This window comes from Jaculus jaculus, chromosome 5 (genome assembly GCF_020740685.1).
Source record: "Jaculus jaculus isolate mJacJac1 chromosome 5, mJacJac1.mat.Y.cur, whole genome shotgun sequence".
NCBI lineage: Eukaryota > Metazoa > Chordata > Mammalia > Rodentia > Dipodidae > Jaculus > Jaculus jaculus.
Genome location: NC_059106.1, coordinates 74,091,017 through 74,150,786, shown reverse-complemented (window position 1 = coordinate 74,150,786; position 59,770 = coordinate 74,091,017). Strand labels below are relative to the sequence as shown.

The 59,770-nt window shown below is 47.1% G+C and overlaps 1 protein-coding gene and 1 non-coding gene across 2 annotated transcripts; both read left to right on the top strand.

Moving 5' to 3' along the window:
- The first annotated feature begins 38,606 nt into the window (after positions 1–38,606).
- On the top strand, positions 38,607–38,711 carry LOC123461383. The gene has a single exon (XR_006637663.1). It is a non-coding gene; the product is annotated as a small nucleolar RNA U13 (small nucleolar RNA).
- A 3,883-nt stretch (positions 38,712–42,594) lies between these two features.
- Mycl (MYCL proto-oncogene, bHLH transcription factor) lies at positions 42,595–48,998 on the top strand. The gene is made up of 2 exons (XM_004665289.2): positions 42,595–43,474; positions 46,376–48,998. The coding sequence occupies exons 1-2, from the start codon at positions 42,973–42,975 to the stop codon at positions 46,984–46,986; spliced, it is 1,113 nt and encodes a 370-aa protein (XP_004665346.1). The 5' UTR covers positions 42,595–42,972; the 3' UTR covers positions 46,987–48,998.
- The last annotated feature ends 10,772 nt before the right edge of the window (positions 48,999–59,770 follow it).

Sequence of the window (59,770 nt, the reverse complement as noted above, 5' to 3'; positions counted from 1 at the left end):
CTTCTTTGTAAGTAGGAATAAAACTCAGTAGCAGAGGCCAGTAAGCTAGAAAGGGAATATGATGGAGAATGGAATTTCAAAGGGGAAAGGGGGGAAGGAAGGGTGTTACCATGGGATATTTTTTTTAATTTTTATTTATTTATTTATTTATTTATTTATTTATTTATTTATTTGAGAGCAACAGACAGACAGATAGAGGGAAAGAGAGAGAATGGGCGCGCCAGGGCCTCCAGCCTCTGCAAACGAACTCCAGACGCGTGGGCCCCCTTGTGCATCTGGCTAACGTGGGACCTGGGGAACCGAGCCTCGAACCGGGGTCCTTAGGCTTCACAGGCAAGCGCTTAACCGCTAAGCCATCTCTCCAGCCCACCCTGGGATATTTTTTATAATCATGGATGATGTTAATAAAAATTGAGAAAAAAATGAATAGAAAGGGGGGATTTATTAGGATGTATTATATATATGTAAGTAGGAGAACAGATTAATGAGGGTAAAAAGGCCTGAGGTCTGGGGAAGAGATGTAATAAAGGAAATGTAGAGGGAGGGCTAATCAAAATATAAGAGGATTTAAATGAGTCATATGGAAACCTAATTTTTTGGACAATGGAACATTCAGAAGCCATAGATTGTTACTGGAAATTTTTCAGTGCCAGGGATGGGATGCCTTCCAGTGAGTTGTTGACCAGGGAGGTCCCTGATACCCCCAAAACATTACAGGCAATTGCCGAGGCCCTTGGTTTCCTACCAGGAATAGATGGTAAGACCATATTGCTGATGACTCCACATACTTGGGCTGCAAGGTCACTGAGAAATCCGGCTGGAACTGAGCTGAAAACCTCCTTCATGTAGACCAGCTGACAAAAGCTAGAAAAAGCATGCTGTGTGTAGTTCAATGGGAGAGAGGGTAGATACCCAACAGTAGACACTGCAAGCCTTAAGTTTGGCCAGCCAGGCCAAATGAGCCAATGGGTGCAATAGTGACATGTCTGTTATGGGCAAAACCAACTGTTCTCTGATTTGACTGGAGGACCACTCCATGGGAGGGAATACATCCCTGATATTAAAAACCTGTAACAGGGGTAGTCATGAGCCCTAGGGATGTAATGTCTGCTGGTGTCAGGCTAAATGTATATACTATGCTCACCAAACTGCCTAGTAAGTACTTCTCTTAATGTTCATACCCTTATATTAATGCTATTCTCACTTTTGGTTAGAGAACTTCTCTTCAGATGGTAGTGACCTTGGGATGACTCAGAAGGCACCATGGTGCTGAGAAGTGACAGAGGAGTGCTCAGCACTGCAATATCTCTATCACATCTTCCAAGGCTCAGGGTCCATTGTGGAAGAGGTGGCAGAAAGAATGTAAGAGCCAAAGGAAGGCTACGACTCCTTAAGATGTGCTCCTCCAGACACACAATGGCCTGGATATCCATGACCTCACAGTGTCTGACACTACCTACACAAGACAATCACTATAGGAGGAAAAGATGATGACATCAAAATAAAAGACTGATTGAGAAGGCAAGGGGATATGATGGAGAGTGGAGTTTCAAAGGGGAAAGTGGGGAGAGAAAAGGAATACCATGGGATATTGGCTACAATTATGGAAGTTGTCAATAAAAATAAATAAATAAATAAAATTTTTCTAAAGTAAAGACTGTAAGAGCCAAAGAAAGGGAAGGAGTGCTTTGTAATGGTGTCTTGCAGACACAAAGTGGTCATTGCATTCATGATCCCACAGTGGCCACAGTAACCTGCACAAGACCTGCATAACATTGAGCCCATGACATGTTGTCATGGATGATGGAGGATGGGGAATAAAAAAAGACATTAAAATAGAAGAAGGGATAGTTGGAAAGAAGAAGCGGTTTAATGAAGGGGAAGGAGGAACAAAGGAGGGTGGTAGAAAATGATTATATAAATTTTAAATAAAGTTTTTAATAATTAAAAAAATAGCAAACAAAAAAAGGTTTTAAAAGGGGTATGTTTGGGGTCTGAAATTCCCTGTTTTGGGCTTGCAGCCCTGGCCTCTCCTTTTGAGGTTGCTACTAGGAAGAGTAAGAAGGAGCTGGGTGCATGGGTCTAGGTTGCCTTGACTACTGGGGCAGGACTTTCAGTTCTGGAGTTAAGATGGGGTCTGGATTGGGACCTTGGCTTTAGGGTAGATCTTGATGTAAATAAACTCCAGGCTGCTCTGGACTCTTACCTCTGAGCTAAGTTTTGGACGGTCTGAACTCTAAGCTTTGAGTCTCTGAGTAGGTGAAGGTCCTGGACTTGGATATAAATTCTGAGCCTTGGTCTTTGGATCCAAGCTGGACTTTGGGTCTGGACCAGGACATACTCTTGAGTTCTGCAACCTGGGTTCTGGGCTTGGGACTTTGGACTAGGGTTGGGCTGGCGTGGGCTTCAGGTTCTAGGCACTAAGATGGCTTTGAGCTATGGGCCCTGAATATCGGCTCTGTGCTTGACTTGGAGGCTAGGCTGGGTTCTAGAAATAGTCAACTGTGAACTCCAGGCTCTGGGCTTATGTTGGATGAGGTAGGGTATCCCAGAAGGGACAGTCACAGATGCTGGAAGTGCCCTGTACCACATTTCTCTTTCTGGAGACTCAGAATTGCTCATTCTTGGAAAGCAGACCCAAGGGAAGTTACTAGCAAGTTTCTTTTGTTGCCGGGTGACTTCTTTGGTGGACATAAAAAAAAAAAAAGCAGGAGGTGAAGGGTAGGGTAAGTGGCACATGGGGTGTCTCGGGTGACCAGAGGCCATCCTGCTTGTTATCAGGCCCTGATAGAGAGCAGAGAGCAGAAAAGAAACACTGGTGGAGCCCACAGCTTGGTTTCCTGGGAGTCAGCGTGGGAGGCAGGCAACGTTTGGGGCCTGGGTCTGAGTGTGAAGAGCACCCCCTCTCTACGTCCTTCCTTGAGATTGTCCCCTGCCATACCCTCCAGCCAGGAGTGGGGTTTAAAGTTCTCAAGTCCTCAGAAGAGACCCTTCCCAGCTCTCTCTGAGCCCTGCTGCTAAAACCCTGCTTGCCTCCTTCCTTGTAATAGACCACTCTGCATATTGTTCCCTTCAAGGTCTTCCAAGTTCCTCCCTCCCACAGGTCTCCAGGATTCCTCCTGCGGGTCATGTGGACTGCTCCCTCCACATGAAATAATCCTCTGTGACTTCCAAAGAAGACTGCAGGGTTGGGGTGGAGAGCTCTCCTCCTTCTCTTGCCCTGAGCCCTCCTACGTCCCCTACGGCACCAGGAACCTGAAGCAGCAAGCACCACTGAAGGAACACAAATTCCTGCAGGGAACGGAGACTCTAGGAAGTCTCCAACTGTACATGTCACAGTCCTTCCCAAGGGACAAACCACCACATCGTCACCCAGCAAACTTTTCCACAGGCTGTCCCCACAGGGGTACACTCAGTTCCTAATTTGATCCTCCTGTCTCAGATCCTCCTTATACTCGCAGAAAGAGACGTATCTACTCAATTCTCCACCAGCCAAACCTCCATCAGGCTCTAGATAGGAAACACCCCCCACACACACACTCTTGCCCAAGTCACATGGGGCAGGATCAACAGGATAAAGGTAACAGGATAAGAAAGACAGAACACTTCCCAAACTCTGTTTTTCAGCTTAGACTAGTATCACAGCAGGAGGATGAAGGAGCACAGGAAATAGGCTATAGAAGACATGCTAAAGTACATGTGGCAACTTTGATGTTCAGGGTCCTGTCTCTTTAAAGTCTTTCTGCCAGTGACAAGCTATACCTCCTACTCCTTGTTCAGACTTGGCCTTGTGAAGTGAGTGGGATGGTTACATGCAGATTAAATATACACAGTCCTGCAAAAGTGGTTATTCTTGCTGGGCGTGGTGGTGCACACCTTTAATCCCAGCACTCGGGAGGCAGAGGTAGGAGGATCACCGTGAGTTCAAGACCAGCCTGGAAATACAGTGTGAGTTCCAGGTCAGCCTTGGCTAGAGTGAAACCCTACCTCAAAAATACCAAAAAAAAGGCCTGGAGAGATGGGTTAGTGGTTAAGCGCTTGCCTGTGAAGCCTAACGACTCACATTAGCCAGATGCACAAGGGGGCACACATGGCTGGAGTTCCTTTGCAGTGGCTGGAGGTCCCGGTGCGCCCATTCTCCCTCCCTCCCCCCTGTCACTTTCAAATAAATAAATAAATAATAAACAAAAAAATTTAAAAATACCACCCAAAAAAGTGGTTATCCTCTGCAATAGTACAGTTCTAATCCATCCTGAGGAAGAGAGATAACTTTTCTAAAGTTCTACAATTTGGTACCTGCCTACAGTGATGCTAAGGCTCAATTTATTTTTCGGGGCTAGACTGATGACTCAATGGTTAAAGGCAATTGTTTGCAAAGTCTTCTGGCCCTGGCTTTAATTCCCCAGTACCCATGTAAATTCAGATGCACAAAGTGGCATGCATCTGGAGTTCATTTGCAGTGGCAAGAGGCCCTGGTGCACTCATTCTTTCTCTTTCAGGCTCTCTCTCCTCAAACAAAGAAATAAACAAAAATTAATAAATAAAATTTTAACTTATGTTTTGGATCAATGTCAAAGCCTCTGGATGCATCAAGGCTGTGCTCCTGCCTACCATGCAGCAATAATAGGCCTGGCAAAGAGCATCACTGAAGTGGAGAGATGGCTTAGCAGTAAGGTGTTTGCCTACAAAGTGAAAGGACCCAGGTTCAACTCTCCAGGACCCATGATGTAAGCCAGATGCACAAGGGGACACATGCACCTGGAGTTCTTTTGCAGTAGCTGGGGGCCCTGACATGCCCGTTCTCTATCTGTCTCTTTCTCTCTCCTCTCTCTATCATATAAACAAATAAAAATATTTTTTAAAATTTCAAAAAAGAAAAAGCATCATCGCATGTTGGTTCCCTTAGATGTCTGGTATCCCTATAAGAGCTTTGATTTTCTTTTTCTTAAATATTTATTTATTTATTATTTTCAAACACAGGGAATAGAAAGAAGAGAGACATACAGAGAGAATGGGCATGCCAGGGCTTCCAGCTTCTGTAAACTAACTCCAGATGCCTGTGCCACTTTGTGCATCTGGCTTTTACACGGGTACTGGGGAATCAAACCCCAGGCCTTTGGCTTTTCAGGCAAATGCCTTGACTGCTAAGCCATCTCTCCAGGCCTGATTTTCTTTTTTACTTGCCCTACTCCATCATCCAAGGTGGATGTTGATGGCCTAATATTAGGGAGGCCTTGTGCAAGTACCAACAGCTGCTATGAGGTCATGAATGTAACAGCTACTTCATGTCAGAAAGACAGCATTCCAAGCCCTTTGCCCCATCTTCTGGTTCTTACATTCTTTCCATCCTCTCTTCTGCAATGTTTCCTGAGCTCTGTGGGAGACATGATAGAGATGTCTCATTTAGTGCTGAGCACTCAACAGTCACTTATTCTCAGCACTTTGAGTCTCCCCCTATAAGATCTTTGAAATGATGCCATTTTAGCCAGGTATGGTAGCACATGCCTTTAATCTCAGAACTCTGGAGGCTGAGGCAGGAGGATCTCATGATTTCAAGGCCAGCCTAGGTTATAGAGTGAGTTCCAGATGAGCCTGGGATAGAGTGAGAACATGCCTTAAAAAACAAAACAGAGCTGGGGAAAGTGCTCAGTGGTTAAGGTGCTTGACTGAATAGCCTAACAACCTGGGTTCTGTTCCCCAGTTCCCACATAAAGCCAGATGCACAAAGTGGCACATACATCTAGAATTTATTTGCAGCTGCTAGAGACCTTGGTGCACCCATATTCTCTCTCCTTCTCTGTTTTTCTCTCTCTCCCTCCCCTTGCAAATAAATAAAATATTTTTTTTAAAAAAACATATGAAATGATGAAGTCTTTAGACCAGGTGAAAGTCATGGACTGGGACTGGAATTCTTTCCTCCATTAAGCATAGCAATCCAGAAGTGTGGGCCTTTGATTTTTCAAGCACATTCTCATTCTTTCTGTCTCTGCTCTAATCCCCCACAGATTATTGCACAGTCCTCAGAATAAGCTTAGTTTCTCTGTCTTTGAAATGCCTCAGGGCTGTGAATCTCTTCTCTCGCTTAGAGTTTGCTTTTTGTTTTTTTAATTCTTTTTTTTATTTATTATTTGAGAGAGACAAAGAAGCATGGAGAAAGAGAAAGAGAATGTGTATGCCAGGGCCCCTAGCCACTGCAAATGAACTCCAGACCCATGTGCCACCTTGTGCATCTGGCTTACATGGGAGCTGGAGAATCAAATCTGGATCCTTAGGCTTTGCAGGCAAGCACCTTAACTGCTAAGCCATCTCTCCAGCCCTGTTTTTTATTTTTTTATTTATTTATTTATTTGAGAGCGACAGACACAGAGAGAAAGACAGATAGAGGGAGAGAGAGAATGGGCGCGTCAGGGCTTCCAGCCTCTGCAAACGAACTCCAGATGCGTGCGCCCCCTTGTGCATCTGGCTAACGTGGGACCTGGGGAACTGAGCCTCGAACTGGGGTCCTTAGACTTCACAGGCAAGCACTTAACCGCTAAGCCATCTCTCCAGCCCTGTTTTATTTTTTATTTTAATTTTTTCTTTTAGTAATGGGATTGAACCTAGGCAAGCACACAGCCACTACAGTATTATTATTATTATTTTATGGTTTTTTGATGCAGGATCTCCCTCTAGCCCAGGCTGACCTGGAATTCACTCTGTAGTCTCAGGGTGGCCTTGAACTCAGCAGTTTTCCTGCCTCAGCCTCCCTACAGTATATATTTTTTGAAACAGTGTCTTGGTAAATTAACAAGGCTTGTCTTGAATTTGCTCTGTATGTATCTTAGGCAGGCCTTAAACTTTCAGTCTTCCTGGCTAAGTCTCTGGACTAGCTGGGATTACAGGCTTGTGCCACCAGGCCCAGCTTTTGTGCTTAGCTTTTAACATGTCTGGTGTTGGTTCATGCTGTCTCCTAGCTAACCCAAGAGCTTCACCATGCAGTATCTAGACTAGGATCCTTTTCTTCAGTCAGCATTCACTGAGCCCTGACTATGTGTCAGTCAGAGTCCTCAAGGAGGTCAGAGTCTGAGACAAAGTGGGCAGGTAAATAAATGATTATAGTAAGAGTATAATAAAACCTATGATGAAGGCCCAGGCATGGTAGCACATGCCTTTAATCCCAGCACTCAGAAGGCTGAGAAAGTAAGATCACTATGGGTTTGAGGCCAGCCTAGAACTACAGAGTGAGTTCCAGGTCAGCTGGGCTAGAGTGAGACTCTACCTTGGAGGGAAAAAAAGGGCTGGAGAGATTGCTCAATGGTTAAGGCACTTGCCTGCAAAGCCTAATGACCCAGTACCCACATAAAGCCAGATGTATAAAGTGGCGCATGAATCTTGAATTTACTTGCAGAGGCCCTGGCATGTCTATTCTCTCTCTCTCTCTCCTTGCAAATAAAGAAATATATATGGCTTGTTTGTTTTGTTTTGCGAGGTAGAGTCTCACTGTAGCTCAGGCTGACCTGGAATTCACTATGAGTCTCAGGGTGGCCTTAAACTCATGGCAATCCTCTTACCTCTGTCTCTCAAAATCTGGGATTAAAGGCATGCACCACCATGCCTGGCCCTAAAATATTTTTTAAAAACTGTGATGGAGGGGGCTGGAGAGATGGCTTAGCCGTTAAGGCGGTTTGCCTACAAAGCCAGGACCCATGTAAGCCAGATGCACAAGGCGGTGCATGCACCTGGAGTTCCTTTGCAGCGGCTGGATGCCCTGGCGCACCCATTCTCTTTCTATCTCTCTCTAATAAATAAATAAAAAATATTTTTAAAAAATTATGATGGAGCCAGGCATGGTGGCACATACCTTTAATCCTAGCACTCAGGAGGCAGAGGTAGGAGGATCACTGTGAGTTCAAGGCCACCCTGAGACTACATAGTGAATTCTGGGTCTGCCTGGACTAGAGTAAAACCCTACCTCAAAAAAAAACAAAAACAAAAACATACATATATATATGATGTAGGGAAACAGGAGTGATATGGCAAAGTTGTCACTCTGTACATTGCTGGGGTCCATATGACTGGTCCCTCCCAGTGAGTTGTGCAGTAACAAAGCCCAAGCGGGCATCTGACCCTGCCCATGAGTCCCAACAAGTGCCTTGAGGAGGCTGAGCATTAGCTGAAACTTGAAATTCAACTTCACTGTGGAGTGAAGGTCCATGCAGGCAGACCAAACCTCATGTGCAAAGCTGCGCAGGCTGAGGGACCGTGTACCGTGTTGGGAAATGTCAGGAAATACATTTCGGCTGACACACTAGGCATATGTGAGGGAAGGCCTAGAGCTTACTTGCAGAGGAGTTAAAGAATGCAAGGACTGTAACAACCAAAGTCACAATCACCAACGTTTGTCAGCCACTCACTGTATGGCCAGCACTCTACTAAGGGGATTATATGTATTTTCTGGTTTTCATTTCATAGAAATCCTATGAGCTTGTTCTTTTATTGTTCTCATCTCTCCGCAGATAAGGAAACAAGCTCAGAGAAGTTGAGCAACTTGTTCAAGGTCACAAAACTAGTGACCCATAGCCCCAAGATGCAAACCCAGATGTTCTGACTCTAGAATCCTGAGTCCTTGACCCTGGCCTCCCTTAACACCAGTGCCCTTGACTGTGGGTGGTGGTGACTTCCATGCAGACCCAGAGGCATACCAGCTGTCACACTGGATCCCTTTTGAGCTTTCCCAGTAGCATTGGCCCCCTCCCTCAGAGTGTATTGGCAGTGGCTTAAATCCACCGGGAGTTTAAGCACAGCAGGAAACCAGGGAGGCAGGGTGGGAAGCCCCTAGCATCCACAAGAAACCCCCAGAATTCTTGAAGCTGTCCAAGAAGACTTTGCAAGAAGCTGGGGTGCTGCAGAGCCAGGAGAAAATATTTTGGTGAACTTATCTTTATCCCCAACATGTATGACCTAGTTACACCTTAATAAAACTGTCCAATTCACTTTTGTTCACTCTTGTCTGCATTCCTTCCCCTGTCACCTGCTTTTCTAGCAGTCCAGGACCTCCTAGACCTCCCACCTTCCTTTCCCAGCCTAGCAGCCGGCTTACTTTGACTTGATCCTCCTTCCTATGGGACTGGCATATTTCCTGCCAACACCCCCTTCTGCCATCCTGGGCCAGTTTCAAATGGTTCCTCTCAGCGGGGCGTGGTGATATACGCCTTTAATCCCAGCACTCAGGAGGGAGGGGTAGGAGGATCACTGTAAGTTTGAGGCCACCCTGAGACTGCATAGTGAATTCCAGGTCAGCCTGTGCTAGAACAAAACCCCACCTCAAAAAAGAACACAAAAATAAATAAATAAATAAAATGATTCCTTTCTCAGCTTTTGTCCCAGGCCACTGTGAGCTTCTAGGGGAAACAGTGGGATCACATGTTGGTCTCTGAGCTCACCTACTCTGCAGTCTTTTGTCTGGTCCTTGCCAACTCACTGGCGTGCGTTTGTTTGTTCTGGTTTTGGTTTTACAAGGTAGGGTCTCCCTCTAGCTAAGGCTGAGCTGGAATTCACTCTGTAGTCTCAGGGTGTCGTCAAACTCACACCAATCCCAGTACCTCAACGTCCCCAGTGCTGTGATTAAAGACGTGTACCACCACACTCCAGTTTGTCTTTTATTATTTTTTTTTTAATTCAACATGATAAAGCTGAGGAGACCGCCCTCTTTCATTCTCTTCTCTTCATTTCTTCCACATCCACTGCTTCAAAGACCATTGTAGAGCTGAGGAGATGGCTCAGCACTCAAAGGTGCTTGCTTGAAAAGCCTGCAGACCCAGGTTCAATTCCCCAGCAACCACATACGAGGTAGGATCTCACTCCAGCACAGGATGACCTAGAATTCACTAAGTAGTCTCGGGGTGGTCTCAAACTCACAGTAATCCTCCCACCTCTGCCTCCCAAGTGCTGGGATTAAAGGTGTGCGCCACTACACCTGGCTCATACTCTGTCTTTTTCCCCTCTGTCTCTCAAATAAATAAATGAAAATATTTTAAAAAGTATGGAGAGTGACATGGATCCTGCCTTGTGAACTCACAGTCTAAGAAGCAGATATACCAAATAATTAGAATAGAGTGTGCCTCAGAAAAAGCTGGGGCTGGATAAGAAAAAAAGACAGTTAATCCAACGAAATTATATCAGGCTTAGATTTGGCTGACAGAAAGGAAATGTCAAAATCCCAGGCATTGCAACCACTTGGAAGTTTGGAAATCACTACTCCAGAGCTAGTGTTTCATGAGCATAAAGTCCTTATACTTTTCATTATGTATCTTTTTAATTTTTAAAAATTTTATTATTTATTTATTTATTTATGAAAGAGAGTGAGAGAGGCAGCTAGAGAATGGGGTCGCCAGGGTCTTCAGCCACTGCAAACAAATTCCAGATGCATGTGCCACCTTGTGCATCTGGCTTACATGGGTTCTGGAGAATCAAACCCGGGTCCTTTGGCTTTGCAGGAAAGTACCTTAACCACTAAACCATCTCTCCAGCCCTTAATATTTTATTTTATTTATGAGAAAGAGAGAGATAATAGTCATGTCAGAGCCTCTAGCTATTGCAAACAAACTCCAGATGCATGTGCTACCATGTGCACCTAGCTTATGTGGGATCTGGGGGATCAAACCTAGGTCCTTAGGCTTCAAAGCAAGCGCCTTAGCCACTAAGCCATCTCTCCAGCCCTCATTATGTGTGTGTGTGTGTGTGTGTCTTTTTTTTTTTTTTTTTTTTTTTGCCTTTTTGAGATATGGTTTCACTGTAGCTCAGGCTGACCTGGAACTTAATATGCAGTCTCAGGGTGGCCTCAAACTCATAGCAATCCTACTACCTCTGCCTCCCAGTGCTGGCATTAAAAGCATACAATAAGCCTGGCTTATTGACTGTTTTTATTCATGTATACAGTGTGTGCTTTTCATTATATTATTCTTTCTGTTTGTTTGTTTTTGTTTTTTGAGGTAATTCACTATGTAGTCTCAGGGTGGCCTTGAACTCGTAGCAATCTACCTACTTCTGCCTCTCCAGTGCTGGGATTAAAGGTTTGCCCCACCAGGCTTGGTTTATTACATTAGCCCATCATCACCCTCTGCCATCCTTAACACAATGCTTCTACCTCATTGTCTAATCTAGTTGTTCAAGTTCTACCCATCATGCCACATCTCAGTTAAGCCACAGGAAAAAGGGATGAAAAACTGCATGTTCTCCCTTTAACATCATTTCCTGAAAGTGGCACAAAGTACAACTTGTTAGCTAGAACTTAGTCACATAGCCACACCTAACTGTAAGGAATTCTGGAAAGGAAGTTTTAACTTGAAGGCAATCATGGGTGCAGCTAAAAAATCAGGCCTCTATGACTAAAGACAAGCAAGATAATGGATATCATGGGCAGCTGGTGGTTGCAGCCTCAGAATGATGCCTACTGAGGGGACAGCCTGAATTTTGAGATATGAGCTCAAGTTAGTTAGGCAACAAAAGAAGTGTCAGGCTACAGAGAGCATTTTGGGATTTTTTTTTTTCTTTTCAAGGTAGGGTCTCACTCTAGCCCAGGCTCACCTGGAATTCACTATGTAATCTCAAGGTGGCCTTGAACTCAGGTGGTCCACCTTCCTCTGCCTCCCAAATGCTGGGATTAAAGGCATGCACCACCATGCCTGGCTGACTTTTTTTTTGAAACAGTGTCATGTATCCTAGGCTGGCTTTGAACTCATTGTGTAACCAAGAATGCCCTGAGCTTTTTCTGTTTGTTTGTTTGCTTTTTGTTTTTCGAGGTATGGCCTTGCTCTAGCCCAGGCTGACCTGGAATTCACTCTATAGTCTCAGGGTGGCCTTGAACTAACAGTGATCCTCCTACCTCTGCCTCCTGAGTGCTGGGATTAAAGGTCTGTGCCACCATGTCTTTCTTTCTTTCTTTTAAATGTTTTATTTATTTATTTATTTATGAGAGAAAAAGAGGCAGGGAGTGGAGAGAGAGAATGGGTGTGCCAGAGCCTCAAGCCCCTGCAAACAAACTCCAGATGTTTGTGTCACTTGTATATCTGGCCTTATGTGGGTATTGGGGAATTGAACCTGGGTCTTTTGGCTTTGCTGGCAATCACCTTGACTGTTGAGCCAACTCTCTAGCCCTCTTTCTTTATATATATGTGATTTATTTATTTGTTTGAGACAGAGAGAATGGGCATACCAGAGTCTCTTACTGCAAAAAACTCCAGACACATGGATCATTTTGTGTGTCTGGCTTTATGTGGGTACTGGGGAATTGAACCTGGGTCAGGAGAGTTTGTAGGCAAGTGCCTTTAACCACTGAACAATCTCCCTATCCCAACCTTGAACTTCTGATCCTTCTGCCTCCACCTCTGGAGTGGTGGGATTCCAAGCATGCACTACCACACCCAGTGTAGAGAATGCTGGAGATGGAACCCAGGGCTTCATTCATGCTAGGCAAGCACTGGACCAACTGAGCTAGATCTCCACCTCCAGAGAGCATTTTGGGAAATGCTGGTGATTCAGAATTTCTCTGGCACAGTGTGTGGATCAAGGTGTGTCAGCAGACATTTATATCATTTTCAGTGGAGAAGAACCACCCCTTCCGAGGAAAGAGGCACACCTAGGAGTCAAGTGGGAAGCACTACCTAGGTTAAAATTAGGTTCCTACAGAGAGCAGCCTGGGTGCATGTTGGCCCTAAAAGTCCCTAGAGTCTTCCCCAGCACAGCCTGGAGTTCCAAGAGATGTCAATCTGCAATTGGGCCAAGTGCCCTCAGCAAAGAGGCAATGGAAAGTCTACAGCTGGCCAAAAATCCTGAGGGAAAACCATCACAGGTAGTGTGGCCATTGGCCCCAGGACCTCAGATGCTGGGCAATGGACGGGCAATTTGTGGGGTGCTGAGCCCACATGAGCTGCCAGATGGGGCCACCTCCCCAGACACATTGCAGATCTTCCAAAGGTTGTGTTTATTTCTCTGATGTGGCTGCAGACGTAAAGGTAGGGCAGCCAGCTGGCCATGGGGCCTCTGGCTCTGCAGAAATGAACTCGGTCCCCTCAGCTCTGTCCCCATTGACCCTCTCTGTTCCTGCGGCAGGTGGACAATGACCGTGCCCAGGCCACTGTAAAGAGTTCAGCAGGGAATCCTCAATGCTCCAACACTGGCTCACTGCTGAAAAGAGCTCTCTAACTCAATGTCTCCCTGATCCCCTCCCTCAAGACACATACATGCTTAACACACACATGACTTATACCACTTACCCAGGCCATCATCTGTCTCCACATACAGTTATTCTTACACATGTCACATCTGCCCATGCATACTACCTGTAGGCAGAGCCCTTCCTCTATATACATCCTGGCATATTCCCTGCATAGACATATGTACACAATATGCATGATTTTATTTTATGTTTTCTTTTTCAGGGTTGGGTCTCACCCTAGCCCAGGCTGACCTGGAATTCACTATGTAGTCTCAGGGTGGCCTTAAACCCATTGTGATTCTCCTACCTCAGCCTCTTGAGTGCTGGGATTACAGGCGTACATCAAACCCATCACATAGCCCACAGAAACAAATAAAGGGGAGGTTGGCCTTTTCCCCACTACCCTATGAACCACTGTTTGCCCCTGACGTCAGGGACATAGAGTTCTGGCAAGGGATCCAGTACAATGCTGCAGCTCTGCCCCTCTGCCCAAGATGCCCTGGAGACTACAGTCCTAGCCAGAAGCCTGGAAGCAAGGCTATGCCAGATCCACCAATGCCATGGCAGCGGGAGAAGCCTTTGTGCAACAGGCACTGTGGAATGTGTGAGACCCTTCCAGGAGTTGACCCAGGGGACCTGGGGATAGGGCAAAGAGGAAAGGGCCTCAAGGGCATTGACTTCTTCCATGTGCCAGGCATAGCACCTGTTCCTCCACAGCTTAATTTCCTGTTCTTTCTTATGACACTGGGATGGAATCTAGGGCCACTGAACTACATTCCCTGCTTGATGTTGTCACTATTTTATAACCAAGACAACTGGGGCTCAGAGAGGTGCTCAAAGCCAGTAAATGGAAGGATCTTGCATTGAACTGGGGACCGTTTGTTCCCATGGCCCTGACCAGTGTCCTAAAGTTGGCTGGGGTGCTGCAGCCAAGTGGTTCCAGTCAGAGTGATAATTGCAGGTCACTGGGGTCTCCCCCCTGAGCTTCTCTCTCCATCCCATCAGGAGCACTGAGGTAAGATCATTTTCCCAAGGAAAGTAAAGCTGGGCATCAGGGGAGTGTGAAAGCATTTGGATGGGTGGCGAGCTGGCTCCCAGTGCCATAGTTGAAACCTATGTTAGTCTGGGATATTGAGTCAAAGCTGGCAGTAAGCCAGCAGCCACAGCTAAAGTTTGAGGCAGGCCACAGCTAGAATCATAGCTGGAGCTGAGCCAGAAACAAGACCTGGAGCTGTTGCTGCCAGCTGGAGCAGAGGCAGGCCAGGACAAGAGGCTGAAGCCAGATCCAGGAGGGAAGAGATGCAGGCGGAGGCAAAAGCAGTCCTACCACACCCTTACAGTATGTGAGGTGTAGTGCTGGGCAATAGAGGGAGGGACATGGGTGCTCACATGCTCAGCAGAGAAGACAGAGAGGCTTACCAGGCTCTGGCAATGGGCTGTCCATGGAGCTAGGCTTAAAGGACTACCAAAACTTTAGTTGGCAGAGATCGTGGTGGACAGATTATGGTGAGAGCAAAGGCCCAGAGGCAAGGCAGCTCAGGATAGGACTTGTTCAGAGGAGGTGGACAGGTTTTCTGACTGGCTAATGCGGGTTGCTGGCAGTAGGTATGAGCAACTAAGGTTGATAATGAGAACTTACAGAAACTGGTGACCTGCTCACGAGTGTGAACTTTGTCAGGAGGACAACAGGATATCATTGATAGGAGTTAAGGATAGTGACGTGGCCAGGCTTGTGTTGTAGAGGAAACCTCTGGCTGCTGATGTGGACAAGGGACCGGGGTGGAGTAGGAGACTGGAAGGTGGGGAGACGAGAGAAGAGGCCAATGGCATAGCCAGGTCAGAAGGACCAGAGAGTGACCCAGGATTGAAGGGGAGGGAGCAGAAGCAAGGTCTATAGAAGGAAAGGGTGGAGGCCAGCAGAACACCAAGTATCAGAGTGGCTTGCAGGCCATTGCAGAAGTTGGGCCCTTTAAACAGGAGAAACCAAGACAGGTTTCCAACTCTGCCTCTCACTGGCTATATTTCCTTGGCATGTGCCTTCTGTACTTCCGGGCTGTTTCCTGTTTTGCAAAATGGGGAAAGTTGTAAGTCTACCAGAGTAAACATGTGAGGGTTAGACAAAGCATGTACAAGAGTGTGTGGTAGGGACACACAGAGAATTGAACCGGATTTCCATCTTCCACATGAGATGCTGGCCTCCCAATGCCCAATGCCACCTGGCCACAGTTAGTGAGGCTCCCTATCTGGCCTCACATGAGTGCAGTCTGAGAACCATCGTGGCAGTTCCAGCACCTCTGGTAGCCAACTTCCCAGCAGCTGAGAAGAATGTTCTGATGTCCTGCTTGCTAATCATCCAGCCAGTTAGGCCCTTCCCCTCCTTCCCAACAGTGTCCCAGAGGTCCACCAGCTGACCCTAGAGGGCAGGAAGCTGCCATTCAAGGGCACTCAGAAGTTCTGAACTTAGCCCAGCATGGTGGCGCATGCCTTTAATCTAAGCACTCAAAAGGCAGAGGTAAGTGGATCACCATGAGTTCAAAGCCACCCTGAGACTACATAGTGAGTTACAGGTCAACCTGTCCTAGAGTGAGACCCTACCTTGAGAAAAAAGAAAAAGAAAGAGGAGGAGAAGGAAGAGGAAGAAGAGGAGGAGAAGGAGGAGGAAAAGGAGGAGGAGTTCTGAACTTTCCTGGGAACTTACTCACCTCACCTTTTAAAAAACAATAATTAATTAATTAATTAAATTGCAAGCAGAGAGAAGAGAGACAGAGCCTTCGTGCCAGGCTACCGCACAGGAGCTCCAGGTCCATGCACCACTTTGTATCCGGCTTTACATGGGTACTGGGGAATCAAACCCAGGTTGCTAAGCCCTACAGGCAAGGGTCTTAAGTGTTGAGCCATCTCTATAATCCTCACCTCACCTGCTATCTGACTACAGCAGGCTCCCCTCACCGTCCCTCTATCCACCCTTGCTCAGTCTGCCTCTCTGGTGAGGTAGTGAGCAGACCCAGTCCTATAGGATGGGGCTAAGACCACCTCAACTGGCAGCTGAATCCAGCTGCCAGAGTCTTTCAGTTTCCTCTCCTCCTTTAACATCCTTCCAACTCCCTTAGACATAATCTCTTAACTATAAATGGATCCTCAGCCTGCCCTGTCTGACTCTGCACATACCACTGGGGTTAATTTTACCCCTCCCCAGATTCCTTGTCTCACCAATAATGAATCCTGAGCTCAGTCCTCTCCTGGGCACCAGAGTTCCAATATTCCATTACTCTTCTCATGCCTAACCCAGACTCTCCGGCCCCGTATAGCTTAAAAGCAGCCCCTCGACCGAACCTTCATGTTAGTGAATGGGTGGGTCTACCTCACCCATTCATCCGGGCCAGAAACCCAGACGTCAACCTTGTCTCTTCTCTGCCCCACATCCTGTCAATCCTACTTTCTAAACACCTGTCACGTGCCTGTACCACATGAGATTGCCACTTCTTCCAGTCACTGACTCCTGGCCACTGGCCAATTTTGCTGACTTGGATCTTTTTCTTGATTCAGGGGACTCCAATGGTACACATAAAACCCAGTACATTCTGACATGTTTTCAAAAGTCTTTTATTAGAAGAAGATGTCCCAGGGGCCATTTTAAAAATCATCCAGCCAATCAAGAATCCCAGCCAAATTAAAAAAAAAAAATCTGCCTTTCAAAATAAATTTGCCTTTGGATCCTTGCAACATTGGAATTGCCCAAGAGGTGTTTTTTTTTTACCCCTTATATAACAATTAACACTGCTTTGCAAATGACACACACAAATACAGTATAAAGAAAAGAGATTGCCTCTAGAATAATGCAACAGCAGCTTATAAAACACAGGAAACTCTCACATCTTTAGTCTTTTCAAAGGATACTAAACTATGTTTTCTTGTTTTGTTTTGTTTTGTTTTTCTAGGTAGGGTCTCCCTGTAGCTCAGGCTGACCTGGAATTCACTATGTAGTCTCAGGGTGACCTCAAACTCACAGAGATATTTCTACCTCTCTCTGCCTTCTAAGTGCTGATATTAAAGACATGCACCACCACATCCAGCTAAACTATGCGTAAGATGAAATTTTACAACTTTTAAATACAGCAAATCAATTTGAAAAAAAAAAATCTTTAGAGCTAGAGGGATGGCTTAGTGGTTAAGCTGCTTGCCTGTGAAGCCTAAAAACCCTGATTTGATTCCCCAGTGCCCGCTTAAGCCAGATGCATAACGTGGCACATGCGACAAGTTCGTTTGCAGTGTCTGCAGGCCCTAGTTTGCCCATTGTCTCTCTTTATTTGCCTCTTTTTCTCTCTCTCAAATATATATATTATAGATCTTTTTAATATTTTATTATTTATTTATTTGACAGAGAGAGAGAGCGGGGGAGGGAGGGAGGGAGGAGAAATGGGTGCACGGGGCCTCCAGCCACTGCAAACGAACTCCAGATGCGTGTGCCACCTTGTGCCACTTCTTGTGCATCTGGCTAATGAGGGTCCTGGGGAATCAAACCTGGGTCCTTTGGCTGTTCAGGCAAACGCCTTAACCCCTAAGCCATCCTCCAGCCCTATATACATCTTTAAAACCACTGCTCAGGCTTCTAGTTTGCAGTGTTGAGTACCCCAGTCCATCATTCACTTCTGAAGTGGTACTTTGTAATCATAAAATTAAAAAAAAAATTTTTTTGTTAAGGCTGGAGAGATGGCTTAGCAGTTAAGGTGCTTACCTGTGAAGCTTAAGAATCCAGGTTTAATAGATGGTAAGACCCTATTGCTGAAGACTCCACATATTTGGATTGCAAGGCCACTGAGAAATCCTGCTGGAACTGAGCTGATAACCTCCTCCATGTAGACCAGCTGACAGAAAGCTGGAAGAAGCCATTCTGCATGCAGTTCAATGGGAGAGAGAAATCACCAGTGAAGATACTCAACAGTGGACACTGCAAGCCTTATATTTGGCCAGCCAGGCCAAATGAGCCAACATGTGCAATAGTGGCAGGTCTGTCATGGTGGAAACCAACTGCCCTCCAATTGGACTGGAGGCCCACTCCATGGGGGGTGGGGAACACATCCCTGATACTGAAAACTTAAAACTGGGGTAGTCAAGAGCCCTAGGGGTGTAACATCTGCTGATGTCTGAAAAAATGTATATACTATGCTTATCAAACTGCCCAGTAAGCACTTCTCTTAATGTTCATGCCCATATATTAATGCTACTCTCACTTTTGGCAGAGAAACTTCTCTTTTCAGATGGCAGTGGCCTTGGGATGACTCAGAAGGCATCATGGTGCTAGAAGGAAAGTGACAGGCGTGCTCAGTACTGTAATATTTCTATCACATATTCCAAGGCTCAGGGTCTAATGCAGAAGAGGTGGCGGAAAGAATGTAAGAGCCAAAGGAAGGGTAGGACTCCTTACAATGTGTTTCCCCTAGACACAAAATGGTCATGGTATCCATGACCTCACAGTGCCTGACACTACCTACACAAGACCATCATAATAGAAGAAGAAGATGACATTAATATAAAAGAGAGACTGATTGAGATAGGGAGGGGATATGATGGAGAATGGAGTTTCAAAGGGGAAAGTGGTGGGAGGGAGGGTATTACCATGGGATATTTTTTATAATCATGGAAGTTGTTAATAAAAAAAAAAGAATCCCAATACCCACATAAGCCAGATGCACAAGGTGGTGCATGTGTCTATATTTCCTTTGCAATGGCAAGAGGCCCTGACATGCCCATTCTCTCTCTCTCTCTCTTTCTCTCAAATAAATGAATAAAAATATTTTTAAAAATCAATTTTAAAATTAATTTTAAAGTGGTGGTGCAGCACTCGGGAGGCAGAGGTAGGAGGATCGCCATGAGTTTGAGGCCACCCTGAGACTACAGAGTGAATTCCATGTCAGCCTGGACCACAGTGAGACCCTCCTCCCTCAAATAATAATAATAGTAATAATCTTTTTAAAAGCATTAGGGAGGCACAGGTAGGAGGATCACCATGAGTCCAAGGCCACTCTGAGGCTATACAGTTAATTCCAGATCAGCCTGGGTGGAGCGAGACCCTGACTCAAAAAGACCAAAAAGGAGGCTGGCGAGATGGCTTAGTGGTTAATATGTTTGCCTACAAAGCCAAGGACTCAGGTTTGATTCCGCAGGACCCACGTAAGCCAGATGCACAAGGTGGTGCATGTGTATGAAGTTCACTTGCAGTGGCTGGAGGCCCTGGAGTGTCCATTCTCTCTCTCTCTCTCTCTCTCCCTCTCTTTCTGTCAAAATAAATAAATAAAAATAAAATATTTTAAGCCAGGTGTGGTGGCACATGCCTTTAATCCCAGCACTTGGCAGGCAGAGGTAGGAGGGTTGCCATGAGTTCCAGGCCACCCTGAGACTACAGAGTGAATTTCAGGTCAGCCTGGGCTAGAGTGAGACCCTACCTCAAAAAACCAAAAAACATATATATTTTTTAAAAGACAAAAAAATTAATTATAAAAAGCCCTATTTTTTAGCTGGGCATTGTGAAACATGCCTTTGATCCCCACACTTAGGAGGCTGAAGTAGAAGAATTGCTGTGTGTTCCAAATCAGCTTGGACTACAGAGTGACTTCCAAGTCAGCTTGGGCTAGAGTGAGACCCTACTTCAAAAGAAAAAACAGAGCCAGGCATGGTGACACATGCCTTTAGTCCCAGCATTCGGGAGGCAGAAGCAGGAGGATCATCATGAGTTCAAGGCCACCCTGAGACTACATAGTGAATTCCAGGTTAGCCTGGGCTACAGCAAGACCCTACCTCAAAAAAAAAAAAAGGAAAGAAAAAGGAAAAGAAAAATTAGGGCTGGAGAGATAGTTCTGCAGTTAAGGCCTTGCCTGCATAGCCTAATGACCCGGGTTCAATATTCATATTAAACAAAGTGGCACATGTGTCTGGATTTTATTTACAGTGGCTGAAGACCCTGGTGCGTCCATTCTCTCTATCTCTCTTTTCTTTGTCTTTGTTTACAATTAAATAAATGAATAAATAAATATAATTTTTAAAAGAAAATTTATTTTTAAAGATCTTTTAAATTTTCAATGTATTTTATTTATTTGCACACTAGAGAGAAGCATATATGTGGAGAGAATGGGCTCATCAGGGCCTTCATCCACTGCAAATTCCAGACATAGGCTCCACCTTGTGCATCTGGCTTATGTAGATCCTGGGGAATCAAACCTGGGTCCTTTGGCTTTGCAGGTAAGTGCCTTAACTGCTAAGCCATCTCTCCAGCCCCCCAACTTTTTTAAGGGATCCTACATTTATGGGCTGGGGATATAACCCAATGGTAAAGTGATTGCCTAGCATGCATGATGCCCTGGTTTGATGGCCTGCACCACATAAAATCAGGTATAGAGGTGCACTGCTATACTCTCAGTAGTGGAGAAGTAGAGGCAGGAGGATCAGAAGTTCATCATCCTTGGCTACATAGCAAGTTGGAAGCCAGCTTGGGCTAAGTAAGCCCTTTTCTTAAAGAAAAAAAATTGAGGTAGGGTCTTGCTCTAGTCCAGGCTACCTCAAAAAACAACAAAGACAAAAACATTTCTGGAGGAGCCACCATTACCATCCAGCCACTTGACTATGCTCTTGGACTATGTTTCTGTGCACTGACTCATGCCAGCACTCTTTTTTTTTTTTTTTTTTTTGGTGGAGGGGGGAGGTTCGAGGTAGGGTCTCACTCTAGCCCAGGCTGACCTGGAATTCACTCTGTATTCTCAGGGTGGCCTCGAACTCACGGAGATCCTCCTACCTCAGCCTCCGAGTGCTGGGATGAAAGGCGTGGCTCAGCACTCTTAACTGATGGGTGCATGCATGAATGAGTGAAAGTAGGCACAGAGGTCCTCTTCTGATCCAGTCAATGCCTGCCTGAGCGCCAGGGCCTGGGCCCAGGAGACGTCGCCAAGAATGTAGTCTGGGGGTCGTTGGCGCTCGGCAGGGAGCGGGGCTCGCACAATGCAGGTGCCGGCCGCTCCCTCCCTTCCGCTGCTTTGAGGCTCCCGGACGGGCCGGCCGCTGCTTCCTGCGCGCAGCCCTGGGCCTGCCACGTCCGGCTATGGGCCTCCCATCCCCATCCCCGGGCTCCAGGCATGCGGGACCTGGGGGAAGAGGCGCCCCTTACTTCTCAGACGCCGGGCATTTGGCAGGTCTTGGCACAGGGGGTTGGTGTTCCTTTCCAGGATGCGCTTCCGGTCGGTGCGGCTACCACGTATCATCCATCTGTACCACCGCGGATGCTTTACCTCGATATCTTTCTGCCCCGCCGGCTCCCTACCTACTTCTTTGACACACAGCGAAGGAGATAGATACCCTCTTTTATTTACTTATTTATTATTTTTAGTTCATTGGGGGGGGATTTTTTTTTTTTTTAAGTAGGGTCTTACTCTAGCCTGGGCTGTCCTGGAATTCACTAAGTAGTCTCAGTTGGCCTCAAACTCACGGCGATCCTCCTACCTCTGCCTCCCGAAAGCTGGAAATAGAGGCGTGCGCCACGACACCCTGCGACACCCTCTTTTAATTTAGCCCCCACCCCCCAGCCCCACAAATATGATGACAGTTACAGCGTCTGCATTATGGAACGCCTTGCTGGTGGTGCAAAGAGCCTCTCAGAGCTTTGCGTGGTTGCACTCATTGAGTCTACCCAGTAGACAGACGTGATGCCGCCTAAAATGCATACAGTAGTACGCGCCCTATTTTTACAAGCTAGGTAACCCAAGACCAGAAAGTGCCTTTCACAGATCCTACAGCTAGGGGGCGGCACAGCCCAGAGCCCACTTCGTGTCTTCTGCAGAGTTCTGTGGGACTGCTCCAGTATGAGATTAGGCACTTGGACTTGAGGGCTTGGAAATATAGATGATGCAAGATGGGGCTGCCTTGGTCCTCAGAAAGCTCATCCTCTTATAGAGAAATCAGTTCTAGTCTAGGGAGTTCCAGACTCACTTTGTTACTACGCAGGCAGAAAGGCATGCCTGAGCACCTACGCACAAACAGGTCGTCAGGGGAGCCAGGAGCCTGCACAAAGCCTAAGCACGAGGACAGCACCTCTAGGCCAAACTTGGGTAATAGCATAACAGTGATCTGCCCATGGGACCCCCAACAGCCTGGCCTGCTAAAATGGGGCACTCCCTCCATAGGAACATGTGGGCCTGTCTTTGGTCAATTTTAGAAGACCCCACAGCTCAGCCCTGCAGCTACTGTGGGATAGACATGGGCACGGATATCCTAGCAAGTGTTCAGCAAACTGAAGGCAGGGGAGTTGGAGAGGAGAAATTCTGATTTGTAACATTTGTGGGTTTCCATGGGGTAAATGTATTCTGCCACAGCCAGTTTCAAGCTACCAATGTCAAAGATAGTGCACTTCCACTATAACAGACAGATAGATAATAGTAAAAATGCAATAAAAACAATTAGCGAATAATAAGTTTGGAGTCTTTTGTATTATTATTATTATTTTTTTTTTTTTTGAAGTAGGGTTTCACGCTAGCCCAGGCTGACCTGGAATTCACTATGTAGTGTCAGGCTGGCCTTGAACTCATGATGATCCTGCTGCCTGTGCCTCCCAAGTACTGGGATTAAAGGCATGTGCCCCCATGCCCAGCAATACTTAATTATTTATTTTTAAAGATATTTTATTTATTTATTTGAGAAAGAGACAGATGGAGAGAATGGGCACACCAGGGCCTCTAGCCACTGCAAACAAACTCCAGATGCATGCACCTGGCTTACGTAGGTACTGGGAGTCGAACCTGGATATCTTAGGCTTCTCAAGCAAACTCCTTCACCATTAGGCCATCTCTCCAGCCCACTTATTTATTTTTTAATTATTTATATGCACATGTGCGTGCACATACAACTACACATCAGGGCCACATGTACCTTTTTTTTCTTTCTGTCTTGCTCTAGCCCAGGCTGACCTGAAACTCACTAATTCACCATGTAGTCTCAAAGTGGTCTCGAACTCTCAAACTCACAGCAATCCTCCATGGCACCACCATGCCTGGTTTTTTTTGGAGACAGGGTCTCATGTATCTACATAGGCTGGTTGTGAATTGCCTCCGCCTTCCAAATGCTGGAATTATAGGCATGTGCCACCATGCCTAGGTAGAGTCGTTTGTAATATAGTTTATTTAAGAGTAAGTTTGCCTGGTTTAATTTTTAATGGCAGTGATTAACAAGCAGCTTCCATCCGACAGCGCAGCACAGCCGAAGCTCTCATCATCTGATGTAAGATGGCATGAGCTCACAGCACTCTGGCCCTGGGGCTGGTAGCTTCTTGGCTTTCTCTGCCTCAGGACTTACACATTGGATTTCCCCATTTCTCTAGCGTAGGTTTCCCTCTAGTGGACAGAAGATTCATTTCTAGGTAATGGATGCACCTGTACCCAGAACTGGGCTCCCAGAACAGAGATCACTCATGGAAGGAGTTGGGGGTTATGTATGTATGTATGTAGTATGTATGTATGTATGTATGTATGTATTTACTTATTTTTGTTTATTTTTAAGGTAGGGTCTCACTCTAGCCCAAGCTGAACAGGAACTGACTCTAGTCCCAGGCTGGCCTCAAACTCATGGTGATTTTCCTACCTCTGCCTCCCAAGTGCTGGAATTAAAGGCATGTGTCACCATGCTCGGCTTGTTTTTACTTCTTGTTTATTTTTCAACAGTTATTTTATTTTATTTATTTGAGAGAGAGAGAATGGGTGTGCTAGGGCCTTAAGCCACTACAAACAAACTCCAGACACATGTGCTACTTTGTGCATCTGGCTTATGCGGGTAATTGAATCTGGGTCCTTTGGCTTTGCAGGCAAGCATCTTAACTGCTAAGCCACCTCTCCAGCCCTTTAAATTTTGTTTTGTTTTGTTTTCTGAGGTAGAGTCTCACCCTAGCCCAGACTGACATGGAATTCACTATGTAGTCTCAGGGTGGCCTTGAACTCACAGTGATACTCCTACCTCTGCCTCTCAAGTGCTGGGATCAAAGGCGTGTGCCACCATGCCTGGCTTAAATTTTGTTTGTTTGTTTGCTTTTGTTTTTTGAGGTAGGGTCTCACTATAGCCCAGACTGACCTGGAATTCACTATGTAGTCTCAGGATGGCCTTGAACTCACAGCAATCCACCTACCTCTGCCTCCCCAGTGCTGAGATTAAAGGAGTGTGCCACCATGCCTGGCATAAATTTTTTTAACATTTATTTTATTTTATTTTATTTATTTGAGAGAGGAAGGGGAGGTAGAGAGATATAGAATTTTTATTTTATTTATTTTCACAAGCAGAGAGAAAGAGGGAGAGAGAAAGAAAGGGAGGAAGGAAGAATGGGCATGCCACGGCCTCTTGCCACTGCAAACTGGCTTTATAGGGATACTGGGGAATCAAACCCAGGCCATCAGGCATTGCAAGCCAGTGTCTTTAACCACTGAGCCATCTCTCCAGGCCAGGAGGAATTTCTTAAAGAAGGTCCTTAAGAAGGGACAATAGATCAGGCAGGATGGTGCACGCCTTTAATCCCAGCTCTTGGGAAGCAGAGATAGGAGGATCACTGTGAGTTCGAGGCCACCCTGAGGGACAATAGTTTCACAATTTTCCTGAGGGACAAGGCACTTGATGTTATATCTCTGGAAAAGGCAGTGTCAAGAGATGGTCCTGGGTTTCAGTCCTTACCACAATCTTCACAGCTGCTCAAAAACAAACCAACAAATATTTCAGGGCTGGAAAGATGGCTCAATGGTTAAAAGTGCTTGTTTGCAAAGCCTGCAAATCCTGGTTCAATTCCCAAACCTACCATGTATATAATGGTTGCAAAAGTGGTCTAAAAAAAAAAAAAAGCAGTGCAAGCATCTGGTATTTGTTTGCAACAGTAAGAGGTCCTGCTGGGCCGTACACCTCACACACATATGTGTAAGTAAATAAAATTTTTTAAAGATGGACCTGGTTGTACATGCCAGCACTTGGGAGGCAGAGGTAAGAGGTTTAAGGCCAGCCTGGGACCACAAAAGCCCATTTCATCTCTTTTTGTTGTTGTTGTTCATTTTTATTTAATTGAGAGTGACAGAAAGAAAGAGGCAGAGAGACAGAATGGGCGCGCCAGGGCTTCCAGCCACTGCAAATGAACTCTAGATGCATGCGCCCCCTTGTGCATCTGGCTAACGTGGGTCCTGGGGAATCGAGCCTCGAACTGGGGTCCTCAGGCTTTATAGGCAAACGCCTAACCGCTAAGCCATCTCTCCAGCCCCCCTCCCCATTTCATCTCTTATGTGGCAGCTCAATGTGGCTGCTGTATCGGGCCTTCAGGTTAAGGGACCAGCTCTCCCCTCTACCCAGCTATCAGGTCTCTCTGAAAGAAGACAAACTGGAGAGCCAGCCCACTTTGTGTGGGGAATTAAGCTCCTGCACAAGGCATAGACACCAAAGCAACCCTGATGGAGGTCCATGCTCAGATTGGGCGCACCGGAGAAAATGTAGCTGATCGGATATAAAGCAGGGACCCAGGACACTTGCATTACACTTGGAATCTGTTCAGAAACAATCTTGCAAAGCGCAGACACAAACCGTGTCATTCTGTTCCCAAACGTCTGTGACTCCCAATTGTTTTCAGCGTTAGTCCCAGCTCCTAAGTCATGTGTCCGAGCCTTGGCTGGGAATTTGTTTGCCTAAATGTTCCAAGACAGCAGAAAACTGACATTTTGGGAACTTCCCTTTGGGCCCAGGCAAGTTACTGTGCTAATCAGGTTGAAGTTTAATTTAATTCTCCAATAGTGCTTCCAGACAGGGATGGCCATTTTATAGAGGGGCAAATGCATCTGTGTGACAGACTGAAAATAGATACATTTTTCTGTGCAACTTTAAAAATTTTTCCGTTTCTCTTTTTTTAAAATTTTTATATTAATTAATTAATTTATTTATTTATTTTAAGGTAGGGGCTCACTCTAGCCCAAGCTGACCTGGAATTCACTATGTAGTCTCAGTGTGGCCTCAAACTCGCAGCAATCCTCTTACCTCAGCCTCCTGAGTGCTGGGATCAAAGACGTGCAACACCACACCTGGCTTAATCGGTTTTTATTTCCTCCCATTACACAGGTCTTGTGTAAGTAGTGTCAGGCCCTGTGAGGTCATGAATATCTAGGCCCACTTTGTGTCTGGAAGACAGTATTGCAATCCCCTTCCTTTGGCTCATACATTACATTCTTTCTTTCTTTTTTTAAATATGTTTTTTATTTTTATTTATGAGAGAGAGAATGGGCCCAGAGCCTCCACACACAGGCACCACCTTGTGCATCTGGCTTATGTGAATACTGAAGAATTGAACCTTGCTCCGCTGGCTTTGTAGGCAAATGCCTTAACCACTAAGCCGTCCCTGTAGCTCCCTCATACATTACATTCTTTCTACTACCTCTTCCTCAATGGTCTCTGAGCATTGGAGAGTGTGATAGAAATGTTGGGCTGGAGAGATGGCTTAGTGGTTAAGCGCTTGCCTGTGAAGCCTAAGGACCCTGGTTCGAGGCTCGGTTCCCCAGGTCCCACGTTAGCCAGATGCACAAGGGGGCGCACGTGTCTGGAGTTTGTTTGCAGTGGCTGGAAGCCCTGGCTCGCCCATTCTCTCTCTCTCCCTCTATCTGTCTTTCTCTCTGTCTGTCACTCTCAAATAAATAAATAAAAAATGAACAAAAAATATTTTTTTTAAAATGTCTCAGTGATGAACACTCCACTATCACTTCTTCTCAGCACTGTGGTGAGTTTGTTTGTTTGTTTGTTTGTTTATTTATTTATTTAGAGGTAGGATCTCTCTCTAGTCCAGGCTGACCTGGAATTCACTCAATCTACAGTCTCAGGCTGGGCTTCAACTCATGGTGATCCTCCTACCTCTACCTCCCAAGTGCTGGGTATTAAAGGCATGCACCACCATGTCAGGCTTACTGTTTGTTTTTTTGAGGTAGAGTCTCACTCTAGCCCAGGCTGACCTAGAATTTACTATATAGTCTCAGGGTGGCCTTGAATTCATGGCAATCCTCCTGCCTCTGTTTCCCAAATGCTGAGATTAAAAGCATGCACCACCACTTCCAGCTCTTCTGGTGAGTTTTGAGTCACCCCAGTGATCACCACCACCTGAACTTTTCTAACCAAAAATGAGAGTAGCATTAATATACATGGACATAAACTAGCTATGGTGGCCTACACCTTTTATCCCAGCACTCACTCAGGAGGCTGAGATAGGAGGATTGCCATGAGTTCAAGGCTACCCTGAGACTATACAGTGAATTCCAGGTCAGCCTAGGCTACCATGAGACTCTACCTCCAAAAAAACAAAAAACAGGGCTGGAGAGATGGCTTAGCGGTTAAGCACTTGCCTGTGAAGCCTAAGGACCCCAGTTCAAGGCTCAATATACACAGATATACATAAACATAAGTATTTAGAGGGCAGTTTGGTAGACATAATATATGCATTTAGCTAGACAATAGTAGTAGTTTCCCCTTTAGGACTTATGACCTCTCAAGCCATGAGCTTTAGCCCAGGCTGACCTAATTCACTATGTAGTCTCAGGGTGGCCTTGAACTCATGGCAATCCTCCTACCTCTGCTGGGATTAAAGGTGTGCATCACCACGCCCGGCTTTATTAGGCATGAGTTCCCTCCCGTGGAGAAGGCCTCAAGTCCAATGAGAGAGCGGGTGGTTTCCCCCATTATAGATGTGCACCACTGCACTACTTGGTACATTTGCCATGGTTGGTCACCCAAAATGTCTGCAGGGTGCACTCTGGGTAAGACTGCCAATGACTTTTCCCAACAAACAGCATAACACTTTCCAGCATCCTAATAGCTAGTCTTTTTTTTTTTTAATGTTTTTGTTTTTGTTTTTCAAGATCAGGTCTCACTCTAGCCCAGGCTGATCTCACACTCCTATGTTGCATGTGTGTGTGTGTAGTATGTATGGTATGTGTATGGATATATGCAGATGTGTGTGTCCTGTGGGAATGCTTGCTGAAGCCAGAGGAGAACACTGGAAATCCTCCCTGACACTCAGCTCAGCAGTGTGTTTCCTTGAGATAGTCTCTCTCAACCTGGAGCTGCCATTTGCAGTCAGACTGACTAAGCAGCAAGCCCCAGAGATTCTCCATTCTCTCCATCTCTTAGTACTGGGGTTACAGGTATGTGTGGCCATGCCCAGCTGTTTACTTGGGTCCTGGGGAATTGAACTCAGGGTAAAACTATCTTCCCAACCCAAACTTTTTTTTTTTTTTTTCAAGGTAGAGTCTCACAGGCTGACCTGGAATTTACTTTGTATTCTCAGGGTGGCCTCTAACTCAGTGATCCTCCTACCTCTGCCTCCCAAATGCCGGGATTAAAGGCATGCACCACCAACCCTGGGTAATTTTTTGTTTGTTTGTTTTTGGTTTTTCAAGGCAGGGTCTCACTCTAGCTCAGGCTGACCTGGAGTTCACTATGTAGTCTCAGGGTGGCCTTGAACTCACGGCGATCCTCCTACCTCTGCCTCACAAGTGCTGGGATTAAAGGCATGTGCCACCATGCCCTGCTCTAATATTTTTTTTAATGGGGATGGGGAGATGGCTCAGTAGTTAAAGGTTCTTTTACACACACACACACACACACACACACACACACACACACTTTATTTATTTATTTATTTATTTATTTATTTATTTATTTATGAGAGGAAGAGAGAAAGAGGCAGATAGAGACATAGAAAGTGGGCATGCCAGGGCCTATAGCCACTGAAAATGAACTCCAGATGCATGCACCACCTTGTGCATCTGGCTTACGTGGGTACTGGGGAATTGAACCTGGGTCCTTACACTTTGCAGGTGAGCACCTTAGCCACTAAGCCATCTCTCCAGCCCTAAACATTTTTTGTTGTTTTTTGTTTTTATTTGTTTATTTGAAAAAGAGAGGAAGGAAGGAAGGAAAGAAAGAAAGAAAAAGACAGGTAGAGAGAATGGGTGCACCAGGGCCTTTGGCTGCTACAAATGAACTCTATACACATACGACATCTTGTGCATCTGGCTTATGTGGGTTCTGGGGAATCGAACCTGGGTTCTTTGGTTTTGCAGGCAAGTGTCTTAACTGCCAACCCATCACTCCAGCCGGGTTAAAGGTTCTTGCTTGCAAAACCTGGGGTCAGATTCATTTCCACTGTACTCACATAAAGCCAAATGCACAAAGTAGTACATGTGTCTGGAGTTCATTTGCAGTAGCAAGTGGTCCTGGAGCACCCATATTCTCTGTCTCACACAAATAAATAAAGATATATTTTTAAACTTTTTATGTATGAATTTGTGTGTATGTATGAGTATGCACACATAGCACACATGTGTGAAGATCAGAGGACAACTTCAAGGTGTCTTGAGCTCTACCCTTGTTTCTGGCTTTATGTGGGTCTTGGGGAATTGAACCCAGGTCCAAGATTTACAGGCAAGCACCTTTAACAGCTGAGCCACCTCCAAACCTTAAACATATTTTGGTGAGGGTGGAGATCAAAGTAAGGTCTAGCTCTACTCCAGGCTGACCTGGAGTTCACTATGTAGTCTCAGGTGGCCTCTAATTTACTGATATCCTCCTACTTCAGCCCCCTAGTGCTGGGATTAAAGGTGTGGGCCACCACGCCTGGCTACCTTAAACTTTTGATCTTCCTGCTTCCACCTCTTGAGTGCTGTGATTACCAGTGTGGTTTATGTGTTCAAACACAGGGTTTCATGCTTTCGAGACAAGCACTCTACCAACTGAGCTAGCTACAACCCCCGCACGTTCCTTTTTTCTTTTTTTTTAAGTTGTTCTATGCAAATATATTTTATTTTATTTATTTTTCTTTTATTTTTGTAGTCAGTGAATACATTCAAGTTGGCACCATTGTTAGCCTCCTCCCTGTCCTCCCCCCTCTTTTTTGTTTTTTTCGAGATAGGGTCTCACTCTAGCCCAGGCTGACCTGGAATTCACTAGGTAATCTCAGGGTGGCCTTGAACTCACAGCAATCCTCCTACCTCTGCCCCCTGAGTGCTGGAATTAAAGGCATGTGCCACCATGCCTGGCCACTTTTTTCTTGAAAGCTACTTTTGTTTCTCTGGGCCTGAACTCTTGTTCAGGTAGGTTACTAAATAAGGTGCAGAATCCTCAGAAACCACTGGGTGTGGTAGTGCATGCTTTTATTTATGTGTGGCATTAATTATGTATTGCTGGGTGTGGTGGCACATACCTTTAATCCCAGCACTCATGAGGCAGAGAGAAGAGGATGGCTTTGAGTGTGAGAGCACCCTGAGACTACAGATCAGACTGGGCTACAGCAAGACACTACCTTGAAAAACCAGGTTCAGCTCCCCAGTACCCACATAAAGCCAGATGCACAAAGTAGCACATGAATCTGGAGTTCATTTGCAGAGGCTAGAGGCTTTGGCATGCCTATTCTTTCTCAATCTCTGTCCCTCATTCTTTTTTTCTCTCTCTCTCACTCTCATTTAATAACTATACAAATAAATGCAAATAAATTAATAAAAATAACAAAAAAAGATTTTTAAAAAACTGAGTGAATCTGGGCATTGTGGTGCATGCCTTTAATTCCAGCACTAGACAGGCAGAGCTAGGAGGATCATGGTGAGTTCGAGGCCACCCTGAGACTACATAGTGAATTCCAGGTCAACCTGGGCTAGAGTGAGACCCTACCTCCAAACAACAACAACAAAAAAAAAGAAAGAAAGAAAGAAAGAAAAAAAAAAAAGAAGCAACAGCAACAACAAAAAACTAATTGATGGCTGGGCATGGTGTCACTTGGGAAGCAGAGGTAGCAGGATTGCCATGTGTTCAGGGCCCTGATTGATGGAGTTGTGAATGAAAGGAGGGTGGTGGGAAGGGATTATGATCAGAGCACATTGTGTACATGTATGGAGGTTGTCAAATGTTTTAATAAACCTGACTGACAGCTCCATATATGTGTGAGGGTGGACAGTGTTGATTCATGAACTTTACTAAGGACAATTAGGCAGGTACTTGGCAATGTTACCAGGGGACTGCTCACCTGTCAGTGCCAGTGTTTTGCAATTTTCCCATAGAGCTATCTTCCGTTCTTCCAGAACAGGGTTATACAAGTGGCTGCTCGTCATCTGGGAGCCAAAAGGGGAAAGAGCTGAGTGATCTTACCGTTCAGCAAATGTCCCCAGTTTCAGCACAGTCTGTCACGCCTGTTATCAGCTGTGCCTGGTCTTCTTAAATTCACAGCCTCTCCGCTCAGACTATCTCCTGCCAGGCAAGCAGATAGCAGTTAACCAGCCACAAAGCCAAGTCTAACTTTCCCCTCAGTTTGCTCTTTTTGGTCCCATCCTGCAGACTTGCCTTCGGAGGTATTCAGTGTCTCCAGAATATAAACTGTTATTTGTTGTGAGTACACTGATGGACTCATTCACTTTTTCTTTTCTTTTTTTGGTTTTTCAAGGTAGGGTCTTGCTCTAACCCAGGCTGACCTGGAATTCACTATGCAATCTCAGGTTGGCCTCGAACTCAAGGCAATCCTCCTACCTCTGCCTCACTAGCGCTGGAAATAAAGGTGTGCACCACGCCCAGCTTGTTTTTGTATTGAGCCAGTAGTATCTTGCTATGCAGGACAGGCTGGCCTAAAACTTGCTATGGTGCTCTGAGTCTGGGACTGTAGGTATGTACCACCAGACCAAGCCTGGGCTTGTCTCATATTAACACACTTTTCTCTCCTTCTCTCCTCTCTCACCATAGCTAGCTGCAAATTGTGCTTTCTCTAGCTTTTTTTTTTTCTTTTGGAGGTGTGGTGTGCATGTGTGGTGTGTGGTGTGTGTTGTATATGCTGATGTGGCACAGGGTGATACCTTGTGTGCTTGCCTGTGGAAGCCAGAGGAAAACACTGGGTGTCCCCCTCCATCACTCACCCACCTGTTTCTTTGCAATGGGGTCTCTGATTCTGGAACTTACCATTCATGAGCCACCGTGATTCTCTGATCTCTGTTTCCCCACGACTGGGGTTTCAGGTATGCATGGCCATGCCCAGTTATTTACATGGGTTCTAGATATTAGAATTCAGGCCTTATCAGGCCGCCTCAGCACCTCCTACTTGAACAGGAAGCACACTTAACCACTGAGACATCTCTTCAGCCTTCTCTGAACTTCCAATGTAGTTAGTTCTTGCCTGTTTTCCAGGCTTGTAGATGTTTGTTGTCTCTCCTTACTTCCTTCCTTTTTTCCTCTCCCCCTTTTTTCTTTTCTTTATTCCCTTCCTCCCTTTCTTTCTTTCCTTCTTTCTTTGTTTCTTTCTTTCTTTTTTTTTTTTTTTTTCCGAAGTAGGGTCTCCCTCTAGCCCAGGCTGACTTAGAATTCGCTCTGTAGTCTTGGGCTGGCCTCAGACTCACAGCTATCTTCCTACCACTGCCTGCCAAGTGCTGATAACCTCCTCCATGTAGACCAGCTGACAGAAAGCTGGAAGAAGCCATTCTACATGCAGTTCAATGGGAGAGAGAAAAATCACCAGTGAAGATACTCAACAGTGGACACTGCAAACCTTATAATTGGCCAGCCAGGCCAAATGAGCCAACGGGTGCAATAGTGATACGTCTGTCATGGTGGAAACCAACTGCTCTCCAATTGGACTGGAGGCCCGCTCCATGGGGGGGGGGGGGGAACACATCCCTGATACTGAAAACTTAAAACAGACTCAGAATACCACCAGTGAATAAGACACAGAAGAATGAATATTGTGTGATTTCTTTTTCAAATTTAGTTTTATTTATTTATTAAAAATATTTTGTTGTTGACACATCCCTGATACTGAAAACTTAAAACAGGGGTAGTCATGAGCCCTAGGGGTGTAACATCTCCTGATGTCTGGGAAAATGTATACACTATGCTTATCAAACTGCCCAGTAAGCACTTCTCTTAATATTCATACACTTATATTAATGCTACTCTCACTTTGGGTAGAGAATCTTCTCTTTTCAGATGGCAGTGACCTTGGGATGGCTCAGAAGGTATCATAGTGCTGGAAAGAAGTGACTGGAGTACTGAGTAACATCTTGATCACACCTTCCAAGGCTCAGGGTCTAATGTGGAAGAGGTGGCAGAAAGAATGTAAGAGCCAAAGGAAGGGTAGGTTTCCTTACAATGTGCTCCCTCCAGACATAAAATGGCCTGGATATCCATGACCTCATAGTGCCTGACACTACCTATACAAGACCATCCTTATGATGATGAGGAGGAAAACATCATGACATCAAAAGTAAAAGAGGCTGATTGAAATGGGGAGGGGGTATGATGGAGAGTGGAGTTTCAAAGGGGTAAGTGGGGGTAGGGAGGGCATCACCATGGGGTATTTTTTTTAAAACATTTTTTGTTTATTTTCATTTATTTATTTGACAGCAACAGACAGAGAAAGAAAGAGGGAGAGGGGGAGAGAGAGAGAGAATGGGCCCGCCAGGGCTGCCAGCCACTGCAAACAAACTCCAGACGCATGCACCTGGCTAACGTGGGTCGTGGGGAATTGAGCCTTGAACCGGGATCTTTAGGCTTCATAGGCATGCGCTTAACCGCTAAGCCATCTCTCCAGCCCCGATGAGGTATTTTTTATAATCATGGAAGTTGTTAATAAAAAAATAAAAACAAACAAACAAACAAAAAAAAAAAATAAACTGGGTATGGTGGTATATGCCTTTAATCACAGTTTAATTCCCTAGGACTCACATAAGCCAGATGCACAAGGGGGAGCATGCATCTGGAGTTCATTTGCAGTGGCTAAAGGCCCTGGTGCACCCATTCTCTCTCTATCTGCCTCTGTCTCTCTCAAATAAATTAATAAATAAATAAAATATTTTTATGCTTTTTTTTCAGGGTAGGGTTTCACTCCAGTCCAGGCTGACCTGGAATTCACTATGTTGTCTCAGGGTGGCTTTGAACTCACAGCAATCCTCCTTCCTTTGCCTCCTGAGTGCTGCGATTAAAGGCATGCACCACCACACCTGGCTAAATAAAACATTTTTTAAAAATTGCAGATAATCCCAGTACTTTTGAGGTGACATTAAGAGGCTCAGGATTTCAAGGCCAGCCATGGACCCATAGAGTGTGAGGACAGCATGGACTAGAAGAAATCCTGTCTTTAAGACAACTGGGCTGGGGGGATGGCTTGGCCGATAAGGAGCTTGCCTGCAAGACCAAAGGATCCCAGGTTCGATTCCCCAGGACCAGGTAAGCCAGAATGCACAAGGTTGTGCATGTATCCATAGTTCATTTGCAGCTGCTAAAGGTCCTGGTGCACCCATTCTCTCTCATCTGCTTTTCTCTTTCTCTCTAATAAAATAAATAAATAAAGACTACTTTTAAAAAATGAAAACAACAACAAAAAGATACAGGTAATTTGGATGTCCCTAGGGCAGCATTTGTTACCTTGGTGAATTTATCACCATTCTGGGTCCAGACATTAGCTCAGAAACCACACTTGTTTGTACTAAAAGCATCAGCATCTCTGTGGAACAGGCACACATTAACCAGGCTCAGGAGACTGATATTTTAAATCAGTTGCCAATTCATTAATTTATAAGGGGAAGAAAGGCTTTGAAGCAGACTGGATTTTTCTGTTTGCTGCTGAGTGCATTCTCTCCCTGTGGGCGGATTTACATGGGGAACAGAATGGATTTCAGAAAATTGCTTGGTGATCCAGAGCGTGAGTAAGGAGGGGGATGGACCGAATGGCTCCACAGAATGATGCCTCCACTTCCCATGTTTCTGGACCAGCATCCTTGTCCCCAGAGAGTGCTTTGATGGACACTTCTAGTGATCACCCTGGCAACTCTCCTTAGTATCTAGCTTCTTCAGCTGCCCAGACCCTCTTGACACAACACTGGCATTCTCTTAGCTATCTTAATACTTTCAGGCTGGGGATATGGCTCCATGATAGTGCATTTGCCTGGCATGTATGAGGTCCTAAGTTCTATCCTTAATACCACAGAAAGAAAGGGAGGGAGGGAGGGAGGGAGGGAGAGAAAAAAAGAGGGAAGAAAGGAGGGGGATGGAACAATGAAAGAAGGGAAGAAGGGAAGGAAAGACCTTAATTCCTGTATCATCCTCCCAAGTAGCTGGCATTTCAGATGTGCAAGATCGTGCCCTCACTGTACTAATATCTTTCTTTCTTTCTTTTGGTTTTTCGAGGTAGGATCTTATTCTAGCCCAGGCTGACCTGGAATTCACTATGTAGTCTCAGGGTGGCCTCAAACTCATGGTGATCCTCCTACCTCTGTCTCCCAAGTGCTGGGATTAAAGACATGTGCCACCATACCTGGCTATACCAAGTAGCTGGCATTTCAGATGTGCAAGATCGTGCCCTCACTGTACTAATATCTTTCTTTCTTTCTTTTGGTTTTTCGAGGTAGGATCTTATTCTAGCCCAGGCTGACCTGGAATTCACTATGTAGTCTCAGGGTGGCCTCAAACTCATGGTGATCCTCCTACCTCTGTCTCCCAAGTGCTGGGATTAAAGACATGTGCCACCATACCTGGCTATACTAATATCTTTAACCAAGCAAGTCTATAGACCATCTCCAGCAGGAAACTGGCACATCTCTGTGTTATAGTATTAGAAACTTGTGTTCAGTACAAACAGGAAACATATTTACTCATGATGTATCCTGCTCTGGTATAATCTCTGGGGTTATAGCAGTAAACAAGACTGACATTTTTCCCTGCCCTCCCTGAGCTTACAGTAGGCTGAGATATTAAATATAATATTAAAAATATTAAAAATAATATTAAAGTATGCAAAATGAAGTAGAACTATAATTCTTCTGGGTATAGTGGTGCAAGCCTTTAATCCCAGAACTCGGGAGGCAGAGGTAGGAGGATCACCATGAGTTTAAGGCCACTTTGTGACTATGTAGTGAATTCCAGGTCAGCCTGGGGCAGAATGAGACCCTACCTCAAAAAATAAATAAATAGGGCTGGTGAGATGGCTTAGCAGTTAAGCACTTGCCTGTGAAACCTAAGGACCCCGGTTCAAGGCTCAATTCCCCAGGACCCATGTCACGTTAGCCAGATGCACAAGGGGGCGCACACGTCTGGAGTTCGTTTGCAGTGGCTGGAGGCCCTGGCGTACCCATTCTCTCTATAGATCTGCCTCTTTCTCTCTCTGTCTGTCACTCTCAAATAAATAAATAAAAATGTACAATAAATAAATAAATAAGCCAGGCATGGTGGAGCACGCCTTTAATCCCAACACTTGGGAGGCAGAGGTAGGTGGATTGCCCAGAGTTCAAGGCCAGCCTGAGACAACATAGTGAATTCCAGGTCAGTCTGGGCGAGAGTGAGATCCTACCTCAAAACACCAAAATAAATAAATAAAATAAAAATAAATAAATAAATAAAAATACTTCTCAAAAGACATTTTTTTTTTCCCCTGGAGGTGGGATCCTGCTCTAGCCCAAGTTGACCTGGAATTCACCATGAAATCTCAGGTTTGCCTTGAACTCACAGCAATTCTACCTTGGCTTCCCAAGTGCTAGGATTAAAGGCATGTGCTAGCCAGAAGTGTTGGTGCATGCCTTTAATCACAGCACTCGGGAAGCAGAGGAAGGAGGATCACCATCAGTTTGATCCTACCCTGAGACTACATAATAAATTCTAGGTCAGCCTGGACTAGAGTGAAACCCTACCTCAAAACAACAACAACAACAAAATAATAACAAAGGCATGTGCAACACACCCTGCTGTTTAATTGCTTTAAAATTTTTTAAAACAGGTTAAATTTTTATTTATTTGAGAGAGAGAGAATGAGCAACCAGGGCCTCCAGCTGCTGCAAATGAATTCCAGATGCATGTGTCACCTTGTGCATCTGGCTTATGTGGGTCCTGGGGAATCAAACCTGGCTCTTTTGGCTTTGAAAGCAAGCACTTTAACTGCTAAGCCATATCTCCAGCTATGATTGCTTTTTTTTTTTTTTTTTTTTTTTTTTTCCTGAGGTAAGGTCTCACTTTAGTCCAGGCTGGCCTGGAATTCACTATGTAGGCTCAGGTGACCTCAAACTCACTGTGATCCTCCTACCTCTGCCTCCCGAGTGCTAGAATTAAAGGCATGCACCAACACGCCTGGCCTCTATTTTTTATATATATATATTATTTATTTATTTATTTGAGAAAGGGGCAGAAAGAGAGAGAGAGAGGATGGGTGTGCTAGGGCCTCAAGCCACTGCAAACAAACTCCAGATGCATGCACTCCCTTGTGCATCTGGCTTATGTGGGTCCTGGAGAGTTGAACTGGGATCCTTTGGCTTTGCAGGCAAATGCCTTACAAGCCAACTCTCCAGCCCCTAACTGCTTTTTTGAGTCAAGGTTTAACTCTATCCTAGGCTGATCTGGAACTCACTCTGTAGCCCAGACTAACCTTGAATTAATGGTGATCCACCTACCTCAGTCCCCTGAGTGCTGAGATTAAAGGTGTGTGTCACCATACTCACTCAGAAGACAATGTTTGTTATTTCAATTTTATTTGTTTATTTGCAAGAGAGAGAAAAAAAATAGGCATGTAGAGAGAGAGAATGGACGCATCAGGGCCTCCAGCCCTGTAAATGAACTCCAGATGCATGTGTTCCTTGTGCATCTGTCTTATGTGGGTTCTGGGGAATCGAATCGAGGTCCTTTGGCTTTGTAGCAAGTGCCTTAACTGCTAAGCCATCTCTCCAACTCCTTAGAAGACAATTTTAAAAAATATTTTTGGGTCGAGGAATTGGGGAAATGAGCAAGAGTGCTGCTTTCTTGGTGAACCTGGTATCAGCACAAGGGTGAAGGAGAAAGACACAGAGAACACTCAACTCCTACCAAACCAGATATCCAAAGACACAGAGACTCCCAAGACCTCATCACTGAAGTAGACCTAAAACCAACCAATTATGGTTCAGGGAAATTCGCGGAAGATGGGGCAGAAAGATTGTTAGAGCTACAAGTTGGGAGGTTATGCACAAAGACATTGTCTCTTCCCCATAACTGATGGCTACCCCCATAATGCAGGACCTACATTCCCCAACGAGGATGGTCCCTTCAGAGGGGGGAGGACAGGGAGGAGGCTAATGATGGTACCAACATGGCTTTTACATACTGAGTATGCACATGACTAATAAAGAAAAAATGGTTTAAAAAAATATTTGGGGGGCTGGAGAGATGGCTTAGCAGAAGGAATTTGCCTGTGAAACCTAAGGACCCAGATTCGATTCTCTAGTACCCATGTAAGTCAGATGCACAGGGTGACGTGTGCGTCTGGAGTTCTTTTGCAGTGGCTAGAGGCCCTGGTGCACCCATTCTCTCCCTCCCTTTCTCTCTCTCTCTCTCTCTCTCTCTGCCTGTCTCTGTATCTCTCTCAAGACTCATTTAAAAATTATTTTTATTGACCCTTTTATCAGTTCATAAGTGTGATGATTGGGTGTTCACGCTCTTGCGTGGCGTGTGCCTCCCACTAAACCTTGTTATGCTCTGGCACATAACCCGTCTGACGTGAAAAAAAAAAAAATTATTTAGACAAGCATGACGGTAAATGCCTTTAGTCCCAACACTCAGAAGGAAGAGGGAGGATGATCACCATAAGTTTGAGGCCAGCCCGAGACTACATAGTAAATTCCAAGTCAGCCTGGGCTACAGTGAGACCCTACCTCAAAAAAACAAAACAAGAGAAAGGGAAGGAGGTAAGTATGGGGCGTTTTGCTGCTGCAACAAGAACTCCAGATGCCTGTAACACTTTTGTGCATCTGGATTTACATGGGTACTAGGAAATTGAACCATGGCCTACAGGCTTTGAAAGAGCACCTTTAACCACTGAGCCACCTCCCTGGCCCCCAGGAGATAATGTAATTGCCCCTTTCCTATTTCCTAAGGTGAGGGAACCTCCTGGTTGCCGCTAGGACATCATTTACAACAATGAATTCATGAGGAGGAACTGCTGAGTTGAGGCTCCAGTCTAGACAAAGAAGGCCCCAAACTGGGGCTTGGAAGACTGAGGCAGAAGATTGCTAGGAGTTCAAGATGAATTTAGGTTAAAGAGATTCTGGCCCAAGGGGGAGGGGGTATAGGACACAGAGCACTAAACAAACAACAAAAAGAAACCCTATTCTACAAACAGATTTCCAGCCTTCCATGAATTGTATATCCCAAATTTTCCCCAAAAAGACATTTTCTGCCTACATTTATCGAAGGCTGGCTTCTGTATCTGTCATTTGTAACCAACACCCTTGACTGGTACTAAAATCCCCCCACCCCCAGACATCTGTGAACCAGAGAACAAGACACCAAAAATCAGTCCAATCCCTGTGCCTCAGGGCTGCAACCAAACTTGGAGCCTTTTCTGGGCCTCCTGTTCAATGTTCAGCACTGAGCAGGGCATGCAGGCTGTCTCCGTAAAAGCTACTTGGCTAGATCATTCAAGAAGTCAGTTCAAGAGGGGCATGGTGGCGCATGCCTTTAATCCCAATACTTAGGCACAGGTAGGAGGATTGTCACGAGTTCAAGGTCACCCTGAGACTACATAGTGAGTTCCAGGTCTAGACTAGAGTGAAACCCTACAAGAGAAAAAAAAAAAAAAAAAAGTCAGTTCAGAGCCTGGTGTGGTGACCCATGCCTTTAGTCCCAGCACTTAGGAGGCAAAGGTAGGAGGACCACCGTGAGTTTGAGGTCACCCTGAGACTACATAGTGAATTCCAGGTCAGCCTGAGTTAGAGGAAAACAGTACCTCAAAAAACCAAAAAGGGCTGGAGAGATGGCTTAGCTGTTAAGGTGCTTGCTTGCGAAGCCTAAGGACCCAGGTTCAATTCTCTAGGTCCCATATAGTCCAGATGGACAAGGTAGCACGTGCATCTGGAGTTCATTTGCAGTGGCTAGAATCCCTGGTGTGCCTACTTTCTCGCTCTTCCCCCTTTCTCTCTCTCTGTTTCAAATAAAAATAAATGAAAAAAATTACTGGGGCTGGAGTGATGGCTAAGCAGTTAAGGCTCTTGCAAAGCCTGATAGCCTATGGCCTAGGTTTGATTCCCTAGTACACACGTACACACATAAAACCAGATGTACAAAGTGACACATGCATCTGGTGTTCCTTTGCAGTGGCAGGAGGCCCCAACATGCCCATTTTCTCTCTTCAGCCCTCCCCTTGCAAATACATGAATTTTTTTTTTCAAGGTAGGGTCTCACTATAGCTCAGGCTCACATGAGCCTTTGACCTAACAAATTCAAAATTGATAGTCCTCTTCCTTATCTTCTCTCCCAATCCACAGGGCAACTCACACATCCTGTTCCCTGCTCCAACCACATGGAATTACTGGCACTTTTGGCTTCAGCCTGTTGGGATGCCAGCAGTGTGTAGTTTGGTGTTCTTACACCACAAGGATGGGAGGGGAAACGAGAGATGGCAGGCAACCAGACCCCAGACCTTGATGCCAGGTGGAGTCTAGATGCTGTGGCAGCCATCCTAACCTATTTAGTTAGTTTTTCCTCTTTCCTGGAGGGTAACCTATGTAGTAGATAACACAAAGGAATTATAGATCCGTCATCTTGGCCAGAGATTCAAGGCACAACTTCAAACACCTTGGCCCCACAGCTAGCAAATGCAAAGCAGGGGTTTCAAGGACGTTTCCACCTTCTCAGGCCCATAGTCTTTTCTCTGCCAGTAAAGCTCCTAGGAACTGGCTGGCCCATGGTGGGGTTTTTTTTGTTTTGTTTTGGTTTTTCGAGGTAGGGTCTCACTCTGGCCCTGGCTGACCTTGAATTCACTATGTAGTCTCAGGGTAGCCTTGAACTCACGGCGATCCTCTGACCTTTGCCTTCCGAGTGCTGGGATTAAAGACGTGCGCCACCACGCCGGGCTACCGTGGTGGTTTTCAATCCCAGCATTCAGGAGGCTGAGGTAGGAAGATAAATGTAAATCTGAGGCCAGCCTGGGACTGCAGAGTAAGTTTCAGGTCAGCCTGGGCTAGAGTGAGACCCTACCTTGAAAAAAAAAAAAGCAAAAATAAATAAATAAATACATACTTTTATTTGACTCAGACATGGTGGCACACTTGGGAGGCAGAAATAGGATTGCCGTAAATTCGAGGCCATCCTGAGACTACATAGTGAATTCCAGGTCAGCTGGGGCTAAAGACAGATCCTACCTCGAAAACCCAAGAGAAGAAAAAGAAAAGCTCCTAGGAGTGTTTTGTGTGACCGAATATTGGTGGATGAGAGTGTGAAGGTCGGGGGGGGGGGGGAGAACGTGTCAACCCTGACTCGGGGCTGGGGGAGAGGGTGAGGGAGGGGGATTGCCTAGGAACTAAGCAAGTGCTGTATATACGTTCAGTCGTGTCCCAATCCTCCCCCCACCCCAAGTGACTCTACGAGGTATTACCATCCCCTCATTTTATGCCTGAAACTTAGTCTCAGGCAGGCCATGCTGCAGGATCTTAATGTTCACCACTTTTAATGTCTCAAGTTTGGGCCCCTGAGCTAAAAAGAGATGGGCCAAGAATTGATGAAGCGAAGGCCAGCAGCGTGAGGCCGGGTTCCGGGCGCAGAGCCGCCAGGTGGCGCGATGGAGGTGCAGTGGCCGCCGCTCCCCCCACTCTGCGGTGGGTCGGACGCACCTGAAGCCAGCGGGGCGCGCCCGCCGGGGAAAGTGGGTTTGCAGGGTGGGGTGGGGCGGGGAGCAGCCCTGGTCCTGCCCGGGGAAGGCGGCAGGCAGCGCAGCTTTCGTCGAATCGGCAGGCCTGCCAGCGCCTCTGGGGACAGTCACGCCTCCCTTCGGCGCCCGCGGGGCTGCATCAGCTCGCGTGGGGATCAGCGCTCCCCGGGGTGCCATTTATTTGGGGTGGGGGAGCGCTTCAAGGGACACAAGAGAATAGAGCCGACTCGCACAGCCAGGAGGTGGGGTCGGCCCCACCTGTCGCCTGCTGAGAAAGGGGCGGGGAAGAGGGAGGGGCTTGCTTCCTAGCCGCCCCCCGTCCCCCCCAGCACCCTCCCCAGAGTCCCCAAGTCTGGGGCTAGGCGACGACGAGATATAAGGCAGTCTGGAAACAATGCGCCCGCAGCTCGCGCTCCCGCGCCGATCTCAGGAGCGTCGGGGCCGCCGTGCGCGAGCGAGGCCGGGGGCGCGCGCGCTCTCGGCGCGTTCCTGAGCGCGTGGGGGGGGCGCGCACTCGGTGGCGCGCGCGCGCGCGTGTGTGTATCTGTGTATCTGTGTGTGTGTGTGAGTGAGTAAGTGAGTGCGGGCTGCCGGGCTGCCCCGAGCCGGCGGGGAGCCGGTCCGCTCCAGGTGGCGGGCGGGCGGCCGTAGCGAGGTGAGGCTGCGGGTGGCCCCGGCACAGGCACGGGCGCGGATCCCCGGAGGGTGGAGGGGGAACACCGGCAGGCTGCGAGGCTTGTCTTCAAGGCGCTGGCGCGCCTCCCCCGCCCCCCGCGCCCTGCCCGGGCTGAGCCCGAGGGATCGCTGCGCTCCGGGCGGTGCTGGCAAAGTTTGCTTTGAACTCGCTTCCCACCGTCCGGTCCTGCTCCGCGCTCTTCCCCGGGCGCTCGGACCCTAGCCCGGACTGCCTGGAACCGGAGGGCCGGGAGCTGGGCTGCCCAGCCGGCGGGCTTGGCGAGGTGGTTGTGTGTTGAGGGGACCAGAGTTCGCCAGGCGACCGTGCAGAGGGACTCGGAGTCGCCTCCTCTCCCCCCTCGGCCAGCAGCAGCAGCAGCAGCAGCACCCCGGTAGCACGCCTCCCTCTTCCTCTCCTTCCCTCCCGCAGGGAGCGGACATGGACTTCGACTCGTACCAGCACTATTTCTACGACTATGACTGCGGGGAGGATTTCTACCGCTCCACGGCGCCCAGCGAGGACATCTGGAAGAAATTCGAGCTGGTGCCGTCGCCCCCCACGTCGCCGCCCTGGGGCTCCAGTCCCGGCGCCGGGGACCCAACCATTGGGATTGGTCCCCCTGAGCCCTGGTCAGCAGGAGGGGGTACCGGGGACGAGGTGGAATCTCGGGGCCACTCGAAAGCTTGGGGGAGGAATTATGCTTCCATCATCCGCCGTGACTGCATGTGGAGCGGCTTCTCGGCCCGAGAACGGCTGGAGAGAGCGGTGAGCGACAAGATCACCTCTGGCGCGCCTCGGGGGAACCCGCCCAAAGCACCCGTCACCACCCCGGACTGCACTCCCAGCCTGGAAGCCAGCAACCCGGCGCCCACCACCCCCTGTCAGCTGGGCGAGCCCAAGACCCAGGCCTGCTCCGGGTCCGAAAGCCCCAGCGACTCGGGTAAGGACCACCCCGGGCCATCTAAGAGGGAGGCACCCCCATGGGTGGCCAAAACGCTACCTCTGTCTGAGGGCAGGCACTGGGTCTTAAGCCTTTCCATCACCTCATTTTCTGGCTGAAGCTGTTGGTGCAGCCCCCAGCCGTGTCTGTCTGGCACGTGGGTGTGTTGGTAAACAGTTTGGAGAAGTGGGAAGGGAGCCAGCGTCCCTCTGATGGTGATTGGAGCCCCAGGGGACAAGGGCGACACGGTGAGGCTTGGCGCTGGGAGAGGACAATACTCCCGTTGGACTGTAGGGGATTTTGGTCCTTGGAAGGTTCAAAGGGGTCCCTTAAGAGACACTCCAAGCTTAAAGCTGTTTTAGTTCTTTGCCTGGGAAACTCACACTCCCCTAGGGAGAGAAGAAGCTGAGGAGCCTTTTGTGCGGAGCCAAAGCCTTCGTCCTTTAAAAAACCTAGACTAATGTTTGCTTTACTTTAAATTGCCTCCTCTTGCCCTCGACCCCACTCTCTGACCACTTCTACATCCTGGTCACCATGACCCGAGACTGGGAGAGGAAGAATAATTGCTCCCGTTAATGGGAAAATTGAGGCTCGGAGATAGGAAATCGCTAGAAGTGAGTCCCAGCTTCCGGCTGTCTAGCCAACTTCTTTTCCCAACCCTCCATCCCAATTTGGCTCCACTTCCTTGATGTTCGGAGGGTCTTCCTGGTAGCCTCTCTGAGAAAGACTACACCTGCCTGTTGCTTTGGTAGAAAAAGGTGACCTGGTTTCCTCACAATCCATTTGGAGGTTACAGCTGCTCCTTGGCATTTAGCAGATGTCCAGTGGCTTCTACTTTGTCCCAACCTCTGGGCAAGAACTTTAGGCCTCCCTCTTCATCCCTGCTGCAAGTGTGAGTCTCACCGAGAGCAGACGGGAGCATCTTGTGCCCCCAGACCACCTTGCTCTTTCTTACCCAACCTCATAGACCTCTACTTGTAAAAAGTACTGGAGAGAATGCTCTTGGAGAGTTCAGGCTGAGGCTGTTGCCACAATGATTAGGACAGAAAACTGCAGCGTTAGAGGATAATTTACATGAGCATTTGAAACTGACTTGAAGGTGTCATATACTTAAGGAGAGATATGAAGCTGACAAAATTAAAAGTTACTTTTTTTTTTCACTCCATTGTGTTAAGGTTGTTTTTAACTTTTTTCCCCCCTAAACCAAGAGCTTGTCTAATGGCTCAAATGAGACTATTGAGATCAAGAAACCAACAGCTATCTGTCTCCACAAAGGCTGATAGAGTGGTAGAGAGAACATAGATTTGGAAGTCTTAATTTGCAGCTGAGAACATTACAAAGGTGATGGGGTGGGGGGTTGCGGCCTATCTGGGCCTCAGTTTTTCTCTTTGCAAATGAGGCTGGACTTGATTGTCCTGCTAAGGACATTTCTTTATCTGGGTAGAATCACTTTCTACTTTCTGAAAAGGAAGAATGGTGTTTTAAGTGGTCTCATCCTTAGGTAGAGCCTTCCAGGCTACAGCTGAGCTTTAACAGTGAAAGTTGAAGGTTTGGGAAGTAGGAAAATGTCCTGAAGCATTTTCTGACCTGCCCTTTAACCTGGATCTGCTTAGGGGCTCCTGGTTCACTCTCTGGCCACATGGCCTAGAACAAAATGCAACAGATTGCAAACAATGAGGGGGGGTGGGGAGTGTGATAGACGGCAGAGTTCAGCCAATAGGAGTTAGAGGCAGGGTAAAACAGCATTCCAAACACAGCTTAGCCAGCCAATCACAGGCTTTGGGGCCAGGAGGGCTGAATGGTCAGGTTTTATTAATGGAGAAATAATGCGATTGTCCACACAATGGAAACCTTCCTGACAAAGGGACTGAAGCTTCCTGATATGCAAAAGAGGCTGAGAACTGAGCTCTTCTGTCCTGGGTCCAGAATGCTTTAAGGTGGCCTGTGTGAGGGCTGGCTGCACAATGTGGATTGCAGGAGGGTCTTCCCCTAATTGCCTGTCCCTGGTTGGGTTACTCTCCCAGCCAGGGAATGGTAGGGGTACATCTACTGTCCCTGGGCCTCTGGCATCTTGGCCCGATATCTGGGTCATTGTGCTGCTCGGTTCTCTGCTGCTGGTGCAGGTTGCTTGGAAATGGCCAGTTGTACCTTTGTGAAGTTCCTGAGGCTTTCTTAACCTGCAATTACAAATCCAATCCTTTTCTGGTCCAGGGAAGGGGGTGGGGTAGGTGACCTATAAGTGATGGATGACTTTAGAAACCCATTGAACCCAGGAGCAAAATGCTCCTGAGGGAGCCCTTCCCCTCCCCTCTGTGGCTGTGAAGGGATGGTTGGAGCCCTCCCTTCTCAGCATCTTCAGCTGAAAGGATGGTAGAATAGAGAGGTGGGGGAATAATAGGATTTATAACTTGTGAAAAGTAACAATTCCCAAGTGCTGGCTGTGCTGGGCAGGAACAAAGGGCAGCTCTGCGCACAAACCCCTCATTTACAATTCTGATTGGGCATGAAAGAGCCCGACTGGGGAAGATCTTTAGAGCTAAACTTTGTCCCAGGCCGGTAGCTCTTTCTCTCCTCCTCTCAGTGGGGGAGGAGAGAGCCTGTGCAGGCTGGGGGCTGTTGGCTTGGGTCTGCCTTTTGTTCTTATCTAAGCCTTGCTGTGCAAAAGGAAATTGGAGAATATTTTCCTTCTTGCTTATTTCCCCTCCTTTCCGTCACTCTGCTGTTATCCCAGCACAAATAAATCAGCTGTCTTTCTCCTCACTTCAGTTTGTTGATATCTAAATCAGGGACATGTCACCTACCTTCCCAAGCCCCAGCACAGAGGGCTAAAGCTGTAGGATGTGTGTGTATATGCTCCTCATGGGATGTGTTTCTTCTCTTCATCTCTGTCTTCTTGGATAGAAGGTGAAGAAATCGATGTTGTGACAGTGGAGAAGAGACAGTCTCTGGATATACGGAAGCCAGTCACCATCACAGTGCGAGCAGACCCTCTGGACCCCTGCATGAAACACTTCCACATCTCCATCCATCAGCAACAGCATAACTATGCTGCTCGTTTTCCTCCAGAAAGTTGCTCCCAAGAGGAGGCTCCAGAGAGGGGTCCCCAGGAAGAGACTCTGGAGACAGAAGCTCCTGAGGAGAAGGAAGAAGAGGAGGAAGAGGAGGAAGATGAAGAGATTGTGAGCCCCCCACCTGTAGAAAATGAGGCTCCCCAGTCCTGCCACCCCAAACCTATCAGTTCTGATACTGAAGACGTGACCAAGAGGAAAAACCACAACTTCTTGGAGCGCAAAAGACGAAATGACCTCCGCTCCAGGTTCTTGGCCCTGAGGGACCAGGTGCCCACACTGGCCAGCTGCTCCAAGGCTCCCAAAGTAGTGATCCTGAGCAAGGCCTTGGAATACTTACAAGCCCTGGTGGGGGCTGAGAAGAAGATGGCTACAGAGAAAAGGCAGCTCAGATGTCGGCAGCAGCAACTGCAGAAAAGAATCGCATACCTCAGTGGCTGCTAACTGACCAAAATGTCCAACTCTTCTGTTTCACAGACATGAGTTTCTTTATTTTTTTTTTTTTCTTCAGCCTCCCTCTCTTCCCTTTTAGTAATTTGCACATTTTGGTTACAGCGAGGCAGTCTGAACAGTAGATACCAGAATGCATTGCAACCAGTGCACACTCAGTAAGGGCTTGCATTCTTGGAAACCTTGAGACCAGCTCTCCTCCTTCCCTGCCCGACTCATGGGAGTGCTGTGTCTTTTCTGGCGCCTTTGGCTTCTCAGTGGGCAGCTGACTGAGGAGCCTTAGGGTCTGCCTAACTCCGAAGAAAAGGCTGACAGATGCTATGCAACAGGTGGTGGACGATGTCGGGGGCTGCAGCCTGCATGAAATCTCACACTGCAGGAGCTTTAGGCTAGGAGAGGATGCTGCTCCCACTGGTGTCCCTGGGGGTGACACAAGGACAGCTGGGCCTGGACACTCTCCCTGAGGCTCCTTTTTCCAGGAGACACATGAGCTGTCCTGAGTGAAGACCAGCTCACAGACTTGATCAACACGGACCATTACCTCACTGTCAGACACTTTACAGTAGCTGAGGACTGGAATATTTAGGTTTTATATATGTGTGTGTGTGTGTGTGTGTATACATATATATATATGTATGTATGTATATATATGTATGTATTGTATGTATGTATGTATGTGAGAGAGAGAATGTTAGGCCACACCCCTTTCCCTCTCAGTGCTACAATGTAGAGAACATTTAAAGAGCTTTGCCTCTTTCTCTCAAAGCCCTTTGGGCCTTCCAGAGAGACCTTTCTGTCCCTCTCTGGGGGAGACTTTTTTGTTTCATTCTGCCTTTATTATGCAGTAAGCACTACAGCACCCTTTCCACAGATCAGAAATATTTTGCCAAGACATGAGAAAATAGGTCCCAGTCTGGGGTATGGGGCAGGTTTGGAGTCCTGGCTCATGAACTTGTTTCTTGCCCAGGTGTTTTCCAAGGGCTAGATAATTCCCATCTGGGATCCTTTTCTCAAGGCAGGTAGAAGGAACCTTACAAGGAAACACTGTATCACTTCCTCTTTTCCATCGCCTCTCCTTGATTCTGTTTGAAGTTCTACTGGAATTGTGTAAACCTGTCATTCTCATGCAACTCCAAGGAGCTTGCTGGTTATGCAGCCACCAGCCTGGTTCTCTGCCAGTCTGACATGAGTCAGATTCCTTTCCCAGAATCTGGGCCTCACTAAGATTCAGGGGAAAGCCATTGGCACCCAATCCAGGCCCCAGAAGGTAGACTTGTTTCTTGATGGGTAACAGGTTCCTCCAGGAGCCAGCCATGATAGATTTTGCCCCAGCTGGACTCTGCAGCTTCAGGTGGAATCTAAGAAAGCTTTTCCCAGCTTCCAAGCTGAGAAAGCCACCCAACCCAGCAGCTGTCTTGTGGGCAACCTCAGGAACACTTCAGCCCAGCCTGGCTGAAGGACCAGCCCTTCCACAATTCTTCCCAGGAAGGCAGGTTTCCTGCTGATCCTGAATTTGGAAGTAGAGAAGTGGAAGCAGTGAGCACTATCAGTGGCTCTGAAAAACTGATGACACTTCCAAACTTACTGTCCATGATAAGTCTCTTGTCTGAGGTTGCTTCCTGGCCTCAGAGGACCCTAGTGGAAGTTTTGGAAATATCTTCTGGAGTAAGATTTTCAGGGGGCACCTGTCTTTTGGAACTGTGTTGGGAGGACAAGTGGGGAACAGGCTACTGATATCTCACCTGAATAGTTTGTGTTTTATAAGCTGCTGCTGGGGGAGTCTTTATCTCTCTTTCTCTCTCTTTTTTTTATACTGTATTTTTGTATGCCTTTTGCAAAGTGGTGTTGTTTTTGTACAAGGAAAAAAAAAAAACTCCTGTTGCAAGGGTCTGCTTTATTTTCAAAGGCAAGTTTACCTGAATTTTTGTATTTAGTTCTGATTATTGACTGCTTGATTTTAAACTGTTGCCTTCTGGGACATCTTCTAATAAAAGATTTCTCAAATATGTCAGAGTGGAGGTAGCTTATGTCATCTGAATCTTCCTGAACCAGGGAAAACTATTTCAGAGTAGCCACAAGTGATCTGGGAAACTGCAAATTTCTTTTTTCTTTTTTTTTTTTTTGTTTTTTGTTTTTCGAGGTAGGGTCTCACTCTGGTCCAGGCTGACCTAGAATTAACTCTGTAGTCTCAGGGTGGCCTTGAACTCATGGCGATCCTCCTACCTCTGCCTCCTGAGTGCTGGGATTAAAGGTGTGCGCCACCACGCCCGGCGAGACTGCAAATTTCTAACCATGTTGCTAACCTGGTCATTCCACTCTGGGTTCCTGAACCACCATTTCAGACATGTCTAAACAATGTTGGCTCAGTACTCTGGTAAAAATAAAATTCTCACGTATTGCAGAGTGCTGAATTTATATTTCAAGAACTTGAAATCCCAGCTCTGCCACTTCTGTGGGCTTTTTGCTTTGCCTTCCTGAATCTTAGTTTCCTTATCTGTAAGATGGGGGTAAATATTTCACAGGGCTTTTGCAGGTTGTGAATGAAGAAGTAGACCTTAAACTTCTTCCTAAACTATTCATATAGAGTGGTTGTTCTTTTAGTAGACTGATGACCATTTGTACTGTGTCATTTTCCTTTTGGGGGAGGGGAGGTTTGAGGTAGGGTCTCACTCTAGCTCAGGCTGACCTGGAATTCTCTCTAGTCTCAGAGTGGCCTCAAACTCATGGCAATCCTCCTACCTCTGCCTCCCGGGTGCTAGGATTAAAGATGTGTACCACCATGCCCAGCTGTAGTATGTCTTTAAAAAAATTTTTTTTAAATGTATTTGAGAGAAGAGTATGGGTGCACCTGGGCCTCTTGCCAGATGAACTCCAAACACAGGTGCCACTTTGTGCATCTGGCTTTATGTGGGTCCTGGGGAATTTAACTCAGGCTGCCAGACTTTGCAAGCAAGTAACTTTAACCACTGACCCATCTGTTCAGGCCCTGTAGTATATCTTTTTTGTTTGCTTGTTTATTTTTATTTATTTATTTGAAAGTGGCAGAGAGAGAGAGAATGAGTGTGCCAGGGCCTTCAGCCACTGCAAACGGACTCCAGATGTGTGTGCCCCCTTGTGCATCTGGCTAACATGGGTCCTGGGAAATTGAGACTTGAACTGGGGTCCTTAGGCTTCACAGGCAAGCACTTAACTGCTAAGCCATCTCTCCAGCCCTACTATATCTTAAAAAAAAAAAAAAAAAAAAGTTATCTGAGAGGAGTGCGGTGGCACACACCTTTAATCTCAACACTCTACAAGCAGAGTTAGGATGATCACTTTGAGTTCAGGGCCAGTATGAGACTACATAATGATTTCTAGGTCAGCCTGGGCTAAAATGAGACTCTACCTTGAAAAAACAAACCAAAAAGTTATCTGAGAATTTCTGATCTATTGTGACTTTAAAAAAAAAATAATTTCTGCCTTGATTAATGAAAGAAAAATGAAGGCTTTCTTTTCCCATCCATAGTTCTCTCATAAATTTGCTATAAATGCGAGGTGAGAGAAGTTGCCAATGGTTAGAGTATGGGGCAACTACCTATGTCTTACACTACTTGCTGTTTCACCAGCCAAATGCCAGAGCCATCTATTAGGACAGTGAGGGTATGTTCTTCTTAAATAGAACTAAGCAAGGTCACACAGCTAGTAAGAAACCAAGATGCGATTTGAAACTAGCCCTGCCTATCTCCAGAGTGAGAGGTCTTAGCCATGACATTGTAGTGATCAGCTTGCTTGATTAGCGTGGGGTGCACTAGTAAGTAAGCGGAACTCCACCATTTAAGCTGCTTGTTGGAACTGCATCTCCATGGGGCCACTGTGCCTGCCACTTATCAGCATGAAGTGGAGCAAATGTTCCATAACTAGCCAGGCACTCTGCTGTACTTGTGTACTGGATTGGGTTGTTTTGCTCCAAAGAGGCCCTATCTGGGACTCTGACAAGAAAACAGGACTGGAGAGATGGTTTAGTGGTTAAGGCACTTGCTTGCAAAGCCAAAGGATCCAGGTTTAATTCCCTGGGACCCACATAAGCCAAATGTACAAGGTGACACATGCATCTGGAGTTTATTTGCAGGGCTAGAGGCCCTGGCACTCCCATTCTCTGTCTATCTGCTTCTTTCTCTCTTTCAAATAAAATATTTGAAAAAAGAAAAAGAAAACAGTTGCTGATTAGAAAGGCCACAAACATCTCTACTAATCCTGCCTTACAGTTACGGCCTGAGTTAGTATTGCTTGCCTGGATACCTGAACTTCCATGGAGCCTGAGCAAGGTTATGAAGCTTCTCTTGTGATGTAGTTCTATAATAGAGCACTTGCCTAGCATGTACAAGACCCCGGATTCCATCCCCAGCAGCACCAAAAGGAGAGGAAAAAAACAACTTGGGGGCTGGAGAGATGGGTTAGTGGTCAAGGCACTTGCCTGCAAAGTCTAAGGACCCAGGTACAATTCTCTAGTACACACATAGCCAAATGCACAAGGTGGCACATGTAACTGGAGTTCTATTGCAGTGACTAGAGGCCCTGGTATACTCTCTCTCTCTCTCAAATGAATAAATAAATAAAACATTAAAAGGGGGGGGGGGCTGGATGGATGGCTCAGCAGTTAAGGTGTTATCCTGAAAAGCCAAAGGACCCAGATTCAATTCCTCAGGACCCATGTAAGCCAGATGCACAAGGTGATGCATGCATCTGAAGCTCTTTTGCAGTGGCTAGAGGTCCTGGCGCATCCATTCTCTCTCTCCCTCTGCCTCTCACTGTCTCTAACAAATGAATAAAAACAAAATTTTAAAAAAGAGGGCACTGGAGAGATGGTTTAGCGGTTAAGGCTAAGAAACCAGGTTCAACTCCCCAGAACCCATATAAGCTAGTTGCACATGGTGGCACATGCATCTGCTGTTCATTTGCAGTGGCTAGAGGCCCTAGCACACCCATTCTTACTCTTTTCTGTCTCTCTCTCTCAAATAAAAATAAAATATGTATATTAAGAACCACTCTGGGGCTGGAGAGATGGCTTAGCAGTTAAGCGCTTGCCTGTGAAGCCTAAGGATCCCGGTTCGAGGCTCGGTTCCCCAGGTCCCACGTTAGCCAGATGCACAAGGGGGCGCATGCGTCTGGAGTTCGTTTGCAGTGGCTGGAAGCCCTGGCGCGCCCATTCTCTCTCTCTCCCTCTACCTGTCTTTCTCTCTGTGTCTGTCGCTCTCAAATAAATAAATAAATAAATAAATAAAAAACTCTGGCTGGAGACCTTTTTTTTTTTTTTTTTTTTTTTTTTGAGGTAGGGTCTTTCTCTAGCCCAAGCTGACCTGGAATTCACTATGTAGTCTCAGGGTGGCCTCCAATTCTCACAGTGACCCTTCTACCTCAATTTCCCAAATGCTGGGATTTAAAGGCATGTACCACCATGCCTGGCTTTCTTTCCTTTTTTTCAGTCTCAAGTAGTCCAGATTGACCTCCTGATCCTCTTGCCTCCTCCACTTGAGAGTTGAGATTACAGGCATGCGCCATAACATCCAGCAAAGCACACAGTTCTTCAAATGCCCAGTCTCTCTTCTGGGGGCGCTGGTACATACTAGGCACATTCTCTTCTGAGACCACTTGTCAACACACTTATTTATAGGACTCTTTTTTTAACTGGATCTTGAAAGAATTCGTGGGCATTCTAAGATAAGGAGAGCTGGGGAGATGGCTCCACAGGTGAAGGCACTTAATTTGCCAAGCTTGCTGGCCTGGGGCTCAATTCTCATGGACCCAAGGAGAGCCAGGTACACAAAATGGTGCAAGAGGCCTGGTTCATTCTCTCTCTCTCTCTCTCTCACAGACACACACACACAAATAAATTTTAAGTGGACAGGCATGGTTACTCACACCTTTAATCACAGCACTCAGGAGGCAGAAGTAAGAGAATTGCTGTAAGTTTGAGGCCACCCTGAGACTACATAGTGAATGCCAGGTCAGCGTGGGCTAAAGTGAGACTCTACCTTGAAAACAAAAAAAACATAGGGACCCATGAGCATAGGCATTAATGCTGCCTAATTTTACATACCTTAAAAAAAAAAAAAACAACATTTTATTTATCTGAGAAAGAGAGAGGAAGAGGCAGATCGAGACAATGGACATGCCCGGACCTCCAGCCACTGCAAATGAACTCCAGACACATGTGTCCATGTGCCACCTTGTGCACCTGGCTTACATGGGTCCTGGGAAATCGAACTGAGGTCCTTTGGTTTTGCAGGCAAGTGCCTTAACTACTAAGCCATCTCTCCAGCACTAATTTTGCATATCTTAATCCTTTCAATAACATGGAGAGAAAGGGGTTTGGGGCTGGCCCCATTTTACAGATAAGAAAATTGGAGTTTAGAAGACAGCGAAAGCATTTGTCTAAACTCTCACACCTAGTACCAGCTGCCTGGCTCCAAGCTTCAGTTCCTTTGAGTCAACACTGCCGAGAACCCAGTGGGAATAAAGCCATCACTTTGGGGGAAGGGAAGGGTTTCTGGAATGTGAAGTATTTTAAGCTCCTTCCTAGCTCATTTCTAAAGACTCCTACCTCTATCTTTGTCTGAAAATAGCCAAGAGTTTATTCCTGGATTTCAGAGAACAATTCCTACAAATTAGGTTTGCCTCTGAATTAGTACACCTGAGGGACTGCAATGCCCATCTTGGCGTGTAGACAATAGGGGCGGGAGAGAAACCACACTCCATGTAAGAAACTTCTCTTTAGACAGTATAAGGCTAAGGTGCATGCTTAACTCTTGCCTTCATTGGCAGTTACAGGGTGAAGTGTTGAGACAGGCTGATCCACCTTGAATCGAGACATTGCAGAATATTCACTTTAGAAAAGGAAAGGGAGGTGAGGATGTCTTTATGGATGTGGAAGATCATAGGAGTGAGTGACAGAGATGTTCATTTCTAGGTGATTTATTACTGAGTGACTGGGGCGGCCAAAAAGAAAAAAAAAAAAAGCATCTAATCATACCAGCTTGAAGTTCCCTTGGTGTGTGGGCATTTCTACCACAAACCCAGTGGGTGGCTTTTGTTAATGTCTGTTTATTTAGAACTGCTTCTGCCAAAGGCCAAAGGGATCAACTGTATTAATGTTACCATTCTCTTGGCAAGGAAATGTAAATATGTTCTTAAAGTCTCTAATCAGGTGTGCTATTAAATGATTAGGCTCACTGCCAGGGGTCCAGTGGGAGTCTGGCAAATATTGAATTGCCTTTAAACTTGGGGAAAACAGTATGGCTAAGGGGTCACCCAAACCTGACAGATCTCATTTCTGAATCTTACCTCTGCATTTTTCTAGTTGTGTGACTTCTGGCAAGTTAGGAATCTTGCCCACTCCAATTTTCCTTACCTATACAACAGGTAACAAGAGGAGCACCTCCTTCACTGGGTTGTCCTCAGCTTCAGGAGCTTTGCAGCATATGAGTATTGTTCAAGCTGTATCAGTCATGTTTGGAAGGAAATAGAATTGGTAAACTAAGAAGTTCTCCCAATAGGAGAACTTAAACTGGAGTGCACTTAGGGGTACCTCAAGGGATGGCAAATCACCAGGGAAAAAGTGCCAGGATTTGGGGAGAAGGGGATAAGCCAAAGAAGGAGAAGCAAAGATCTACTGGACCCCCCCACCCCCCACCACGCATCGGGGCTCGTGGCGGGCAGAGGCCGCGCTCCCTCTCCACACTCGCCTCCGGGGCTCGTGGAGGACAGAGGCCGCGCTCCCTCTCCACACTCGCCTCCGGGGCTCGTGGCGGGCAGAGGCCGCGCTCCCTCTCCACACTCGCCTCCGGGGCTCGTGGCGGGCAGAGGCCACGCTCCCTCTCCACACTCGCCTCCGGGGCTCGTGGAGGACAGAGGCCGCGCTCCCTCTCCACACTCGCCTCCGGGGCTCGTGGCGGGCAGAGGCCGCGCTCCCTCTCCACACTCGCCTCCGGGGCTCATGGCGGACAGAGGCCGCGCTCCCTCTCCACACACGCCTCCCGGGCTCGTGGAGGACAGAGGCCGCGCTCCCTCTCCACACACGCCTCCGGGGCTCGTGGAGGACAGAGGCCGCGCTCCCTCTCCACACACGCCTCCCGGGCTCGTGGAGGACAGAGGCCGCGCTCCCTCTCCACACACGCCTCCGGGGCTCGTGGAGGACAGAGGCCGCGCTCCCTCTCCACACTCGCCTCCGGGGCTCGTGGAGGACAGAGGCCGCGCTCCCTCTCCACACTCGCCTCCGGGGCTCGTGGCGGACAGAGGCCGCGCTCCCTCTCCACACACGCCTCCGGGGCTCGTGGCGGACAGAGGCCACGCTCCCTCTCCACACACGCCTCCGGGGCTCGTGGAGGACAGAGGCCGCGCTCCCTCTCCACACACACCTCCGGGGCTCGTGGCGGACAGAGGCCGCGCTCCCTCTCCACACACGCCTCCGGGGCTCGTGGCGGACAGAGGCCGCGCTCCCTCTCCACACACGCCTCCGGGGCTCGTGGAGGACAGAGGCCGCGCTCCCTCTCCACACTCGCCTCCGGGGCTCGTGGCGGACAGAGGCCGCGCTCCCTCTCCACACACGCCTCCGGGGCTCATGGCGGACAGAGGCCGCGCTCCCTCTCCACACACGCCTCCGGGTCTCGTGGCGGACAGAGGCCGCGCTCCCTCTCCACACTCGCCTCCGGGGCTCGTGGCGGACAGAGGCCGCGCTCCCTCTCCACACACGCCTCCGGGGCTCGTGGCGGACAGAGGCCGCGCTCCCTCTCCACACACGCCTCCGGGGCTCGTGGAGGACAGAGGCCGCGCTCCCTCTCCACACACGCCTCCGGGGCTCGTGGAGGACAGAGGCCGCGCTCCCTCTCCACACACACCTCCGGGGCTCGTGGAGGACAGAGGCCGCGCTCCCTCTCCACACTCGCCTCCGGGGCTCGTGGAGGACAGAGGCCGCGCTCCCTCTCCACACACACCTCTGGGGCTCGTGGAGGACAGAGGCCGCGCTCCCTCTCCACACACGCCTCCGGGGCTCGTGGAGGACAGAGGCCGCGCTCCCTCTCCACACTCGCCTCCGGGGCTCGTGGCGGACAGAGGCCGCGCTCCCTCTCCACACTCGCCTCCGGGGCTCGTGGAGGACAGAGGCCGCGCTCCCTCTCCACACACGCCTCCCGGGCTCATGGCGGACAGAGGCCGCGCTCCCTCTCCACACACGCCTCCGGGGCTCGTGGCGGACAGAGGCCGCGCTCCCTCTCCACACACGCCTCCGGGGCTCGTGGATGCCATGAAGGACTCAGGAACTAAATGGACATCATGACAGGCTTCAGAGTCCTCAGTAGGCCCAAGTTTCTGTTTCCCGGCAAGGTCTAGGTTTTATTTTCTGGTAAGGGTGGGTTTAGTAGCTACTGGAAATTGATTACGCCATACATTCCAGTAGTCATAGAGAAGTTCAATTCCCCTTGCCCCAGACCGCCAACTTTTAGCCCACCAACTTTGCCCGCCAAAATCCTAAGCCAATCAGAAGAGCGCAAGTGCAGTTACTGTTTAAATCAACCAATCATGTACCCATCCCCTTCTTCTATGTTCAAATCCCCATGAAAACCCTTCCCTCCCACTACTGGAGCCTCTTGTAGGGATGCACTGCGATGGTGAAGTGAAGAGACCGAGCTTAAGCCCGAAATAAAGCTCCTTGCCCTTGCCTACGTGTTTGGCTCTCCTTGTTGGTACTGGGTTGGAACTGGGCATAACAGTCAGAGGCTGTGTTCCCTCTCTACACACACATCCAGGGCTCCTGGAGGATAGAGGCTGGGTGTCTCACATGCACACTCTCCATTGCTCCTCACTGGGCTTTGTGGTGACCTTCAGTAGAGCCAACTGACTCCATTCAGTTATTAGATACTCTGAAACTACAAAAACCTTTTTTTTTCCCCTTGTGGTACTGGGGATTGAAGCCAGGGCCTTGAGTGACCATGCTACACAAGCATCAGAGCATTATCCCCAGCCCTTTAAACATATTTTTCTAAAATATTTTATTTATTTGTGAGCAGAGAGAGAATGGGTATGCCACTTTGTGCATCTGGCTCTATGTGGGTACTGGGGAATCAAATCGAATCCAAGTCATTAGGCTTTGTAGGCAAGCAAGCACTTTAACAGCTGAGCCGTCTCTCCCTCTAGTCCCATATATATATAATCCGTTTTTGGTTTTTCGAGGTAGGGTCTCACTCACTATGTAGTCTCAGCATGGCCTTGAATTCATGGCTATCTTCCTACCTCTGCCTCCCAAGTGCCGGGATTAAAGATTTGTGCCACCACACCTGGCTGGGCACCTTAAGTTTTTTTTAAATATATTTTTTACATTTTATTTTCATTATTTATTTGAGAGATGGGGGGATGGGCACACCAAGGTCTTCCAGCCACTGCAAACAAACTCCAGATGCATGCACCACCTTGTACATCTGGCTTACGTGGGTCCTGGGGAATTGAACCGAGGTACTTTGGCTTCACATGCAAGTGCCTTAACTGCTAAGCCATCTATCCAGCGCCTTAATTTTTATTTTTAGATGTTTTATTTTATTTATTTTTGGTTTTTCGAGGTAGGGTTTTACTCTAGTCCAGTCTGACTTGGAATTCACTATGTAGTCTCAGGGTGGCCTCAAACTCAAGGCGATTCTCCTATCTCTGCCTCCCAAGTGCTGAGATTAAAGGCATGCACCATCATGCCTGGCTTTTTAAAATATTTTATTTGTTTATTTGAGAGAGAGGCAGATAGAAGGAAAAGAGAAAGAGAGAGAATGGGCACACCAGGGCCTCCAGTGCATGTGCAAATGAACCTCAGAGGCGTATGCCACCTTGTTCATCTGACTTATGTGAGTTCTGGGGAATCAAACCTGAGTTTTAAGCTTTGCAGGCAAGCACCTTAACTGCTAAGCCACCTTTCTAGCCCTTAGTTTTGATATTGAAATGGGGTTTCATCAAGTTTCCCAGGCAGTTTGTGAACTTGCCATTTTACTGCCTCAGCCTATCTAGAAGCTGGGATGACAGGCCTGTGCCACCAGGCCTAGCTGAAGCAACACTCAAGGCAGTGGTTCTTAACCTCGCTGCGTCTCTCCAACCCCAAGACTGTGAAGCAGTGGGTCAGGAGCAGGGATTTGTATTGCTAACAGGCAGGCAGGGTGGGGTGGTGGATTTGTTGAGGCAGCACTCTGAACAGTGCTTGCCATATGCCACGTCAAAAGAATGAAATGTTTGTGGCATGTGGGAAGTCATGGTTTCTTTCCTCTGATGTGCATGAGCCTGCATACATGGTCACGAAACAGGCGATGTGTCTCAGGACAGGGATACAGATTCAGAAGGGGAAGGGAAAGAGAACTTTGGTGGTGTCTCATCAAGAGAGTCCTTGCAGGAGATTGTGACTGTAACCAGCCAGAAGCACAGGTGGTATTTGACTAAGTGATGGAGGGAATGTCTAGGTTCAGGGAATAGCTTTGGGGAACAACAACTGGGAAGAGGACAGGAATGTGTTCAGATTTACTAACCCAAGTAGTCTCTCAATTTTACAAAAGTAAATATCTAATTAGATTTATTTTTAATATATTTTTAAATTATTTATTTATTTATTTTCAAGCAGAGAAAGACAGAGAGAAGACAGGCAGACACAATGGGCCCATTAGGGCCTCTGGCCACTAGGAACTCCAGATGCATGCCCTACTTTGTGCATCTGGCTTTATATAGAAATTGAACCCAGTTGTTAGGCTTTGCAGGCAAATGCCTTAACTGCTGGGCCATCTCTTCACTTTTTTTTTCTAATTATATTTCCTTTTTTGTTGTTTTCCAGGGTGGGGTCTTGCCCTAGCCCAGGCTGACCTGGAAATCACTATGTAGGCTCAGGGTAGCCTCGAACTCATGGCAAAAAAAATCCCAGCAGCTTTTTTTTTTTTTTTTTTTTTTTGAGGTAGGGTTTCCCTCTAGCCCAGACAGATTTGGAATTCACTGTGTAGTCTCAGGGTGACATGGAACAGTCCTCCTACCTCCTACCTCCACCTCCCATGTGCTGGGATTAATGCCTTGTGCCACCATGCCCAGCTCTAAATAGATTTCTTCCTCTTCTTCCTCCACCTCCTCTTTCCCTACTCCTCTTTTTCCTCCTCCTGCTTCTCTTCTTCCACCTTCTTCTTCTCCTTCTCTTCTTCCTCCTTTGTCTTTTTTTTTGGAATTTCTGAGATAGGGTCTCCCTCTAGCTCAAGCTGGCCCTGAATTCACTATGTGGTCTCAGGTTGGCCTTGAACTCACGGTAATCTTCTTACCTCTGCTTCCCTCCCAAGTGCCATGATTAAAGGCATGCATCACTACACCTGGCTTCTAATTAGATTTCCTATTTAAAATATATTTATAAACAAACAAACATGGTAACTTACAGTAATTAAAGATGTATATGTTCAAAGTATGAAAATGTCATAATAAAATTCATTATCATGTATGATTAATATATGCTAATAAAAAAACTTTTTTTGTTCATTTTTATTTATTTATTTGAGAGTGACATAGAGAAAGAATGGGCACGCCAGGGCTTCTAGCCACTGCAAACGAACTCCAGACGCGTGCGCCCCCTTATGCATCTGGCTAACGTGGGTCCTGGGGAACCCAGCCTTGAACCAGGGTCCTTAGGCTTCACAGGCAAGCACTTAACTGCTAAGCCATCTCTCCAGCCTTAAAGAAAACTTTTTTAAAAAAGAGGGAGCCACAGGGTCTAATGCTGAAGAGGTGGCAGAAAGAATGTAAGAGCCAA

Coding starts and splice junctions, on each gene's coding strand:
- Mycl (XM_004665289.2), top strand. CDS start 42,973: ATGGACTTCGACTCGTACCAGCACTATTTCTACGACTATGACTGCGGG. Junction 43,475..46,375: donor CGAAAGCCCCAGCGACTCGG/GTAAGGACCACC, acceptor CTTCTTGGATAG/AAGGTGAAGAAATCGATGTT.